At 37.2% G+C, this 67,803-nt stretch overlaps 2 protein-coding genes across 2 annotated transcripts; both read right to left on the reverse strand.

Annotated features, from left to right (window-relative positions):
* Positions 1–13,010: 13,010 nt before the first annotated feature.
* LOC149848668 (uncharacterized) lies at positions 13,011–25,683 on the reverse strand. The gene is made up of 8 exons (XM_090012128.1): positions 23,206–25,683; positions 20,952–21,072; positions 20,746–20,831; positions 18,634–18,875; positions 18,031–18,117; positions 17,440–17,539; positions 13,690–13,894; positions 13,011–13,576 (listed from the first exon to the last, which is right to left on the reverse strand). The coding sequence occupies exons 1-8, from the start codon at positions 25,330–25,332 to the stop codon at positions 13,053–13,055; spliced, it is 3,492 nt and encodes a 1,163-aa protein (XP_089868254.1). The 5' UTR covers positions 25,333–25,683; the 3' UTR covers positions 13,011–13,052.
* Positions 25,684–39,695: 14,012 nt separating this feature from the next.
* Positions 39,696–52,028, reverse strand: LOC149848669 (2-Cys peroxiredoxin BAS1, chloroplastic-like). Its single transcript, XM_089996839.1, has 7 exons — positions 51,766–52,028; positions 49,991–50,065; positions 40,947–41,028; positions 40,757–40,836; positions 40,292–40,417; positions 40,082–40,195; positions 39,696–39,988 (listed from the first exon to the last, which is right to left on the reverse strand). Exons 1-7 carry the CDS (start codon positions 51,967–51,969, stop codon positions 39,872–39,874), a joined length of 798 nt encoding a protein of 265 aa, XP_089852965.1. The 5' UTR covers positions 51,970–52,028; the 3' UTR covers positions 39,696–39,871.
* Positions 52,029–67,803: the final 15,775 nt, after the last annotated feature.

The raw sequence follows: 67,803 nt of genomic DNA on the forward strand, positions 1-67,803 counted from the left end.
AAACACAAGCTTAATTTATAAATTAGAGGATGTCGACGCTTCAAATCCAACGGGGCATGCAACAAAGAGCGAGATTTTCGATTTCAGTTTCAAAACAAGTTCTGAAGGCTTTTTTTCATGACAATTTAGTCACAAGCCATTGGGAAACTTCCCCATCTCAATGCATGAATAATTTCTTGCTCGTTTGCATTTTCACCATGCAAACCTGTTGTCAGCAGTGGATAATGCAACAATGAATGATTCATGACCTTACCTTCCCGCTCCTAATTAAAACCCTTTGGAGAAATGGGGTCTGTAACTGAACTTGGTTCCAAAACCTTGGTTTCTTGTATTCTCAAACTCTGCTCCAAAAACAAAAACCAAATATGAGAACCAAAGAATACAAGCAAAACAGAAGCACGAAAACCAGCAGACATCTAGAACTAAATCACATAGCAGACATGAAAAAAAGTAATAGACAAGTTTCTCATAAACAGCTAGGTTCGACAAATTAAAAGGTCATTCCATGAAGCAGGAATTTTGTTGTGTGACTTGTGAAATTCGTAATCACAAAAACACTTTATAAAGTTGGAAAATGAGTTTCCCATATTTGCCAGTTACCTGCCTACAGCTTAGATTGACCCGGAAAAACTAGCTGGAGAACTTGCAACCCTACCTTGGAATAAATATCCTGCATCAAGAGTGCTGACAGGATGAAATCTGCTTATACAATTGACTTGAAACCTGCCATCAACCACCAAGAGCATTTTGACTAGGATAACAGCCAGAATGTTCAAGCCCACAAAACACTTTCATGCATGATATAAAGGTAGTCTACCAAAGCCAGTTAATTACATGGTAATTGCATAAATTTTACTACTTTTTTCACACAGTTAAGTGGAAAATTAAACAAAAAATGGGGTTACAACAAAAGACGTTGGAGAAATGGTGCCATAATCACTAGTTCATTGCCAACTTAGAACCAGGAATCAATACAGAGTTATAAGAATTATAGTCAAAACTTTTTTATTTCATTTGGAGTGACATTCAAATGTGATAAGAACAAAAACAGATGTGATAAAGTTCTAGCGAACAAGGAAATACCAATCGCTGAATACTGATCTGGAAGCATCAAATTCACACACCAAGTGAGTTTGTCATAGCAGAATGCTTCTTTTGCTGCGTCCCTTCCAAAGAGACCTAAAAATATGTAGAAGCCTAGAAATTGGATGATGTTTGGTTGAAGTTACCAGAATAAATGCACTTTATCCTATTAGAGTTTTCTTTTTCTCATTACAAAGGGCTCCGTGGTATGTTTGCTTTCAATTTAAAGTCTCGTAGTATAATACGTATTTCATTTCTCATTGTGTTTGGTAGGAAATTCCATAATGCAATTTTTATATCTACCCATTTTCATATTTATATGCACAAAAAATAAAAATAAAAAACTCATATTGAATAACTTAAGAGTTGCTAGTGTGCCATCCTGATTCCTCCTTATCATGGCTCATCCACATCAACTGAAAACAGAGATAAATGCTCCAATACACAATTGCAAGATTCATCTATTTTATGAAATCACTTAATTGGCTTTGCAGCAGTGAAAAAATAGATAGTGGTAACAGCTGTAGCGGCAGGGACAGAGGGAGCAATTGCAATGAGCTGGCAAGGAAAAATGGATCATCAAAAACAGCTCAAAAGCTTCCCAATTTCTTGGAATAAATATGGCAAAATTGACAAAAAAAAAGAAAAGAATCTCATCAACATGAAGAGAGAGAGAGGGAGAGGTGTTTTAGAAAATGGATGTGAGCATTAATTTTAGAAAAGGATGTGGAAAGAGAAACAGTGACCACATTTTGGTTTTGACAGAGAACACGTGGGTGTCTTGTTGCCTACTCACATGCATGTGAGGTGAAAAAGCTTACCAAAGAGTAAAATCCCATAAATTGTGTAATTTTAGATATTTCCCTGCCAAAATGTGTGTTGAAGGTGAAAGTAAAGAGGCCCTTATCTTCTAAACAAACATAGAAACTCATAAAACTGCAAAAAAAAATCCAGATACATAAAAGCTTATGCAAATACTCAAACATAATGAGCAACTATTTAGTTCCAGAAGAACTTCACTGGTTAGCAAGATAAAGGGATGGAATAGGTAATCACTGTAGATCTAGTACCATTTGCTCTTCATTTTTTGTGCCATCAAATCTTAACAAAATCAGTTTACAAATAAAACTCACTAATAAAATATCCATCACAATCTAGAAAGGTAACAATATCACATTAAACAATGAAATGATGCATTCTAACATCTTCAAATTTTTGCTGCTGAGCATAATTTCTCCTGGAGTTCTGATGGCTTTCAAGATGATAGAAGTAACAGAAACGAAAAAACTTGGACCACGTGTTCAAAATTCAAATCATATATGCATTTCCCATTCAGAAAGAAAAACTACAATTTTCCAGATTTTAATAAGCATTCCTGGTCACACATTTACCTTACACCAAACTTTTCAAGCACAAGTAGCCTGAAATATCATCACAAAGCATAATGCACTAAATTCCATCACATAATTGTTCAACTCTAGCATTTTCTCAGTAAGTTCTTTAACAAAGATCTTAAGATTTTTGTAGACGAAGACAACTTTTAGCTAACAACAAACTGAGATTAGCAAAAACATGGCAGATCTGCAGAAAATGTGTAAAGAAGTAGACCAGTATCCTTGCTTAGGGTTGGGCAATGGGCCGGACTGGCCCAGCCCCTTCATGGGCCGGGCTTGGGCCTATAAATTAGGCCCAAGTTCGGCCCATATATATATATATATATAGGCCCGGCCCAGCCCAATTAGGCCCATGGGCCTAACGGGCGGGCTGGGAGCCGAGGTTTTCCCAATGGGCCTGCCCGTTGACCACCCCTATCCTTGCTATTCTTTCAAGCACCGTAATAAGAGAATTTTTTCTACATTTTGATCCCTCCCTGCACAAATTATCGCAATAGATCCAACAAGTAAGAAAGCATTGAGAAGCTAAGAGAAACATGATACAACTATTATTACAAGAGAAATATGCTCAGAAAAGGCAATAGAAAACAGATACAGAACAAAAATATTACAAATTTGCCTCAATGAATAGTTGGCAAACCCAGTGAATCGACTTTGGAATCCCCAAGACAACCCAGATCAGACCCTAACTGGGTCACTGATTCAGGACCACCGATTCACATGCTTATGTGTTTTTTGTCATGCATTTTGTGGTTTGAATGTGTAATGTTCATAAAAAAATACTTGTTATAAAGAATCATATGTTTTTAAATCATAAACATTAGCAATTATGTATAGTTGAATACTTATATAACTTAGTCATGAATTTAAAAAGCCATTAATTTATGAAATTCAGGTCTTCAACCAACTATGGCACTTTCAATTGTACCTGGGTTAGAACCACAAACTCTGTACTTTTGAGATCCCAATGTCATGCTATTACCAGCTTGTTCCAGTAGAGAAGCCGAATAAAAGACAATTTTATGAAATTCATTGGACAAGAAAATCAATGATACCAATTTTTTGCTTCATAGTTCATATTGTTCCATGATAAGTTGATAACAAATGCTCAACCCACTACAAACAAAAATCTGAAGTCCACCTAATGAAGGCAACTTAAATATACTTTTAAGATTTCTTTTTTCACAGCTTCAAGATGTAAGTAGGGCTGGTAAACAAGTCGAAGGAGCCAAGCTTGGGCTGTTCAGGCACGGCTCATTAAGGGTATACCCCAGCTCAAGCTCGGTTCGTGAGCTCATCATAAGCCGAGCTTTACAAGTCAAACATGAGCTGGCTCGTTTTTTTTTAATTATTTTTGAAATATTTTTTAAAGCTTGATAATGTATAAAATAGATATAATAAATGTAATATATATAATATAAGTATAATATATATATATATACATTATATAATATGTATATTATGTATATAATATGTAAAACAAGCCTATTCGAGCTGAGCTTGCCATATTTGTGCTCGGCTCGTTTACCTAAATGAGCTGGCTCATAGCTCGGCTCACCGAGCTCAATTTCTGAGCTGAGCCAAATGGTGAGCTGTTCATCTTGTTTCCCAGCCCTAGATGTAAGTCTAGGCACATGCATAATCTAAGAAGCATAATTTGCTATAACACAATGTTTGTCTAGCGAAGGACAAACATTGCAAAACTCCAAGTGTACTTCAATGTTTCTCCAGGCACAAAATAAGTTCACCTTCATTATCCAATAAATGCCTATTAGTGTAGCTGATGTTTACAATCAATTATTCCTCAATTTGTGAAGAACATTTCATGTATCTTACGATGTGATAAAACTAAACAACTTAGTTGACAATCTACTTTATTTCCAAGAGGAAACCTTAAAGGCCCAAGTTCTTTCATATGAAACCTCATATGTGCAAATTACTTTACTTCTTTAATTCTTTTTGAAAAGAAAGATTTTAATTAATTGAAAGCATCATTACACAACAGCAGCAAAAAGGATGACAAGGTATCATCACAAATCTAGCAACAAAAAGGATGACAAAGTATCATCACAAATCATCCCTAGCCTACAGAGCATTTAAAGCGGCCCAAAACAGACATCTCTGACTCTCTATCCAGCTATTTTTCCCTCGCCAACCAAAAAAGAGATCTCTTGTTTCTCTACTGGACAACCATTGGTGCACACTCCAACTCCTCAAAAATCCGCTTGTTCATCTCCTTCCAAGCACATCACCATGTTAAAGACACCTATCATTTCCATATAAAAGATTATTTTTTACCTTATTTCTTGGCCAAAGGACCAGCAAAACTGATCTGAAACATAAAGAGATCATTTTACACGCAACGCAAGCACACACACACACACATTTGATAGAGATAAAAAAGAGGGCATAAAACCAACTCAAGTAGAAAGGATGACTGATGATGATGGAAAATGGAACGTGTTCATTTCTGGATCTGTTTGCGTATGTGTGTGCTCATCATACTTGCCATTGATATTTCTAAAATGTCTTAATATTGTTGCAAGTTTTTTCCGATATTAACCCAAGAATTTGATATAATTTTTAGTTTTCCTACATCCTGGATTCAACAAAATTTACCCAAATTTCAAAAAAGAATATTTTTGGATCATCCCCTGGCATATTTCTTTTTCAAGAGACTTCTGAAAATGGTATATGTGTGCATGCATATGCATGTTCATGCTGATAAATTTAACAGTCTCACACAACCAAAAAAATCATACAAGCTTAATAGGTGAAAATTTGGTATATTATAGGCCGTTGATTTTTTAACTCCAGAAAATCTTACATCCAGGTCGAAAAAACATGATCCAAAGGCGAATCCCAACTAAACCAAATATATCAATCACATCTAAAGGGTTCGATCTGCTACAAATAAAAAAATAATAATGAAAATAATGTTTTTCACTTATGGGTCTCGAACCCATGAGGGTAGCCCAACTATATATGTGAATGTGTGTGTGTTTTGGTACATTATAAGCTGTGAGTTTTTAAGATCTTAAAAAACCTACATGTAGTCACAATATACTGATCCAAAGCATGTTCCCAACTAAAGAATGCATGGAGATCATGTCTATAAGGTCTGATCAACAAAATATCTCAAGAAATTTGAAAAAATGAAAGCTTTTATTAGGTGAGAGTAGGTGCTCCTGGAGCACCCTATCATCACTATAAATAAATATATACATATACACGTAAAAAGTTTCTAGATGCAAAACCTGGAATATCATTGCAATGCTTGATTCTTCCGAAGAGAGTGCAGAAAACTCAAACTGATTCTATAGCTTTTTTGAAACGCTATTAGCTGGACCTAGATTTTTTTTATCTTAAAATAAAAGTCAAGCTACAAAATCGGAATCACATCATTGCAGACCAGTAGTAGGAGTGAAGATGGAATTTATTTGGGTGACCATTGCAGAAGCTCCTGGGTTTGACTGACAGAGAAGTTCTGTACCCTAGCATCCCTTGGGTTAGGTGCCCGTTCTCAAGAAAACAAGCAATATGTTCCATTATCAAGGAAACAAACAATCCAATCCTACGGAATGTGTATTTTAGATAACATGATTTAGAAAACATATATTTAGAAAAAGAAACTGAAGTATCTGAAATAAAGTTAAATAAGACTTTTTTCCTTTTTATTTTGAGAGAGAGGGATCTTAAATTTCTGCTGTTTAACTCGAGGTTTCCAATCATATAATATAAGATCAAAATGCCCCGCACATTTCAATATATAAACATGAGCAGACTCGAAAGCAAGGTTGTTAAATGCGATGAGGCGAAGCGAGGCGTTGAGCCTGCGCTTCGCCTCTGAGGCGTACGCCTCTCACAACTGGTATGGAAGTGAAGCGGTGGGAGGGGAGGCAGGGAGCGGCGGAGGATCAGTTGGCCGGCACGTGACGGTGGATCCACCGTGTTAAAATGTAAAACTGTACATATATGTATATATAATAATATTATATTATTATATATATATAAATACATTTTTAATTTCTTTCTTTTCTGTATTTTTTTCCTTTATTTTTATTTTTTTGTCTTTATGTCATCTAGTTCAGTTTGAACTAGAATGACTGTTGTTAGTCAAGTCCTGTCCAGACTTGACTAGCAATAGAGCTGTTGGACTGACACATTCCAACAGCTCTAAATAGAGCTGTTGGACTGTACCCAACAGCTCTATTGAGTCCTCTTTCAGCTGTGTATATAAAGGGGTGCAGCCCCTCTTGTATTTTACCCCAATGCTTCTTAAGCAATTGGTTTTTCATATCAATAAAGAATACATTTTTTTTTTATTTTGTTTCCAGTTATACCCTTTTTAAGGGTTGTGCTTTACTGTCATTCTTGACACTTGCGCTTGTTAATCAAAGCACGTGTTTCGAAGATCCCCATTTCATTTCATGGTATCAGAGCCGCGGAAGTACTAAATCTTGAGGAAAAGCTGCCTCGGTTTCCGTGCCCGTTTGCAAAAGTGTTCGCCACTTGAAGAGAAGTGTTTTATCACTTCATTGGAGAAGATTTCACATCTTGTTGTATTGTTTTTTTTTCTTTCTTTCTCATTTTCCTTCTTGTTTCTCTTCTATCCCTATTCTTTCTCTCCTTGTAATCGATGGATGACAATGATAAAGTCACCATCATGCCTATGAAACTAAGCGATACGAACTATGTAACATGGGCTTCAATCATGAAGCACCATATATGGGGAAAAGGCTTATGGGGGATTGTGGATGGTTCCGATTCGGAACCTAAGCTATCTCTTACTAAAAAGGAGGGAGATAAAGAGGTCCCTCTATCGGAAGAAGAGAAAATCAAGGCTATTGCCTCATACGAGAAGAAATGGAAAGAATGGAGAATATCTCATGCGAAGATAATGTCATGGCTTATCAATAGCGTTGACATTAAAAAATGCTCAAGTCTTGCCAAATTTGATCATGCCGATAAGGCATGGGAATACCTTAAGAATATGTATTCCCTTAAAGATATTGCACACGTGTGCAACCTCCAAGAAAAAGTTCGAATGATGACACAAGGAGACAAAACTATTCGTGAATATTACAATGGGTTGTCCGAACTTTGGGAAGAACTTTCCCTTTTAGAACCAAAGTGGCATTGTGCCGAAGACATCGAGCTTCGTCAGAAACAACTCGATGCTGAACATTTTTACCAGTTTATCACTGGATTAAGGCCGGAATTTGAAACCACTAAATCGGCCCTACTTCACCGGGGAAAAATTCCTTCTATTGTTGAAACTATTGAAGAGTTAACAATGGAAGAAAATCGTCTCCGGAAAGGTTCTTTAAAAATTGAAGATGATTCCGTTTTAGCCGTGTCTAGACCAGGGAATCATGTTCGATCATATAGGCCTCCTCACTTTAACCGACAAAATGGTGACTATGATAAGAAGAAAGTTATTTGTCATCACTGTCATGAACCGGGACACTACAGGCCACAATGTCCCAAACTTAAGGAGCTGAGAGAAAAAAGAGCTGCAATTGCTGGATCGGAGCCTAAAGATCAGGATGCACCAGTTTCCCTGGCCCAACTAATGGAGATTCTTCAGCCTCTCATCAAAGGTGCCTCTTCTTCATCTGAAGCTTCAACCGGCGCAGCAGCCTCATCTTTTTCTGATTTAGGTAAAATTTCTTGGCTTCTTGACTCTGGTGCATCTTTTCATATGACCCCAAATAATCAAAGTCTATCCAAATGTGTTAAAAATAAAACAAGTGTGTCAAAGGTCTTTACTGCTGATGGGACTTCTCTTGAAATAGAAGGAATAGGAAATTTTGAAAAAATTTATAAAACAAAAAAATTTTTTATTCCAGAAATTAGACATGTTCCCAAATTAAATTTAAATCTTTTATCTGTATCTCAAATTTCTGATTATGGGTGTAATATTTCTTTTTCTTCTCATGGTTGTTGGGTACAGGATCGCCAGTCAGGCAAGCTGATTGGGGAAGGCCATAGAGAAGGAGGACTCTATTACATGGATTTTTTGGAAATGCCGAAGAAAGCTTTTTGTTATAATATTCAAAAAATAGAGTTGGAACTGTGGCATAAGAGACTTGGTCACCCACATATAGCCAAAATCCAACATTTTCCAAATCTAGGAAAATTTTGTAACTCTGAATCATTTGATTGTAAAGATTGTATTCTCGGCAAAATGAAAAGATTACCATTTCAGAACAGAACCTTTTTCTCTTCAAGACCACTTGAATTAATACACTCGGATGTTTGGGGTCCTGCACCAGTAATTTCTAAAGGAGGATTTGTTTACTATGTTATTTTTGTCGATGATTTCTCCCGACATACGTGGATGTACTTTCTCAAACATAAGTCTGAAGTATTTTCATACTTTCAAACTTTTCATAATATGGTTAAAAACAAATTTCAAAATGATATTACTATTTTTCGCACAGATTCAGGGGGAGAGTTTTTATCCACAGATTTTCAAAATTATCTTAAATTGCATGACATCACACATCAAAGATCTTGTCCTTATACACCTCAACAAAATGGACTGGCAGAACGAAAACATCGCCATATTATAGAAACCACTAGAACTTTATTAATAGCAAATCAAGTCCCTAAAGACTTTTGGGCAGAAGCTGCCTTAACTGCCACCTATCTCATTAATAGGATGCCATCTTCTTCGTTACAAAATATCACTCCCATTGAAAAACTAATGAACATTTCTCCAGACTACTCTAGATTAAGAATATTTGGGTGCAAATGTTTCATATTTACTGACAAAAATGATAAACTTTCCCCTCGTGCGATTCCCTGTGCCTTTTTAGGATATGCTGAAAACCAGAAAGGTTATAGATGTTTTGACTTCAAAAATAATAAACTATATGTGTCTAGAAATGTTTCCTTTCTTGAAAAGGAGAGCTTCTTTGATTTTAGAAAATTAAAAGACGTCACTGAGTACTCCTTTTTGCTAGATCTAACATCAACATCTGATGAATATGACCTTGATTGTAACTTTGATGATGATCAAAGAATTATTGATCTTAATGTTGAAAATGAAGAAGTTCATAGAGATACTAGTATTCAATATTCCAGGCGACAAGAGTCTAATACTCCATGTGCACTTGAGAAATATTCTAACATTCCAACTAGACAATCATCCCGAATCTCGAGGCCTCCAGAAAAGTTTGTATCATACGAGTCTTTCTCACCCACATATAGGGCAGTTATTGCATTAATTCACTCATATGAAGAACCATCCACATATTTTCAAGCAAAAAATGATATCAAATGGATAGAAGCCATGAAAGCTGAATTAGATGCACTTGAAAAGGCTTCTACATGGAATATTCAAGATCTTCCTCCAGGGAAGAAAACTATAGGATGTCGATGGGTTTATAAAATTAAAACCAAGAGTGATGGTACTCTTGAAAGATATAAAGCCCGTTTAGTAGCCAAAGGTTATGCCCAAGAATATGGGATTGATTATGAAGAAACCTTTGCTCCGGTGGCTCGTATGACTACTGTCCGAACCTTAATTGCCTTAGCTTCTATCAAAAAATGGTCTATTTTTCAAATGGATGTCAAAAATGATTTTTTAAATGGAAAGCTAGTTGAAGAAGTATATATGGAACCCCCTCCTGGTCTAAGTATTCCTAAGGGTAAAGTCCTTCGCTTAGAAAAAGCTCTTTATGGACTTAAACAAGCACCAAAAGCTTGGTATGATAGGTTTAGTCGTGTTATGATTGATATTGGTTTTCAATTCTGTTTAACTGACACTGCTTTGTTTATTAAGAATTCTGATGCAGGGATCATTGTGCTTCTTCTCTATGTGGATGATATGATCATCACCGGAAGCGATAAACAGGGAGTTAAAACAATCAAAACACTTCTTAAATCTCATTTTGAAATGACTGATTTGGGCTTGTTGAGATATTTTTTAGGCATTGAAGTTGCTTATTCTCCTAGAGGATATTTATTATCTCAGACTAAATTTGCTTTTGATATTGTTTTCAGGTCTGGTATTATTGATGATAAGAAAGTTGACACTCCAGAAGTTGTTAATGTTAAAATGAAGATTGATGATGGAGAACTTCTTGCAGACCCTACTCCTTACAGACAGCTTGTCGGGGCACTTTCCTATCTATCCATTACCAGACCAGATATAGCACATGCTGTTCATACAGCAAGTCAATTTCAACATGCTCCTACTTCTGTTCATATGGGAGCAGTCATGCGTATTATCAGATACATCAAGTCCTCTCTTTCACGAGGACTTTTCTTATCTTCCTCCTCTTCTCTTGATTTAATTGCATATATTGATGCTGATTGGGGAGGTGATCCCAATAACAGACACTCAACCACTGGCTTTTGTGTCTTTTTAGGGGAATCATTAATCTCGTGGAGGTGTAAAAAGCAGCAGAAGGTATCTCTCTCATCCACCGAAGCTGAATACAGAGCCATGGCAACCACGACCATGGAAGTAGTTTGGCTCCGACGACTGCTTGCTGACATGGGAGTTGAAGCAACAAAGGGTTCACAAATGTGTTGTGACAACAAAAGTGCGATCTACATTGCCAGTAACAGAACATTCCACGAACGCACCAAACACATCGAAATGGATTGTCACTACGTCAGAGAGGAATATCTACACGGGATAATTGATCTGCCATATGTCACTTCAGAATATCAGTTAGCAGACTTCTTTACAAAGCCTCTCGCTGCTCCCCGATTTCACTTTCTCTTAGACAAACTTTCGCTCATTGTACCGTAAGTTTGAGGGGGAGTGTTAAAATGTAAAACTGTACATATATGTATATATAATAATATTATATTATTATATATATATATATAAATACATTTTTAATTTCTTTCTTTTCTGTATTTTTTTTCCTTTATTTTTATTTTTTTGTCTTTATGTCATCTAGTTCAGTTTGAACTAGAATGACTGTTGCTAGTCAAGTCCTGTCCAGACTTGACTAGCAATAGAGTTGTTGGACTGACACAGTCCAACAGCTCTTAATAGAGCTGTTGGACTGACACATTCCAACAGCTCTAAATAGAGCTGTTGGACTGTACCCAACAGCTCTATTGAGTCCTCTTTCAGCTGTGTATATAAAGGGGTGCAGCCCCTCTTGTATTTTACCCCAATGCTTCTTAAGCAATTGGTTTTTCATATCAATAAAGAATACATTTTTATTTTTATTTTGTTTCCAGTTATACCCTTTTTAAGGGTTGTGCTTTACTGTCATTCTTGACACTTGCTCTTGTTAATCAAAGCACGTGTTTCGAAGATCCCCATTTCATTTCACACCGGCACTTGGGGTTAGCACAGCAGACGAATCGGGCGGAGGAGGAAGACTTGGGGATGAAGGAGGGGGGTTCTGGAGGTTGATGAGGGTCTATTTGCGCATCACAGCACGCCTCAGTACCTTGAGCGTGCGCCTCGCCTCTGAGGTGTACGCTTCAGGTACTGAGGCGTACGCCTCTCACAACACTGCTCGAAAGGTATAGATGGCCCAAAAAATTATATACATTACAGTCCATATAGAAAAACATGGGTAGACTCGAAAGGCATAGATGGCCCAAAAAAATATATACATTACAGTCCATATAGAAACATTGCTCTCTAAATTAAAGTATCACCGTCGTGCAAGTTGATATAATATGTATTAAGAGATCCTAAAATGAGGTAAACCCATTCAACATATTCATACTAAACAAACTTTATATGCCTAGGCCAAGGCCAAATTATCATAATTCCAAAATTATTATGGAAGAAGGAAGGGAAGAAAAAACAACCTCAAGACAATAACAGGACCAGACCATGCTAGAAGACCTGCATGAACCTCATCAAGTTAGTTCCGTGAAAGGTGAAATTTGGATAGGCAAAATTAACTAACTTGAACAATTTTCCTCAACTCTGGTCTATATGACCATAAGTTCTCAATAGAAATTGTCAATTATCACTCACTTGTACAAAACTGCCAGCCTCTTCGAATTCCATTTTCCTGCAGTATGGTAGTATACACATTTTGAGTTGTGAATCATTAGAACCAATTTTCACATGATATAATCTGGCATCTTTAGATTTTTATTCCATTCATGAACATATATCTGTTTTTCGTGCAATCTAATCATTTGTCACAGTAAGGATTGGCAATTTGGCATGAATAATGAGCATTTGCACAATTGATAAGATTACTTTATCTTGCTATAGTTATCTGGAGCTTACCTATATGAATATATATCCAGAAATCCAGCAAATTGCTTCCTATTTTTTCTCAGACAAAACCAGTACCACAATATAGGCTTAAGTACCAATGATCCTTCTTGAACTTATGAATCGAATTTCATACTCCCACAGCATAATCAAGCAACAAAGAAAGCAATCATGTCGTTTATGAGAAAGGAAAACTTAAAGAACCAGATATTTTTTAAAACACAAGTCAACACTGCAGAGTTAATTACCTTCCTTTCTTTTCAACTTGATTTCATTTTGATACAAAGCAATAAAGAATTCATTTTTGCTATTTATAAAGGACAAAACATTATATAGATTCACTAATTTACCCACATTCAGATTCCAATGCTAAGAAAAGAGTCAATTGGAAGGGTAGAACGCATGACATCAGCATAGACTTCCTTCGCCTCAGTACCATTCTGTAACCATCTAGGACCACAATTAATCAGCGCCGAAATGTTATCGGAACCTGTTGAAGCAACAGGTTGCTCCAACTCAAAATGTGAGAATGTTAGAGGCACCATTTCAAGATTATATGGTGCCAATTGTAAGTTCATCGATTGGGAAGATGATCCACCTTGGACTGGAAGAAGCTCAGGATAGGCATAAGGTGAAGCTTTTGGCTGGGCAAACATATGATTGGCACCCTTGTAATATGATACTTGTTTTGATGGCCCCACAGTAGCATTGTAGCAGTAAGCATCCTTAACCATGCTGCATTCAGGATCCCACCATCGACAAACTCCAGTATCCACAACATGATTTTCTGGGTACATGTCTCCTTCGAAAAAGTTAAACAACTCGTGTGTTTCAGGGATGTCCTTCACAATGTTGGCAAAGTGTTCAGCATGTGTATGATCTACATGAAATCACTAACCATCATCAGAATTTCAAATTTCTGAGAGCACTACTACCGTGCATCTAAGGAAATAGAATTTTTGCATGAGAAACGAAAAAAAATGAGACATATACCTTTTCTTATATGATATTTCATTAAAGGGTTGAATATGGGCTTTTGAAGCAAAACTGTATCAGCAAAAATCATCATATTCAAGTTCCTTATTTCATTTCTATGTGATGGCTCTAAAGGTTTAAAGGAAAAAGCAATTTTCCATGTCTCCAACAAGTCAGGGATTGCAGGTATTATCAGCTCCTCCACATGTAACAAGAAAAGCATCTGCAAAAATGAGCAATTTATATGAGGATCAATTGGTAAAAATTTTCCTTCAAAAATAATAATAACACAATTGTGCAGCTCCAGAACTGGTGTTTCCAAAACAAAAGTGTCATTTACTCTGTTCTGCTAGCAAGGCCTCCAAAAAGAATCTTATCCATGCATGTCCTAGGCTCCTAATTCTTTTGCTTAGAAATTTTCAATTGCAGTAATTAATTTTACGTAAATTACAAAAAATTGTCTAATGTAACCCATCTAGAGAAAAACTGCCTAACTCATTGGTCATTACATTGAACCACCTTGGATTTTGCCCCTTGCAACAAAGAAAAGCTTTGTCGTGTAATTATTCAGTTGGTCATTATTTATTCAAATAAAATGGCGAAAATGGCCTTAACATTTATTTAATTAGCAAAAGAAGGTTTGAGAACTATTTCAATTTTCAACGATCAACGGATAAAAAATAATTTCACACCCCAAGTTGGTATTTGAGGATCAGTCATGAAAAATGCAGGCAGTTAATGTTCAAAAAAAAGGGTGTGTGTGTGTGTGTGTGTGTGTGTGTGGGGGGGGGGGGGGGGGGGGGGGGGGTGGGGGTGGGGGGGAATAAGTTAAAAAAAAAGTACATTTAACAAGGGTACGGTTGGAAGGCCCAAGCATTCATGTCAACACAAGTGGATGTGTATATGGGTATGGGTCGCATCAGGCCTGATCCAGTTCTAATGCCCAGACCCATTTTTTAGATTTTTTCTTTTCAAATCAGTTTTTCTAATATATATGTGTGTGTGTGTGTGTGTCGATAGATAGATATACATGTATACATACATATAGAGAGAGAGAGAGATAACCCCATACCCACACTTATAGAAATTTCCATGTTGTACCCTCGGCAACCACACCTGTACCCATACCTTTGTGACAGGCCTAATGTACCCTTAAGTTTTATAGCATCACAAGAAATGTAGAAAAACATTTTTTCCCTTCCCTCAAGAAATATCAGCTTTTGATATTAAAGGTGACAGTACTAGGGTAAAGCACTGGACAGGAACTTCATAGAAGGACTGAATCTCCTGGCCTTAAAGGATTCACCCACCTGATGCATGAAACTGATTTAATATTTTCATGGGTAGGCAAGCCGGACAGAGATCTGGAGGATCGGATGTTATTGAAGGCCTTCTCCTTAGCTTCAATCTCAGCATAAATGATAGCAAATGCAGAATTATGCTTTTTAATGTTGATACCCAGGTTCAGCAATTGGATCTAAACATTTTTGTTATGGTTTGAGAAAGCAGCATATGGAACAAATAGGCTTGTCCCTCCTCATTGTCCTCAAAGGCAACTCGGGAGATTCCTTGTGGAATAGTGTAGAGGAGAAAGAACTAAAGAAACTGGAAATTGGAAGGCTAATTATCCATCAATGGCAGGGATGGTAATGTTGATGAGGTACGTATTGTCCTCCATTCCTTCTTTTGTAATGTCTATTTTTTATCTGATGAAGAAATCAAAGAGAATTACAAAGTTTGTAGAATTTTTGTAGAAACTAGAAGGCAGAAAGAATTCAAGAGGTTTACTTTGTTTTAGGGACAAAATCACCTTAGTTGAAAGCACGGAGGATTGGGTATAGCAGATCTAAGATGATTGAATATAATTCTTAAATTCTGGTAGAAATTATTTCACCAGAATGGATGGCCAAGTTATTGAAAAGGAAGTACGGTGTCATAGGGTGGCCATGGAACTAGAAAATAATGGTGTTGAAAAAGTGGCGCTGGTATATGGGAGGGGAAGGATGAAACACTTCTTTGGAGTGATTCATGGCTATTGGAACTGTCCTTCAGCAAAACTTCCTGTCCCTCTTTCCAATTCCTAGATATTGCACCCCTTAAGAAAATATGTGTTGGAATGAAGTCAACTTGTCCGGAGATCATATTAAAGAGAGCCAGATAATAGAGAATTGTTGGAACGAACATACCTTATGAATTTCCCAAAGAATACACAGCCAAATGATTCACAGGAGAGACCGCAACGGAGAAACTCTAGAGCAGGAAAGCTCTCGGTGGTGGTCAGCTACTTTGTTGTGGTTCCACCAGCTAACATCCCTAGAGCTAGATTGTTCGCTTGGTTTTGTAAAAGTTTTCCTATACATGTTCTTTTAAGAAAGAGGGATTTTGCTTTGTTGGTCAATGTATACTCTGCAAATACAGATTAGGAATTTTATCTACATGGGCCAGCACAAGGGAACCAAATGGTATTTCATTTGGTGTGGGTGGCCTTCTCAGGCATGGTGGACGATCTGGAAAGAATACTCTATGAGATTGTTTGAAGTCAATAGATGTGAATCCAAGATGCAACAACAACAACAACTACGCCTTCATCCCAAAACAATTGGGGTCAGCGATATGAACCAAAAAAGAAATTCATTTTGGGTCTTCCACATGAATCCTTTTCCTCCAATCATTTCTATCCAACGCCATGTCCTCGGTGAGGTTCAAAGCATTCATATCCTTTCCTATCATCTCCATCCAAGTCTTCCTAGGCCTACCCCGACCTCTTTTAACTAATATATTTTCCCATTTCTCCAACCTTCTAACTGGAGCATCATTAGGCCTTCGCCGAATATGTCCAAACCACCGTAAACGATTCTCTCGCATCTTATTTTCAATGGGTGCAACACCTACCTTCTTACGTATCTCTTCGTTCCGAATCTTATCTTTTATTGTATTTCCACACATCCATCTAAGCATCCGCATCTCAGCTACACTCATTTTTTGAATATGATGTCTCTTGGCAGCCCAACATTCCGTACCATAAAGTAAAGCGGGTCTAATAGTCGTCCTATAAAACTTTCCCTTCAACCGCAATGGCATTCTACGATCGCACAACACTCCAGTAGCACTTTTCCATTTCATCCACCCAACCTTTATCCTATGATTTACATCTCCATCAATTTCTCCATACTTTTGAATGATGGATCCCAAATATTTGAAATAATCATTCACCGGTATATCTTGCTCACCAAGCTTCACTACACTCCCATCACTACTTCGTTGCTTACTAAACCGACATTCCATATATTCAGTCTTACTCTTACTCAACTTAAAACCTCTAGCTTCCAATGTCTGTCTCCATAATTCTAACTTAGCATTAACCCCAGCTCTAGACTCATCAATCAAAACAATATCATCAGCAAACAACATACACCACGGTACATTTTCTTGAATCCAAGATGATTCATATAAATCTCCAACATTGCCTACAGATTTTCTCATTGGACAGTTGGGGTTCAAGGGGCATGATGTCATGGATTGGATCACAAAGTAAAGGAAGGCACAATTTGCAGTTATTTTCTACAAACTTGCTCGTGTGATTGCTTGTCACAGAGTTTTACTGTTTTTAATAGAATTTTCCTTCTCAAAAAAGAAAATGGCAGTACCAGATTGGTAGTTACTTGCAGCCACAACATTAGACATAAGTAGTTCAATACTTCCGACCACAACATTAAACATCAGTAATTCAGTCAACCAGTTCAAAACTTAAAAGTTAAAAAGATGTACTTCTTCAATGGCACTGAGTAGACGACGGCACATGCCCTGCCGTCGATATGCGGGCCTTGTCCCAATGAAAGGCATCTCTGCCAATCGCATCCCATGGAGCCTGTAGTCATTACACATGTTATAGAAGTTACAAGCAACTAAAGTTTGAAAATGTTCAATAAAAATATCAACAATAGAAAGAACTAGAAAAACAAAACAATTAGAAAGAACTACAACATTTTAACTACAATTTCATATTCGTAAATCAAAAGGATTAAAAGATCAATTTATGAATGTTTTTACAAGAAAAATAAACAAGAACAACCAAATCAATGATAGAAGCTAATAAACAAAATTGTATTTCTCTGAGAAACTCGTATTTATGAAATTAGAAAATAGATAACTGTGTCCACAATACAAGTAGGCTTATTGACAAGACTCACCAAACTCCAAAGATCTAACATACACAAAATTGCCAGAATTATTTGAGAGCACTTAACTAGTTGGCATATCTAAATATTCAAGTTTTATTGAAAAAAAATCTAACTATTCAAGCAACAACACTAGATAAGTGATACTAAAAGATGAAAGTATAGGATAACAAATGCGCACCTCAATGATGCCACTGAAATTATTTCACTGTCCTTCTCTAAAATCATTGTGTAAAACCCTTGATAGTTCAGGCGGTTGTAGTTGGACCTAGACAAAAATTTTGAATTTAAGAAAGGAAATGGAACCAATTTATCACAAATTTAGAAGTAGTCTCCGTAAAAATAAATTTATTACCACACTATCGGCCAGGAAAGATATAGAGCATATGTATCTATCATAGTCACTAATATGGTACTTTTCCATGCAATGCAGTCAAGTCTAAGGCATGCATAATATTTTAGTGCACAGTACACACATAATCAATATAATAATACAGCATGAAGATACAGGAGAAGAGATGGGAAGCTTAATGAAATGCCTTGTGAGGTCGGCAAAACAAAAACAAACCAAATCACTTACACCAACTCAATCTATCTGATACAGTAACATCAAATTATCGCGTTAAAATAGCCAGCCAAACAAGGATGGAAAAATATAATGTTGTCAAATCTATTTTGAAACTCAAAGTAACAGGAAAAATAACATAGGAATATCATATGATAAACAAATTTGCCCCCAAAAATGTAGTTGAACAGAATACTAAGGCTATACAATGAAACTTACCCACAATTATAGATAGTCTGAGAAATCATATCTATGCTTGTCCTTGGATCCACTAAAGGAACAAAACACTCGTCCATCACAGAAAGAGCTACAGCAAGCTTGGTGTTGCATTCTATGATAGAGGCTAGCCTTTGATCAGAGCCGCTCCAGTTGTCATCATCAAGACGTTTTAACAGAGTACAAGAAAAACCACCTTCAATAGGCTTTGATACTCCAAGCATGTTTGACAGTCCTTCAGCTACCTACAGTTTAAAATTCATGAAATCTTAGAAATGTTGATTCCTCTCTAAAAGCATCACACACAAATTGAAATGTTTTGAAGCCCTCCCTCCCTCTCATGTAAATGTGCACTGAACATATTTACAGAAACCAGTATGCATGAAGTGTCAAGATTGAATCGCTGACAAAAATGCTACAAGAATTATTACCAAAGCTTCCTTGACTTTACCTCTAGGCAATCATGAACCAACACTGCACCCAGAAACATGCACACAGATATACACAATCCTTACTTGGAGGAATACAATAAGAAAAAACTAACAAGTAGCAAGAATACATAACATTTTTTTGAATGAGCTCAAAAATTAGTACAGAATGGGCATTCTAGTCTTTCATCATAATGGTAAAACGTCAGTTTTTATTTGCATTTTCTATTATTTTGGACATTAAAACATTTGTGCATGCTTTTCTGGACAAGTTGGAGAAAATACTAATAAAATATTATTGGGTAAGTAGGGGCATTTAATACATGCCTAACAAGGACTAACTAAATATCCTTTTCATGTGTGGTACATTGCAGTCAGGAAAAGACCAAGACGCTGTTAGTCTCACCAAAAAATCTTAACAATCATTTCCTAATGACTAAATGCCATAGGGGGGCCAGGAGACAAGGAGAACCATCAAGTGGCCCACTACCCCCATCTTAAGAAGGAGAAAAGTACTCTTATCTATTGATTAAATACCATGAACTATACTTCCACTGTAATGGGACTGACTTGTAAGACAATTGAGCTAAAAATAAATGAAAAAAAATGACCAAAAAAGTGAGTAATTTAAAATTTTCAAAAGAAGTTAAGAGACATTACCTATAACACTATTTTATGCCTAGATTACATGCACACACACACACGCACGCATGCACATGCACACACACAAATATATATATATATATATATATAGAGAGAGAGAGAGAGAGAGGCAAGAAACTGAAAACATTATATGTTATTTTTTATACCAAAACAGAAACATACTAAAAAAAAAGTAAAAATGTATTTCAATATACGACAAAAAGTAAAAATGCACACACACACACACACACACACAAATATATATATAGAGAGAGAGAGAGGCAAGAAACTGAAAACATTATATGTTATTTTTTACACCAAAACAGAAACATACTAAAAAAAAAGTAAAAATGTATTTCAATATACACCAAAACAAAATGTATTTCAATCTTCCAGTCTTCTTCAATTTTTTCTCTTATTTTCAAGATTTAACATCATCCTGCAATTTTTATGTGTGAACTTTTATTTTTCTGGGAAATAAAAGCAGTTCTTTTAAATACCCTAAGAAAGACGAAAGGGGCCACATAATTTTTACTAGTTTTGCATGACACGGATTGATGCTGAGCTACTCGAACAGCTGCACAATGTGAGAAAAACAACCAAATAGGCCTCGATCTTTTATATATACAAGTAGTATCTGAATATCAAAATAATTAGAGATTAAATTCACATAACCCATCAGTAATATAGTGGGTAACGAAGAAAGCATAATTTGCTTCACAAAAACAACAGCAATAACAAAGTATGGCACTTTATAGAGCTAACATCAAATCCCATACTGATTTCAATTTGTCATACGTCCTAGATAGACATTAATCTGAAGAAATTAGGAACTACGTCACATGGACACCAGAAAAAGGTTATAGGATACACTATTATGGTGTTACTGTTCATCAAAAATAGTATATTAGGGGACATGATAAAGAAATAAATTAGAATAACTCCCAGACAGCTTAGGAACCTCAAATCGGAACACTTTACAAAATGGAAAAGACAATAGTCACTGAATGATAACAAAGGAAAACAATATCAAGCAAAATCACACCTTCCGACAATTTTGTCCACAAAATGGAATTGTATCGAAGTATGTCCCATCTTGGATGATGTGTTCATGAATGCATTCCTTGTGATCTACAGAAAGAAAATGAGTCAAGTATCTGTATTGCCAAACAACCTAGTATACAACATATGAAGAATATAATATAACTCAGAGATCAAATTTGTAAAATATGGAAACCTTATTTTGCTTACATTTGCGTCCACATTGACCACATAAGCACTGGGTGCAAAAAGATGGACCTTGAGGATGTTCAGGGGCCATACAGAATGCACATCTGCAATTAGGGCAATACCAAGTACCTTCCGGGAGCACCTGGAAAAAATTAGCGATCCAACTCAGCAAGTAAACCAGATTCTTAGAGCACACCATAAAATCTTGACAAGCACATGAACAGAACAGAAAAAGAAAAGGGGGAGTAGAGTAATTTGATCATCATCAAAAGCTCTTTCTCTTAGAAAAAACCCACTAAAGTAAAAATCACTCAAGTCAAGGCTGAAGGGCGTTGCATATAACTTCCTAAAACAAAGATTTTATGCAGCCCAAATATTTCCGCCATTCAAATGGACACTAGAGAAGAAAAAAATACAATACATAAAATGCATAGATAATGATATTTTCAATTGGGGGAACACAGTAAAGCAAATCCATATTGACAGTCCAAACCTTTATGTAAAAGTTGACTGGTCCAGAATCAACCAAAACCAGAAACCCCAAATTCTTTATAAAACTCTTTCATGCAAGGTTGTCAATTTCAGATCAAATTAGGATTGAAACTTAAATAATGCTGCTAGACACAGATTATATCTAGTTGACTCCAACTACATTCTACTTAAACTTGGGCAGGCATCCAATCAAATCTAGAGTATGGGATTGGATATGCCATAAAAATAGATGAATCTTGGTCGTCACACAGATTTTGCCAAGCCTACTCTCTATAACGGTTTTGCTGAAAAAAGCTCTTTAACAGAGTAAATAAGTAATTAATAATTCAGCTGAGCAAGGCCTGCTGCGACATGTTATTCATGAAGGTTCTAGTATATCTGCCTCTACTTCTATTTCACCTAGAAGTTTTGTGCAAGTGCCCCGTTTTTAGATGTTAATGTGTCATCACATGACATTTAATAGATCAGTACTTCTCATGTATCCTAGTACAAAAAGGCAGTTTTACCACCTCCCTTGTACATTTCCAGTTCTTAAAGTATTCATCATGTTTATCAAGTTTCAAAAGTATCAATTGATCTGCATTTTGTTTCATAATTAGCAAAAATAAATATGTTTGCTTTTCGCCTAATGGGTGTGAACACATTTCCATGAGTTGGAGTAGGTTGTAGACCAACAATCTGCACTTCATGGATGAACTACATCTTTGGTCTCAAGTGCCTCATATGACAGTTATTTTACATAGGGACACTTGTTTACTTTGTGGAACTACAGCTTGACCACAAATTACTACTAGGCTTAAGAATCTTATGTCAGCATGATCTGTTAATCTCATTTAGCACCTTGCTAGTCGATTTAATTAATGTGATGACAATTGAAATCCAATAAATTACCAACCAACTCCATGTTCTGTTACATGTATGGATCTGGTCAGGTTGGGATGGTTCAACGCGTGACCTCCGATGCATGTGTAATAGCTCCATTCACACTTCAAATTGAGGGTTTTAAATTGTATTATACTTCATCAGTAGTTTAATCATGTGTATACATTTTAAAGACATTCATATCTTTGGTGATTTTATTTACATGTGGAATAATGATACACTAAAGCACGTAAAGCATCAACCATACTTTGGTGCATATATGGATTTGGGCCTCTGGCATCATGTAACAAAGAAACAAACCGAAGTACAAACTAGTAAGATTTAGAAATTTTAAGCAAAGTTATTGTTTCTTTCTTGAAATGATCCAACAGTAAATACAGATACTTCACGCACTCCTCGAAGTAAGGTCAAATAAATTTTATAACAACAATTCATGCAAATCCAAGAAATAGAATCCACAGAAATTTTGCAATTCACAAGGTTCAGATAGAAGTGTAAACTTTGACGGGAAATTAATGAAAACGAGCTTGTTTTGGTCAATCCTATTGATGAGATAGATACATAAGCAAAGAAAGACCATGATCACAATTGATTGGAAGTTCATAGCCTCTATGGTATATAAGCTGATGAATCAGAACCCCTTCAATCATAAGAAAAGCTCATACATACATATAGACAGAGAAAGCCACACCAAAACACCAGTCAGCATTATAGAGATTAATGCTCAGAGTTGTCCTTTTCTTCTGTTTAGCTAAAACTTACAATATAATAACATATTGTCAAGTTTTGTAATGACCTTGACCCCTAAACTAAACATGTCATGCCATACGACATGATAGCTTGTAGAAGGAAAGAGAAAAGCAACGTACAATGAAAACCCAAGAATGTTACGGATAATAACCTTAATCATCAAGCAATCAAGATGAAACGTTGATGGGCAATTATCACAGCATATCAAGTCACCACCATCTGCACAGATTCCACAGGTATCATCACTTCCATCAGAATCATTGACACCAACAATTCGGAAGCCAACATTCCGCCGCTTCTTTTCTTTTTCCCATGCCTCTCTCTGGCACACAAATAAGGATTTAGCAGAATCAGTGCAAATGTTAATCCATGGTTGACGAAGATTGCTGCCAGCATGAGCCTCAAATTCCAACAAGGAGACAACCTTCTTGCAGCAATTACATTGAATTCCCTCTCTAGTAATCCAGCCCCTCAACATGCAAGTCATACCATTATTTAGTCTGTATACAACTTTTTCATTTTCACCTAAGGAACCAGAATCAATCAACCATGACAATATAGTGCACTTTTTTGGACATGACAGTTCAGATGGATTGTTACCCTTCAATAACCGTCTAACCAACAGCCCACAACCACGACTCCTCTTTTTCTTCTTCTCATTTGACTGCAGAGGAGCAGCTGACGTCTTTTTGCTCAACGAAGTTGGTGAGCTTTTATCATGGAAGGGAAATAACCTATCAGGTTTTGCAAACATATTATCATAACTTGATAAGATAGTCTGTCTCTCACATTTATGCTGCATTTCATGCTTCTCTACATCTCCTGGGTCTGACAATTGCAGCATTTCACCTTCAACAATGTGGAACTTGAGTGGCAAAGCTGTTTCTTTGGTTCCAGAATAATTTGCTATCCCCTTGATAATGCATTTTGGTGAAGAAAAACCAACACTAGGAGACTCTGGATCCTCATAAACTTCAACTCGTCTCCCATTGATGCGTTCAGACTTTCTGGAACAAAGCAGCTGGATTTCTCTAGGTTGCACCATATCTATATTACCCTTTTCAGTCATACCAACCCAAAGGCTGTTGATTTCAGAAATGTTCAGGGAATTTTCAACACAAGCATGGACTTGTTTTCCATTGCAACCAGATTTATCATAGCCAGAAGTATAGTTTGGACTTTTATTGAGTGTTTTGTGTTTCTTGTCATCCATAGATGGTAATGGCTTTCTACCTCGTTTTCGGATAGCTTTTCCACTTTTCGCCACTGTGGATCTCACATCATTCTCACTGTTGATTGGGTTCTTGGACTGTGAATCACCGTCAGCCAATGTACAGCTGGTTTCTTGAGTTACTGTGCTGGTCTTGCTATTGCAGGCAACAATATCACTTTGCGATTCAACCTTGCTTAAGCTTGAATTGCTAGGTTCTACATTGATTGCTTTCACGTAAGATACACTACTCTCTATTTCCCCCCTTCTTGAAATTTCCTTTATGTAAGCTTCCCAAGCTACGGGAAGAGACCTGAAAGCCGAACCCGATGGAGATATATACCCAGAGTCAGTAACCTTCCACCCTGAAGCCTGAAGACGGCCTTTCATATGGCAATGCTGTGGATTCTGGTCCTTGCGTTTGATGGGCGTGCAAGATGATCTTGCAGGCTCCGGCAGCAAGCTATCAGCAGCCGGTAACCACTGCCAAACCCGTTTTTCTGGCTCCAATTTCTTTCCTCCGCACTTCGCCTTTCCAGCAACACCTTTGCTTTCCCCGCCCTTATGATTCAAAGTATCTGCTTTGTCCTGCAAAACATCGCTATTCACCAGCTCATTACTGAATTCATGACTAAACCACAACCTCCTCCCGTAATCGAACCTGTCCCTTTTAGGCCCCGACCTACTCTTCCCCGTCATCGCTTTCTCAGGATTCGCATTGCCCATCTCATCATTGAGATTGAAACCCAATCCAGACGAGCTCTCGACGTGCTTCAATTGGCCATTGTGCTCCAATCGATCCGCTATGGGCCCAACCATTGCCGCATCCGATTGCAATGTGTCTCCAATAACCATCCCTAGAGAAGCCCCGCCATCAAACGTAGACACTTCCGGATTTCGCAGTTCACATCCACCATTGGGTTCCTGTCTCACCGCATTCGGATCCGTCCCCACATTCACCAATGCATGAGAAAAACCATCAACATTTCCCACCTTCACAGGGACCCCATTCTCCCCCGCTACCATCCCTCCCGTCCTCTCCGAAAACGCACGCCATGTCGGAAGCATAATTCCAGAAAGCAAGAACAATCACAACCCTCGTCAAAGTGGTGTTTCGGAAACGAAACAAACTGCCTCAACCCTTCCTTTCCCCACGCGAAGCAATCAACCATCAACCGGCGATCCCTCTCAGAGTCCGCCGACGAAAACAAGGCAAGAAAGAAACCAAGAGTCCCCAACAAACCCACCACCAATGGAACCCCAAAATCCAACCAACAGTCAAGCGAGAAATCCCACGGCAAAACACCAAATTTTCCACCACTTACCTTCAATAAACGAAGGGATATCCGTTTGAACGAGCGAAAGATAGGGCAATGGCGTTGGTGGGATCAGAGAAAGAGTGTCCTTCTTGCCCTAGGAGGAAACTAGGGTTTTTCTCTCTCGTTTCTTCCCCCTTTCGCGGTGGGCTCTCGCTCGGTTTTAGCGAGAGAGAGAGAGAGGTGTTGCCTTAGCGTTTGCTCATTGTTATACACAGGCTAGAGAGAGAGAAATAGGAAAGCCGGAGAGGCGTTATTTCGTAATATTTTAATTTTCAAAATGATACATCAATTTTTACGTATTAACAAGAACCTCTTATTCTTTTAGTTATTACATTTAACTGCCTTCTTTCGGTAAATGCATTTCAAATATACGTTTGTAGTATAAAATTGTTTTTTCGTCTATTCTTACAAATACAGGTAGGGCTTCTAAGCACGGTCAGTTCATAAAGAGCTTGTTTGAGCTCTTAAAATAAGCACAGCAAGCCGAATGTAAACAAGTGTTTGCTGGCTTTGCTCAACTCAAATTGTATAAACCCTCATTAAGTAATAATAAATATATTATACATTATTTAATTAATAATGTAATAAATGATGGAGCACTTGGATCTAAAGTAGGAGGTTTAGAGATAAAACCTTGAGGCTTTGTTGGGGAACTAGTGTCTGAGAGGAGATAACAAGGGTGACACGAGTGGAGAAGAAATTGGGAGATGAGGTTGGAGTTGTCTACTATGTTGTAGTTGAAAATGGTTTATCTCCACTAGGGGTGGTAAGCGGGTCCGGTTGGTTGGCGGGGCGATCGGGCGGGTTGACCCAACGGGTTGGCAGGTCAGCATACCTCAACCCGAACCCAACCCGTTTATTAAACGGGTAACCCGACACGACCCGCCAACCCGTTTAATAAACGGGTTGGGTCGGGTAAGCAGGTTGGCGGGCGGGTCAAGTCGGGTAAACGGGTTGGTGGTCGAGTTCAGGTAAAAAGGTTGACCCATCCGCCTAACCCGTTTATTAAACGGGTCAGCCGGGTTGGCGGGTTGGCGGGTTGGCATACTCCTAACACGAACCCGACCCGTTTAATAAACGGGTTAGGTGGGTTGACCCATTTATTAAACGGGTTAGTTTAAGCCAAACCTAAACCCGCCTAAATGGCCGGTTGGCAGGTGGTGTCAGGTTTTGCCACCCCTAATCTCCACCCTTTTTTTCACTCACAAACACTATTCTCATCTCTCAAAACAAAGGTGAATCAAGTGATACTTGAAAACACAGATTTCTGGTGTTTTCAAATGGCCATCATTTTTTGTAATAATGACATCAGCACTTTTGGTAGGCCCCCATTGGTTGCACAATTTACAGCAGTAATGAATGTCATGGATGAGGGTGATTTGGAATTACAAAAAGTTCGTGTTTTGACATATCACCTTATCTGACCTCAAAACAGGGTTCTCCAACACCTGTAGGGATAGGTGTTATACTGTCACGTTAAAATCAATTTTCCCTCTCACCTGAGGATGGGCACTAATTTTTAAAATGTATTACCAGCTCAACTCATGTGAAAGTTTTCATATGAGGGGGATATATGAATAGATTTATGTATAAAAAGTGGTTGGTTCTAAAAAAAAACTAGACATGGCGCTTTCTCACCATGATGATTTGATGTTTGTTTCATTCACTATGGAAAACGATTACATTGTTGCCAACTCAACATTCTTTCAAGTAAGTTGCATGAAACAAACGATACAGTTTATTGTTTCTAACTTAGAAACTTTTTTTTCTGGTTATCCTATTGCTTTCAGCATTAGAATAATGCATTTTTTTAAGTCGACTTGAGCTCGATTTATTGAGCACAGGCTCAATGAGAGAGCTTCAACTTGGCTTGATTCACCACAAAGATCGACTGAAGCTTAAACATTTCAAGCTCAGCTCATTTAGTTTGTTTGCCTACCTCCAATACAAAACTCACCTTTTACTCCTTTATTTAAGGCTATCAATGGTCGGATCTCAGACCTAGTACCTGCTGGCCCAGATCTGAGGACGGACTGATAGCTGTTTGAATCTCAATTGAGACTTAGATCTATGTATAAATGTACTTGCTCTAACTCAAATTTAACAATAGCCAAGTAGAGAAGAAAATGGGATGGATGTAGGATGGAGGCTTTGCGATTTTGGCAGCTTTGGATCTGACTCCCCATGTATTTGGTTATTCCGGATCCAACCCATTTGCATCCCTATAGCCAACCCAACTCCAATATGACCAGTTGAGTTAATATGACTATGGGAATTTGAAATAATAACCTCGTCAATGATGGTCTCATCTCTATAATATATGTACATTATATGGTCAGGCTAAAGAAACTCAAATGGGTTTGATATCCGGTTGAAATTTGGCTTAAAACTATCCTTAAGTTTTTGTTTTTGTTTTTGTTTTTGTTTTTGCTTAAGTTTGTGTAATGCTCCGAATTTTCAAAACAAAACTAAGTTGAAAATTTCATGAATTATTTTTTCTTTACAGCGAAACTTAGAAAAGGTTTTAGCAGCGAAAATGAACGATAATGAGTCATCGGTTTTAAAAAACTTCAAGTAAGTCAGAGGTATGTGGCTAAACACTCATTGACCATCAAGATGTTCCATTTATAAAAATCACTTATTTATTACAACTACCACTGCTTAGAAAAGCAATATTTAGTTTTATAAAGAAAACAGTATAACACTGTCTAGAGAAACTCTGGAACTCGATGCCGCCTTGCTCCGCATATCGCATCGCAGGTTCAACACCTGAAATCCCCATTAAACGGAGTCTGAACCATTGCTGGTCTGGTAAGCAAACATTCATCCACACATTCAATCAAGTATCAACTCATGAAAATGCATAGATCACTAAGGGTCACAGTTCATAACAACGATACTCAAGTCTCCACGACTTAGCGTATATCGCAAGAGCATCCTCAGGGCTACAAGTTGAATACTTCACTCAAGTTTTCACGACTTAGCATGAGTCTCTTTAGGGTTGTGATTTGAACATCTCGCTCAAGTCTCCATGACTTAGCGTAGACCTCTTCAGGATCTCATTTAGGATGTCAAGCTCAAGTCTCCATGACTTAGCACATCTGTATCCCACGGATCCAAGCGCTAGCTCCACAAGTTTAGCTTAGTCGTGCGAATACAACACGAGTCTTTGCCCTATCGGTCCAGTAGTATACCAATCATGACATATTTCTCAAGGTTATACAAGACTTGATAGAACAACATGCATTCACTCATATATTTATACATCGATGAACCTAGAGCTAATGCAATGTTTCGATATTAGCGGTTCACCCCCTGGTACACGGGAGAAGTTTTGTCCAGGCATCAACGTAACGTTTTGGGGGCTGATTATTCCATATATTATAGATACCCTAGAGGTTTGTTGACCCTATCCATGGTAGGGCGGTAGAACTCATACCAGGATAACCCTATCAGGTCGGTTCGGATGTATCATCTTCTATAGTAGTTGGGTTCAATCCTTAGAAATTTAAAGATAACCACGACTTTCAAACCTCTTGAGTGACGAGAGGCCCCTTGAACTCTATCGGGTTTAAAATCAAATACATGTCACTCGTGATTGTACCATCATTGTATGCCACGGTGAGCAATAGTCCTGAAGGGATCTGTCGGTCTAACCATTACTTGTCAGATATTCGCATACTATTCGAGCAAGTCAGTGCCTCTCGCATTGAGAATATATGTACCTGACCCCATTCAGTATTCTCCGACGCAACCAAAATCGTGTGGTCTGCGACCTTAAGTCTTATTCATATGCATGCTTGACTCTACTATAGGTATCTACGACCATCACGAGCACCTCACCTCTTTCGGGTGGACAACGTACTCCGACTCTCCGACCCTTACGAGTCTAGTTGTGTAACAGTATTTCAATGAGCATGCATATGACACGATCTCAACGGGTCGACTGCTTGATGTATATTACCGCAACAAACAACTAGCCTAGTAATGGTGCAATAACTACTCCTGCTCTTCGGCCCTTACGAGTAAAGTGCTCTTACAGGCAAATATGGAAATTAGTCATTCTGAGAGCGTCTCGACAACAGGGCATCCTCGTGTCATTCAACTGATTCAAGCAATTCTTTTGCCAACCATTTCAACAACACTTTCACTGCTTTAATGACAGAAGTGTGATGACCCTTTCTACATTATAGAAAGTACTTAACAAAATTTGGGCAACACCTCCTATGTATGACGGAGTAACATGCTATGCTAGCTCTTTTTGAGTTGGTTGAGCTTCTTCAGAAATTTTGGCAGTACTTCCTTTCTTTGACGGAGAAAGTGTGCGTTTCTTTTTAGAAATTTTAGGAGCATTTTCCTTCTTTAATAGAAAAATTGTTGCACTTTAACTTGGGGATGGATGTGCACCGTTGTGCATACTTTGCACCCATCGAGGTTCGTTAGAACCTTAAGCCATAGCTAGGTCATGCATAAATAACTTAGGTTTTTACGAAAAAACAACTTTGTGCAAAAGTAAAGCCTTTCTAATAGGGGCTTTATTCGTCAAACAGAATCTTGATCAAAGCGCGACAATAGAATCACATTGGCGATTTAAAGTTGGTCTCCATTTGAATGCACATTTATGCGCACTATATGTAATATAAGTAGGCGCTTGTGCTTTATAATGCGACAACGTAAATGAGTGCATATTTAATATTCGGCGGGGGAAACTGAACTAAATAACTTGCAAAAAGCAAATACATATATATTTACAAAAAACAAAAGCCTTGAAATCGTTCGATGCAACGACAATCTTAAATGCATAATTTAAATTACAGAAAGCAGGAGTTTTGGCATCGTTTGACGCGGTGGCAATCTTAAATGTATAATGTAAATTGTAGAAAGCAGGAGCATTGGCATTGTTCGACGTGATGGCAATCTTAAAAGCATAATGTAAATTACAGAAAAAAGTTTTGGCATCGTTATGCAAAAAGTAGGAGCCTTAACATCATTCAAAATGATGATAATCTCAAATACATATATATTGCCTTAAGCAGGAGTTTTTATCGTAAAATATCTAACAATAGTCACAAAGCATACGCGTGAACACCGAAATGTCCTAGAGAGAATAAACCAAGGACTATGGTCAGATACTACTTCAGAACGTATGCACTATATATCATAACACAATTTAGTAAATACTTGAGAGAGAGTGATCGGCGAATCAAACTTACCCTCCGATCGGTGCAGAACGGCTCCGGTATACGCTCTCATTTTTTTGAGCTAGGTTTGAACCTCCTTTCGAAAGGCTGAACTAGGTTAGATGAGTTTGACCTAGTTGAGAAAGAGGTAAAGCAGGTCAAGCTGCTAAACCCAAGTGGTATGAACCAAACTGGGTTCAGTCCAAGTCAACTGGATCAGGCTGGTTTAGACTTAGCCCAAGTAGGCTAGGTCTGGGTCAAGTAAATCAAACCTAGGTTTAGGACCAAAAGAGACTTTAACTTTAACTAGACTCAACTGGGTTCAAGTCAAGTCAACTAGGTTTGGACTAGGTCAGGTAGGTTCAGACCAGGTCAGGTACGCTCATACCAGGTGAGTCAGGCTGAGACCAGGTCAAGCAGGCTCAGACTAAGTAGGCTAGGTAGGAGAGGTTTTAGAGAGAGAAGGAAAAAGAGAGAGAGAGAGAGAGGGAGGGGTCAAAAATATAAAAAGAGAGAGAGAGAGAGAGGAGTGCTATTTATAGCCCAAGCCCACCTCCTCTCTAGCACTTTTCAAAAAGGGCTTTTTCGTTCTTGCCCTTGGTTTTAAAAAAAATCCAAGAGGTTCCTTTTTGTGTGGGCTCACATAGAATATTCTACAGAATATTTTGTGGGTCCCATAAGATATTTTTTGAGGAATATTTTTGTGGGTTCCACCAACATTTATGTGGGTCCCGCAAAATTTTTAAGTTTTTGGTGATTTTTTTTCGAAAAATTCTGAGTACGTCATTCTCTTCGTATTGACGTAACTAAGAAAGCTGGCTCGTACAAATCTTCTAATTTTTTTAAGAAGGAAGTTATGGCTTTCTGACTGTTTGAGCATATATTCGCAAAGATACGAATATCCTAAGTATAACTGGTTTGTAGAAATCGATTCGATTTGTATTTTGGGTTCATATGTTATTTTCATATGAAAATGCCTCGTAGATTTTTTCAGAAATTTGCTGAAAATTTATGGGTCTTACAGTTTGTGAGTAATGAGTTCTCTATAAAAGCTTAGTCTCACATTAAAGGTTTTTAGGAAACTTTTATTCATATATAGACGGGTGGTACCTTAAAGGGCAAGGTCCTCAAAGGCATTAGATCTTGGGTTTGGCCATTACTTATTCTTGGATCTTTTGATTTTGACGTAGACTTTGAGCCTTGAGTTTGAATTATCTTTTTAGTACTTGAACATATCTAATCTTCAAGCTTTAAATCGATCGTTGACCAACCCATTAACTGACTTTGATAAACCCGAATCTGTTTTGACTATTCCCTAATATTTTTGCATGGGCATTTATAGTCCAACACGGTCCAGTGGCCACCATTTATTTTTGACTTGTTAACCATTGACCTTTTGACTCGATCAAGATCATTTATGGACCTTGTAGGATCAATTTTGACTTTTTTTGGTGTCCATATTTATGTAATGGTTTGGGCTTTTATAGTTGGTTATTTTGGCTAGTCATGGCCGATAATTACTGTTTGTTTTGACTTCTTAAAAGCCCTTTATGGCTTTTATGCGTGACTTTGAGTTGGGCCGTATATAAACCTCAACCCTCTCTCATTCTTCTCATCACATTTTGCTCTCTCCTCCCCTCCACGAGCTCTGCTCGCACTTCCTTTCTGCCATTTTTTGGGCTTTTTGAGATTTAAATCAGATCCAGATTCAGTTATTGTTTAAGTCCTTATTCAAGATCCAAATCTTGTTATTATTTGAATCTATATTCAGATCCATTTCATATTCATATCCAGTATGGATTTAGATCCAGTCCAGATCCAATTATTCGAGTCAGGATCTAGTTCAGATCAAGTTTCAGATCCAATTGAGATCCAAAACTATTTCAGATCCACTAGTTGTTTAGTTCAGATCCAGATCCAGATCTAGTTGTTTAAATCCAGGTTCATTTGTACAGATTTAGATCCAGTTTGCATCCAAATCTAATTCAGATCCATATCCAAATTGAATCTAGATCCAGTTATTGTTCAGATCTAGTTTAGATTCAGATCCAGTTCTAGTTGGTGTTTGAATCCAGATCCAGTTGGTATTTGGATCTAAATCAAGTTTAGATCTAGATCTAATTATTGTTTGGATCCAGAATTAATTGCTATCCAGAACCAGATTCAGTTGTTATCCAAACCTAGTTGCTATTTTGATTCATTACTTTATAGTTTGAATCTATACCTATATTCAAACTCAAGATCCATACCTGATTTGAACCTAGATCTTTCTATTTTAATCAAGTGGTTGCTCAAGGTGGTTTGTGTCAAGGTTATCAATCTCACCTAGTGCAGAGAATGGACAGACTTTTTGTGAGTAAGCAAAAACTCGATTATATCCTAGAAACATAGTTGCATGAGTAGTCATTGCACTACGGACTTAATTCTAACCAGAGCAACTATCGCTTGAAAGACAACGAGTTTACTCGTGCGTCCGAACTCACTGGTTCAACCTCAGTTGCTTGACCCACTAAAGTTAAGGTAAAGTTTTCAACAATTTTCAAGCGATAGTTATTTATATAGTGACTGTGAAGGTTAAAAACTAGGAGTTGTCCAAGTTGTCTTAGTTCGATGGCAACACAAGGTGCTCATCTTTCTCACGATTACAATGGTGGTGTACGTGCTCACGGAAGACTGCCTTGAAGAATGGGAGGATGAAACCATTACTGAAAATTACAAGATATAAAAGTTGAATCGTGATGAATTCGTGTGTCATGGACACATAGTGAATGCGCTCTCTAACACCCTGTTTGACCTTTACTCGAAAGTCAACACTGCAAAGAAGTTGTGGGAAGCCCTTGAAAGCAAGTAAAAAACAGATGTAGAAAATTGTATATTTTTTTGTTAATAAGTGTATGAATTTCAAATTCTTAGATGATAAGTTATTGCTACTTCAAGTCCACGAGATGTAGATCTTGGCTAATCAGATCAAATATGAAAGTATAACATTGATGAATCATTCTAAGTGGCTGCAATCATTGATAGATTGCTCCCATCTTAGAAAGATTTTCAAAGTAAATTCAAACATACGAAGAGTTTACCTTAGTACAACTTCTTCAACATCTTAGAATCAAAGGGAAAACTCAATCTCAAGATAAGAAAGATGTAGTAAAAGAAGTCTGTGATAAGGTAAATATGGTAGAATAGAAACTAAAGTTCAAACTCGAACTTAAGAACAAGAACAAAAAATTCAAGTTTATTGCTAAGAATAAAAATAATGTTTCTTGCTATATTTATGAAAAACCAGGTCACTATGCTAGAGAATGCTGACACAGTAACAAATTTTAAGGCAATAAAGCTAATAAACTCGATGATGACCGAGTGGTTGTGGCTAGTGAGATATTTATAATTAATTCAGATAAATGGTAGTACGTAGATTCTGGATCAACAATTCACTCATGCAATGATAAAAGTATGTTTAAAACATACAAAATCGTAGGGGAAGACCATATAATCTATATGGGTGATAAACATGAATCTAATGTTCATAAAAAAAAAGTGTAAATTTTCACTTCATATTCGAGAAATGCTTAACCCTTCAAAATGTGTATCACATATCTACTATCATGAAAAATCTTGTATCTTCCTATTTGCTTATAACTTATAGTTTCAAAGTTGTGTTAGAATCCAATAATATTACATCGTCGAAGAACTACAAGTTTGTAGGCAAAGGCTACTCTACAAATGACTTGTTCAAATAAACTTTGAGTAGAAAGTTGATTCACCTTTAATTTATATGCTTAACTCATGTGACTTGTAGCATGCTACATTAGAACATATTAATTATAAATCTTTTGAGAAGCATGGGTAACCTAGAAATTATTCCTAAATAAAAATATGGACATGCTAGAAAATGTGATGTCTAAATTATTAGATTTAATACGCGGTGATGTATGTGATTTGAAAATTACTCAAACTTATGGGGGTGATAATTATTATTGATGATTTCATAAAATATGCTTATGAAAATAAAAAAGAAATCATTTGAAAAAATTTAAGATTTTTAAAGTTGAGGTAGAAAGCTTTTATAATTGCAAATTAAAGTCTTTTAGATCTGATATAAGTGGTGAAAATATTTTAAATGAGTTCATTAAATTTTTATGAAATTCATTGAATACATAAACAAACTATTGGTAAAAAAAAGAAAGTTTGCAAACTGTTAAGGTTATTGTATGATTCAAAATAAATTACCTAAACAATGACATGAGAAATTCACAAAGTTATCATTTCATATAGTTTTAGAATTCATGACTTTGATAAATGCATATATAGAAAAGTATAAAATAGCCATGTTATAATTATTTGTTCGATGTGGATGATATGTTAATCATAAATAATAATGTAGAATGCATAAATAATACTAAAAGAATTCTTTCATCTAAATTTGACATGAAAGATATGGGCTTAGCTGATGTTAAACTTGGTATTAAGTTGATTAAACACGATAATGGTTATGCATTAAATCAATCTCCTTATATTGAAAAAATAATTATTATGATTGTAAGCTTGTTGCTACTTCGATTGATCCTAGTGTTAAATTATTGATTAATATGGAAAAAAACATTTCATTTGGAGTATGCAAGTATTATTGACAATCTCCTGTATGCTATAAATGAAACTAGACCAAACATTACTTTCAATATGAGCAAGTTGAGCCGATATACAAGTAATCCAGGACAAGATCATTGAGATGCAATATATCGAGTCATGAAATACTTGGGAGAAATTCTAGAATATGGAATATTCTATGAAAAAAACCTATGGTACTTGAAGGGTATAATGGTGCAAGCTAAAATTCTAATTCCAATGAGTCATTATCCACAAGTGGTTGGATATTTACCTTTAGATCTGGAACAATTGCTTAAAGATCCAAGAAGCAAATAGTGATAGCACATTCTACAATGAAAGCAAAGATGATATCACTAGCATAAGCAAGTACAGAAGCTGAGTGATCAAAGAATCTCTTAATGAAGATACCATTAGAAGATAATTCAGTACCCCCAATAGCTATGCCTTGTGATAGTCAACCAACTATATACATAGCGGAAAGTAATATTTATGATAAAAAATCTAGACATATTAGTCTAAAGCACAATTATGTGAATAGTTTAATCAAGCAAGGAGTAATCTCAACTTAATAGATTCATTGATAAAGAAACTTTCTTGATATATCATATTTAAGACATTGAGGAGAACGGGGTTAAAGTATACAAAAACAATCATCGTTAATAGAAACCCAACCGCATGATAAGGGTCAAACCATGTTGAGTGGTTCAATGGAAAGAATAAGTTTTTCAGTGATTAAATTGAGTACTAAATAATTTTTTACTTATGATGTCAAGTGCTCGAAACTCGTGTAAGGGGGTTGAGTTTGAATTAAACTCTTAATAAGATCTATGAGCCTTATAGCTGGGGTATTTCAAATATGTTTATACCCTTTGTAGACTTACCTATGTGAGTGTGAATGTGAGGTCACCTTTTATGTGACTTGAACTTTGCCTCCATATCACTCATAAAACTTTGATATAACACATGGCCCTTAATGTATGGCTTCTATATGTTGATGGACACACTATGACCACCTGAAGTAAAAGAGTGTATTGTTGTATTTGTAAGGTCAATTATGATTCTCAATTTAAAGCTAATGTTATTTAGGTCCCAAACTAACTAAGACTAAGTAACACTAACATGGGGGTTCAAATCCCAAAAATACATTCACTTATGCACTGAATCTTCACAAATAGTCTTTGAGTAATCTTTTATAGTTTTGATTCACGTGGGGGGTTGTTGGAATTTGGCTCAAAATTATCCCTAAGTTTTTTTTTTTCTTATTTTTAGTTTTTCTAAGTTTAGGGGTAATGGGTTCTCTACAAAAGTTTAGACCCATATTGAAGATTTTTAGAAAAACTCTTGTGCATATATAGATGGGTGGTGCCTTAAAGGGCAAAGCTTTTAAAGACATTAGATCTTGGACTTGTGCATCAATTATTCTTGGTTCTTGATCTTAACCTTGACCTTTGACTTTTGATTTTGATCTTGAATTTTAGACCTTGGACCTTGGGTCTTGGGCTTTGGGCTTTGGGCTTTGATTTAAACTTTAAATTATCTTTCTATTACTTAGGACAGATCTAATCTCTAAGCCTAAAACCGACATTGACCAGCCCATTAACTGACTTTGACAGACCCAGATCTGTTTGGACTTTGCCCTAACATTTTTGCATAGGTATTTATGGTCCAAAACGGTCTAGTAGTCGCCCCTTATCCTTGACTTGTTAATCGTTGACCTTTTAACTCACTTGAAGTTGCTCACGGACCTTCAAAGGTTAATTTCGACCATTTTTTGTGTTCATCTTTACGTAACAATTTAGGCCTTTATGGCCAGCCATGGCCCATAATTGTTGGTTGTTTGCGCCTCTTAAAGGCCCTTTATGGCCTTTATGGGTGGCCTTGGGCTGGGGCCTGTGTATACCCCAACCCTCTTTCATTCTTCTCATCCCATTCTGCTCTCTATAAACTCTGCTGTCTCTTCTTCTCCCACGAGCTCTGCTCTCTTTCCTTTTTTTGTGATTTTTGATATTCTAGTTCAGATCTAGATCTACTTATAATTCGGATTCTTATCCAAGATCCAAATCTTGTTCTTGTTCAGATTCAGATTTAGTTATTCTGATTCAAATCTAGTTCGGATTCAGATCCAATTCAAATCATGATCTAGTTGTTGTGTGGATCCAGATCCAATTTAAATTCAGTTCAAATATAGGATCTAGATCTAGTTCAAATCTAGATCTATATTCAGTTTGAAATCTAGATCCAATTCATATTTAGATCTTGTTTAGATTCAGGATCTAGATCCATTTTAAATCCATATCCAATTCAGATCTGGATCTTGTTCAGATTCATGTCCAATTATTTTTTGGTTTCAAATCTAGTTTAGATTCGAATCCAGTTCAGATTCAGATTCAGGATCTCGATCTAGATCCAATTGTTATTCGAATCCAAATCAAGTTGATGTTTGAATCCAGATCCATATTCAATTGGTATTCAAATCTAGATCTAGTTGTTGTTTGGATCTAGATTTAGTTACTATCTAGATCTGGATTCAGCTATTGTCCAAACTCGGTTGCTATTTTGATCTATTACTTTGTAGTTTGGATCTATACCTATATCCAAACTCAAGATACATATCTAATTCGAACCTAGATTTTTCTATCCTAATCAAGTGGTTGTTGAAGGTAGTTCGTGTCAAGGTTATCGGTCTCACCCAGTGCAGGGTGTGGATTGACTTTTTGCGAGTAGGCGAAAGCTCAGTTGTATCCTGAAAGCGTAGTTGTACGAGTACCTATTGCACCAAGAACTTATTCTTATATGGGACAACTATTGCTTAAAAGACAACGCATTTATGTGTGCCTCAGAGCTCATTGGTTCAATCTATGTTGCCTAACCCACTAAAGTTAAAGGTAAAATCTAAACAAATCAAGTCATTTTACTTGACTAAATAAAGAAAATGATTTTAAGACCAAGCATGTACATGAACATAAGCGAAAATATCAGTGGCCTTTTATAAATTACCCTTAATTGGCTTTGAATTTTTTTAATTTTCTGGTAAAAAAATAAGAATGAAAAAAAGTAAACGAGTTGCATGCACGAGCATTGCGGCCACTCGCTCAAACACTAAACAAAACAAAAAATACCAAGAAAGTTTGAAAGTGTACTTATAAAGGTATTACATTATCATATGCCCGTCTCATGGGAAGAATGCCTATGGGTGGGGTCTATGCTACTATCATAACCGATTTGGATAATGATCCGATCTAAGATAGTTGGATTTGAATGTGATTGAATATAGACGAGTTGGATTTGGTTATCATATTGGGTAGAGAGGGTCATTCTTCAGTTAATGGCTATTCTATTGGATCCTAATATAATTAAGTTGATCAACCTTGTTTTTTCGTTTTTTTTTTTTATTGACTAGCTCATTGGTATAAAACCCCAAATACCTTTTGCCTACCAAAAAGTACACGCAGATTCAACTTCAGGACAAGGACAGCAACCGTGACAAACTGATGATATCCCTTCAAATTGGTGACATTCACAGGGTGGGCTTTACTAGTGGAGCCCTAATGGGCACCACTTATAGGGCAAACTTTGAATGGGTCCTTTTTCCAAGCTGTGGATCTCAATTGAGATTCAAATTGTTACCATAAAACTATGGGAGATACAAATGATGTCTTTTCGCCAAAGGGATCACATGCTTGTCATGCATGATAAGATGCAAATCCAATTAAATATGGAACAGACCTTTTTGAACCAAATATATTTATAATCTTATTGCCCTTACAAATGGTTTGCTTAAAAATAAAGTTAGATATTGCAAATTCTCCCACCCCATATTATAGAATCTAAGATTAGTTTTGTAAACAAATATATCTTAAATATCAATAAAACTAGATATGAATACTTTAAAACTTGCCATACCTGGTAAAAGTACATACTTCTTTTCAAATTACTAATTTTTAAAATAATAAGCATATTGAACACATGAACATGACTTAAAATTGAATATTGTGACTAAACAGGCTTCTTCAATCTTAAATTTGGGGATATAGAGAATTTTAATGGGTTGATATGTTTTGATGAGAGGAGGTGGTCTCGTTGTTTTGAGATTACTTGATTTAACTTTTGGCAAATAGAGTGGTGCATGGTTAAAATAATGAAAGGAAATGTTAAAGACAAAGGGTGGTTTCTCCTAATTATCTTAAAAAAAAAAAAAGATGTCACTTGTGGGCACCACCATTCACCACATGAAAATTTATTTTGGTTCGTGCTTCACCCATCTTTGATACACCATTGGGCTAAAAACACCAATAAAAATGTGCTGAAAAACCAGGGAAACCCATTAGAAAAATGAAGTAGATCTTAAGTAGATAGAAATGCAAACAGATATTTTAATCTTGTTCCAGTTAACAGCCTACGAGAGACTACTTATAATCCCTCTGCACTCACCACATTAAAAATGGACATGAAACAAAACTTCTGGAGCAACTTCAAAATGGAACAAGTTACTAATTATGCTCATATTGCTGCAAAGTATTCTTTACTGAGTTTAGGATCTGGCTTCATAGACTTATCCCCAGGCTTCCATCCAGCTGGGCAAACCTCATCAGGATTATCTTGGACATACTGCAATGCCTGTTGAAAGAAACAGTAGAGATGAGTTCCTTTCGATTGTATTAAAAAATACTAACGAGCACAAAACAGCTACTTCCTAGCCATGATCCTGACCTGAAGTGTCCTCAATGTCTCATCAACACTTCGACCAATTGCAAGATTGTTTATTGTGGAATGTTGGATAACTCCTTCCTTGTCAATGATAAAGAGCCCTCTCAAGGCAATACCCTGGCAGAAACAAAAAACAAGTTGTTCAGTGATCTGTGTAAACCATGCTAGAGAGTGAATGAGACAAAGGTTGGAGCAAATGAGCAAGATTTGTACCTGCTGTGGAATCAAAACACCATAGGACTCTGCAACTGATTTTGTCACATCAGAAATCAGAGGATACTTCAAATCACCAAGCCCGCCTGACTTTCTGTCAGTCTGAACCCATGCAAGGTGGGAAAACTACATCGAAATAAATTTAAACAGGATCAGGTTCCAGATCCTATCAGAACACTCTAAAGAGAATGTGCCTAACATTGAAGGTAAAAAGTGTTGCACACAATCAGAAAATTCAGGTCAGAAGGAGAAGAACAATGTGTGCATGCACACACACGTAATAATAAGCGAAGAGATCTAGAAAGGGGAAGGGGGAAGGGGGAAGAAGAGAAATCTTAGCATTTGATTTTGCATTTGTTCAAAACTTTACATATCTGTAGCTGTTTAGAAAATATAAAGAAAACTTCAGATCAACAGGGTAACAACATCATGGCACATGCTGAAGATGAAAGATTAAGAACTTACCACACTGTCAATTGAAACTCCCAGTATCTCTGTGTTCAACTTCTCAAATTCAGAGTATCTATCACTGAAGGCAGTTATCTCTGAAAATGGAAAGCCAGTGATTCAGTGTGGTTAAACTGAACTAACATTTTGCCAAAACAAAAATCATACCAAAAGCATGATAACTAGAAATTAGGCTGTTTTAATTCACCTGTGGGACAAACAAAAGTAAAATCCAATGGGTAGAAGAAAAGAATGACATATTTCTTCCCAATATAATCAGAAAGCTTGACCTGAAAATAGTAACAAGTAATTAATCAGGTTTCACCTAAGATAAAGAAACAATAGTGTTAAAAATATAAAAATATAATATAATAATTATTTATTTTTATTCTTTTTTCTTTTCTTTCTTTATTTTTATTTTTCATCTAGTTCAATTTGAACTAGAGACTTAATTTAGTCAAGATCACATTTGATCTTGACTAGTTTATAGTTAGTCCAACGACTCTTAAGAAGAGCTCTTCTTTCTACTTTCTTTTCTTGTATAAATAGGGGTGATCCCCTCCTTTGTAATTTAATGCTTCTTGAGCATTTCTCATGAAAAATAAAGTGTATTATTTTTATATTGCATTCTTCCATTTATACCCTTTTGTTTATGCTTAGTGTCTCTAATAAACATCCATTGTGAGCTTTTGTGTTTTTGTGGAAGATTATCATTTCATTACATGGTATCAAAGCTTGGAAGCTTCTAGATCTTAGAGAACCTTCACCTCAGTTTCCGTGCCTCCTTAGCAAAAGGCGATGTATCCTCTTGTTCGTGATTCAAGTGACTTTTGTGTCGCTTTCATTGAAGAAGGAAGGTGTTTGAAGGATAGATTGGCTACGCAAATTTGTGATTGTGCTCTCTCCCTCCCTCTCTTGTCTCTCTTTTCTTTTTCTCTCCAATCTATCTTTCTTTCTTTTTCTCACCCTTGTAAAAGATAGATGAGAATGAAGAAAAAGTACCTTTCACGGAAGGATAAAAGAATAAGGCCTTGGTGACCTATGAGAAAAAATGAAAAGAGTGAAGGATAGAGAACGCCAAAATTATATCGTGGCTAATTAATAGTGTTGACATCAATAAATGATCTAATCTAGACAAATTTGAGCATGCCGATAAAGCATGAGAATACCTTAGAAATATGTATTCTCTTAAAGATATTGCATATGTATTCAATTTGCAAGATAGAGTACAGACTATGACTCAAAAAGACAAAAGTATTAGGAAATATTACAATGAGTTATCCGAGTTTTGAGAAAACTTGGCTCTTCTTGAGCCAAAATTACATTATTCAGAAAACATCAAGCTTCACCAAAAGCAACTCGATATGAAACACTTTTATCAATTTGTAAATGGTTTAAGGTCAGGATTTGAAATAACCAAATCGGCTCTCTTACATCGAGGAAAGATTTCTTCTATCATTAATATTATAGAAGAACTAACTATGGAGGAACTAACTATGGAGAAAAATAGACTAAAAAAGAATACTCCAAAGCATGAAGAATTATGTACATACTTATCTAGCCTTATCTAAACCGAAAAATTATGTACATACTTATAAGTTGCCTCATTTTGTTAGACAAAATGGTGATTTTGACAAGAAAAAAATCATTTGCCACCATTGTCATAAACCGGGGCACTATAGGCCTCAATGCCTTAAGTTAAAGAGAAGAGAAGAAAAGAAAATTGCATCTATTGGTTCAAAACCAAAAGATCAAATTAATCAAGATGTACCTATATCTATGGCTCAATTAATAGAGATCCTTAAACTTCTTTTAAAGGAAGCATTCTCCTCAATTAAAGCCTCAACCGGAGCAGTTGTTTCATTCTTCTCCGATCCAAGTAACTTTTCTTGGCTTCTTAACTCTGGTGCTTCTTTTCATATGACCCCAAATATCAATAGTTTTTCTGAATGTTTTAACAATAACTCAAGTGTGTCAAAAGTTCTTACAGTCGATGAAACATCTCTTGAGATTAAAAGAATATTTTTTTTTGAAAATCTTCAAAAATTCAAAAAAAAAATTATTTCAAAAGTTAGATATATTCCTAAACTAAATCTTTCTCAAAAAACTGATTACGGATGTAATATCTCATTTTCTCATGGTTGTTGAGTATAAGATCGCCAGTTAGGGAAGCTGATTGGGTAAAACCATGGAGAATGAGGACTCTATTATATGAATTTTTTGAAATTGCCCAAGAATGCTTTCTGTTATAATATTCAAAAACTAGAATTGGATCTATGACACAAAAGACTTGTCATCCTCATATGTTTAAAATCCAACATTTTCCAAGTTTAGGAAAATTTTGTAATTATGAAAGTTTTACTAGTAAAGATTGTATTCTTGACAAAATGAAAAGGTTATCATTTCATAATAAAACATTTGTTTCTTCTAGACCACTTGAGTTAATACATTCGAATGTTTGGGGTCCTGCACCGGTCATATCTAAAGGTGGATATGCATATTATGTAATTTTTGCCGATGACTTTTCTAGGCATACTTGAATTTACTACTTAAGCATAAATTTGAAGTTTTTTTACACTTTCAAACATTTCACAAAATGGTTAAAAATAAATTTTAAAATAATATTTTCATTTTTCACACTGATTCAGGGAGAAAATTTATGTCCAAAGAATTTAAAGATTATCTTAATTTACATGGCATCACACATCAAAGATCTTGTCCACACACACTATAATGTCCCTAAAAAATCCAACCTTTTTAAAACTTTTCCAAAATAAAAAATTTGAAAAAAAATCAAAACTTTTTATTTATTATAAAAATTCACATGATTCACGAAAGTAATATGCCATCAAGTTCGTCTATTGCTACATTCCAACCATTCCAAATACTAGACGGCCCACATGAGCGCAAACGAGTGTATATTAGCCTTTTAGTATCAGATCCAGTACAGAATCATTCATAAACACAACTCGATTGAGGTTATTACTTTAAGGATTCTCACATATGGAAAAATGCAGAAGACGAAATTTATTTAAGGTTTAAGACAATTGAGGAGTTACGTAAAAATTTAAAGTTTCCAAGCCATGAGGATAACCATTGCAGAAATAAAAGAACATAATTCAAAAATCTTCTCATTCCAAAATATTACAATTCTTAAAAAGTATAGATTCAGACAAAAAGTTAAATCGTTATAAGTTTATAACCCTTAAAATTATCTGGGTCCTCTAGAAATCGTAATATGTAAGATAAGTGTCTTAAGCCACGCAACAACCCACGCTTTGCTTCAATCCTCCGCTAGGTTATCTGTAATATTATAGGGCATCAACCATTTGCCCGAAGAATACAAATCAAGTTGTAATGGTACATCACAGTGTGATTCCCATCCTTTTAAAATGAGAGTCAAAGGAATCCATAAAAACACATGTACTTAACATTCAACCACAATTATCATCATCCATTGCATAGCATTCATAATTGTGTAAATTGTAAGCATGAAACTCAAATTCAAATTTATTTTTCATTCATGTCATTCAACATTACAATCATTCATATCCATGACAAGTGTTCGCATAAATGAATGAGAATTCACAATTCATAATATGGTGCGAAGTGGAGTAAAATGCAACAGTTCATGAAAACGTAAACATTCACTTTCTTTATCCTCAAAAGAAGCATGCTCATGTCCAACTCATGACTAAGACATGGATTATCTAAATTATAAATTCAAATGTCATTCCTCCGAAAATTTATGCACTTTGCATTCAGATATATAAATAGAACAAGCTCGGATTCGACCTTTTCCATGTGTCTCACACACACAAGCACCTCACGTGCAATAACCAAGCCTGTGGCTTTTATCAACGGGTCAAATCACATGACCAACATAAACATATTTTTTTCATTCACATATAACAAATCATATACAATAATCATGCAAACCTTAGTAGTCTCTACATGTTCACATGTATATGTTTATGCATATGATAGCAGTGATTCTAAACACCTAATTAATTGTTTCTCTTGTTTATTCAAACTCATCTGGTACAAAAGAGGGTGAAGACATCAAAAAACAACCATAGAAGTATTTATTATTCTATGTATTTTATTTGCCATCCTATGACTTAACTGGTTATTTTTCGAGTGATTCAACCCTGCAATGCAACGGTTGGGAGAACAGACCTGTTGTCCCAAGTTTTGGCCTATGACAAACCAAAATCGTCGGTGAAAAAAATCGGGTATGCATCCCTAACTCTGCAGAGCTGTAGTACTACCACGTAGGACTCATTGGTAGACCTTTCCCCTAACCTCCGTGGGACGGAGACAAGAGATGCCTTAAACCCTCGAAAACTCAACATGCCCCACGAGACTTGTACTGCCCTTCCCTCTCCCGAGAGGACAAGAGATCAGTATGGACCCAGCCATCTCAGATGGCCCGGCTTCATCGCCGCCTCAATGGACTCATGTTCCAGGGTTATCTTTATTATTAAGTCATAGATCAAAGTCAAGTATCATTATCTCACAGGATAACCCTCTCATGCCCTCATGCATGATATCAACAATTCATACCCTCTTGCATGACTAACATAGTTCATGCCATATGCATGACAATCTCACCGGCCCTCGTGCATACACATGACATAATCATATTCACTTTCATGCATGATCCTATCATGTCATGATTTATTTTACACATGTTCTCATGCATGATATCATGCATGATTCATTTCTAACATGCTTTCATGTATGATTCAAAATCAATACACTTTATACATGATTCTCCCACATGTGTTGTCATGCATGGACATGCCATAGGTGATTCAATTTTTCATGCATAATACATGTCACATCATAATTAACACACAAATATGATATGCACTAACACGCATTCGTATTCACACGCATGATACAATCATTCTAAGATGTGCACTTATGATACATGCTTCATATATATGATATGCTTCACTTAGTAATTAATTCACACAAGCATTCAATATTCAAACACATCAATTTATGCAATCATACAATTCATACATTGCATGCTCAAACATATACATGCAATAAACACATTTCATATCCCACTATCTAAAATCATGACGATCATGATCTCCAAACTACAAAAATAAGATCACTTCTATTTCCATACATTAAAATCATGCTCAGCATGATCTCCGAACTACAATCACAACAGTCCTAGATATCTAGGACTAAGTGAGTGTGTGAGTAAGAAAGTAGTGCATACAATAAAATAAATATAATGTGATGTATTTGCACCACCTACTTACCACGGGTATTTACTCGATTTGCATTTATTGCGCATGGCATTTTTTTTATGCAAGTGATACTTAGCAATAAGTATTATACATCTTTTTTTTTAACCTGCAAATCAATTAACGCAGTGCAATATTTTTACCTCTAAACATTATCTACTATTACAGCTAAACTACTCATTTAACCTAAGTACATTCCAATTGCGAACATGAACTTAGCTACGCAATAATTCATACTCGACATAATACTGGAATAGATGAGATTGATATCAAACAACAAGAATTTATATTCTATGAATTTAGTTTAGGGATCCTACCTTTGCGATGCGATAAAAAGTAGCGAAACTCGAAAACCCGAAAGTCCCGCAAAAATTTCAACATCTTTGCTGCGTAGGCGAAACACCAAACACTTGGTGCGTGACACACAACAAGCGAAAAACACCGGAACGGGTCAGCTAGTCAGCCTCTCACAGTGAGAGAAGGCTACAGTGCTCAACCCACTATTAAGCGTGAAAAACGATCCTGATCTGCTGGGCATGGATCCCTATGCAAGGAATCACACAAATATTCATGAAAACCCTTAGTTAGGGTCATAAGGCTGAGGCAAAAACACCCAATTTACAAAGAACAAATATGCCTTCAACAGAAGAAAGAAAAGTAGAGAACGAAAACTCAGTAATACTAAAAAAAATATCGGCAAATGAACAATGAGAGACACACTTGGGCCAACCATATATTCCATCACGTTTGTCATTGAAGGAGACTCCAAACATGGTTCATTGAATAATTGTAAGGACATACATTCATATGTTTGCAAATTTTTCTTTCATGTCCCTGCAACTTGCCAATGAGTCCATATCATTTCTCGCCCACAAACAGATCTTGAATTCCCGCAGGACCAACAGCAGAGCAGAGCAGCAAGAGATAGCACTCAATTACCAAACCCCAAACGAACAATACAACAAATCCCAAAGACAATAGGAGATCAAGTGAAATCCACACAGAAAACACGAATCAAGACGCTAAAATTAAGCAAAACTTGGGGTTCAAATTCAAATTAGGGCAATTCCCCCAACCAACAACGCTAATTAAAACCGAACATTGAATACACCAAAAGATCTCAGATCAAAAATAGTGAAACACGCTAAAGTAAACAAACCCATCGAGTTCAGGGAGACAACCCAGAGTTAGTATGTACTCGGATAAATGAAGAGGGATGTAATGGAACCCCTAGTAGGGGGAGAAGAAAGGAGGAAGGAGGAATTTGGGGATGGACTCACCAACAAACCCTCACCATCGGCGAAAATTCCGACAGTGGTTGGCTCGTGACTCCCGACGGTTGGTGCTCGAACAGGAAGAAGAAGGGGTGAGTCCCGACGGCGGGTAACAGCGGTAGCGCAAGTGTTTCCGATCGGCGCCCGAACGAGGGAAGAGAAGAAGGAGAAGAGAGGGGAAGAAAAAGGTGAGGGGGTGTCGACTGGGGTTAGAGGAGAGAAAGAAACAAGAGGGGCTTAGGGTTACGAGTTCTTTTGTTGTGTGAATGGGGTTGAGTCCGAATCAAGCCCAGTTTGGGGTCCCAACCAAAAGACGAAATAGTAAAAAAAAAAAAACAAATAAACAAAAAAAAAATCTTAAACCTATTGAACGAATAACAAGTTATTTTTTTGATAAAAGTCTATTTTAAAACCACGCCATGATGCTCATTTTATTGTAAAAAATCCTTAAAATTTTATGTTCGGGTCGACCCAGTTGGGTCCAACCCGTATAGAATTCGGGTCCCTTATAAAATCCCCATTTTTTTTTTCAAATTTGTTTCTTATGTTTTATTCACAGTAATTACGCGTCTAATTTTAAATAGTTCAAGGGTTTTTAGTATTTTCTAAAAATAATAATTTATTCTATTAAAATATTTTTCGTGATTTATTTTATAACCAAAATACCTTTTATTAGAATTTCTTTAAAAATCACTAAAATGCATCTAGTTGCGTTCAAAAGACATTGAAAACACCTAAATTAGTTTATGACCCTTTAAAATAATTAATTTTTAGGATAATTTGAATATTTTAACAATATTTTATCTACATATATTCTTGAAATGACCATTTTATCCTTATTGATCAGAAAGATATAATTAAGCGTATAAAATACCCAAAATTGACATTTAAAAGATAGAAGCATATTTTTAACTAAAAAATAAGGCCAATTCTTTATTTATTTAAAATCGCAAAATTTTTCAGGTTTTACACACACCATAACAAAATGGCCTGCCGATCGAAAACATCGACACATTATAGAAACCACAAGGACTTTATTAATAGCAAATCAAGTTTCAAAAGGTTTTTGGGTAGAAGCAGCCCTAACTGCTACCTATCTCATTAATCGAATGCCATCTTCTTCTTTGAAAAATATAACTCCAATTGAGAAACTTGTTAACTTATCTCCTAATTACTCTAGATTAAGGGTCTTTGGATGCAAATGTTTTGTTTTCACTAACAAGAATGATAAACTCTCCCCCCGTGTCATTCCTTGTGCCTTCTTATGTTATGCGGATAAGCAAAAATGCTATAGGTGTTTTGATTTTCAAAATGAAAAATTGTATGTATCAAGAAATGTATCCTTCTTGAAAAAAGAAAGTTTCTTTGAATTTCACCATTTCATTACAAATAGCTCTACGTTATGATACCAAGTTGAAATACAATATGAAAACAAATGCAATGTAGTCATGGATCCATGCATTTTGTTTATAGAAGAAATGAATAAGAATTGCAAAGACAATGAAAACACACAAATGGATGGACTGATTGCCCTCCAACTAAATTCAGATATCAGAAAGTAAGAAGGCACCAAAACTCATGCTTTTAGACAGAATTGAATAATTTCTTGTCCCCCTTACCTATAGTGTTTTTTTACCCAATTTAAACACGCAGTGGAGATTAATTTTGGTTTTCTGAATAGTCAAGAAGCTGGTAAATTTGAGACAATTACTAACCAAAAGAATTAAACTGGGGGCTTTATGGAATTCCAATTCATTAATTTGATTAATCTTAGCTTTCATTTTGCGCATCATTCCAACAAAAGAACTCCCCAAATTTGGCCCAAAAAATTCTGAAGTTTTCTTGATCATTCTGGTTGGCTTTAAGATGACCTGATACCCATACAATATATCAAAATTTTGATCGGAGTTGGAATTTTTAAACAGTTGGAGAACTAATCAGTCATAATATTCTTTGAGGAGGTATAAACAGAAAAAAGTTATCATGGAAAACAGTGAAGTTATGCTGATAATAGTTCAGTACCCGACTGGAAAACATGTGACTATAGGAAAGTGAAAATCCTCAAAAAATCTAAAATTACAATAAAAACCAGCTCTTGGACATCCTTAATGACCTAGATACAGATCATTATTTCTGACAACTTCTCCCCAAAAGACACCTGATGACCATGGCAAAGTACGATCATTGTGTATTCAGTTATATCTCCGTAACTATGATCCAAAAGTTTGGCATGTGATGGAATGTGCTGATTAGCAATACAAAGATGAAGATATCTGAGTCATCTGACTATACAGGTCAAGGGACATAATGTTAGAAGGATAATATGGTTTAGCCATCATCACCATCTGACACAATATTAACACAATCATTGAGATGCACAATGCATTTTCATATGCAAAGCAGAATTTTGGATCCAACCTTATCTCAGGGAAGGCCAGCAGAAATTTTCTAAACAACAGTAATTTTGGCAAGAAAACTGGCAATAATTCCAGTTTGCTCAAACATGCTTGATGACATATGAAGCTCTTGGAACAACACATTTTAACTACTTGGAATGGAAGCATTGCACTGTGTGTGATGCCTCTGAATGGAGAAACATCTATATATGAAAATATTAACACATCAGCATAAAAGACAAATGGTGCATAGATTACTTTTCATTGAGAAGAAAATATTTCAGATTTCTTGGTTAATATAAGAAATTAGTGTACCTTGATAAATTCCTGATCAAAAACTGCCTCAGCCTCAAAATCTGGTGCTTTATTTCCAACCAGTGGAGCTTGGCTCTATCATAATTTCAAGGTTAGCAGATAAGTAAAGTTCAACAACTAACGATGAACATAAAGACATTAAAATACCAACACACATACACACAGACTAAAGTTTTCATTACCATGCTGGATGTGATGGTAGATCAGTTATGAAGAATCTTAAACAGGGAATCTTGAGATAAAACTGTAAATTTTCAAGTTTAAGAGGGAAAAAGAAAAGGAAAAAAAAAAGACAAAAATGAAACACCTTTTTGTCCCCTTCACAAGCAAAATATTTTATATCAATTCCAAATTTCCAAGGAATGTCTTTTCCTTTCCGTCCTAAATTTTCAATCACCTTCTATGTCTTTTGTTGAATTTTCCTCATAGTCCATTGTCCATTGTTTCACTTATTTTCTTACAGTCATTAATGTTTTCATGAGAATTCTGTTATAAATATCACCAAATCCAATTCCATTTCATAAATGAACATCACCATGAGGGAAAAAAAGGAACTGTACTTTTCAAAATGCTCATCAAGACGGCCTTAAACAGGTCTTATTTATGAAATCATTTTGCAATTTCAAGTAGTAATTAGCAACAAACATTATTCCTACTTCGTACTTACACTTCAAGGTTCTTTGTCTATGCTGATTTTGAACATTCATTATCACAAACACTAATCTATCTGGTTCATCATAAGCTCATGTTGTCAATCCCAAAGCTTCATTAATACATCTGGCCATTTTCACCTTGACAAGTGAGATAATGGTCATACACGGATAGGTATTCAACTTAAAAACCACAAGTTTGGTGACAGCTTCTATTTACTCTAACTTCGTTAACCTGTGATCACCAACACATGTTTATGTTCATTCACTTTAAAAAGTGGGGGAAAAAGGCCACCCATTTTTTCCACTGTAGGAATCCACTTTTGAAAATCACATCCTGGAACTACAGAAATCCACTTTTGAAAAGCACATCCTGCAACTACTATGCAGCTATAAAGAACACTCGAGACACAAGAAGTACGAACAATCAACGGCCACGAAATTGCTGAATCTTCCAAGAAATTAAGTAATGCAGCAGAAAAAAACAAATAAGTACCCATAGTTTCAATTGTTTGTGTGTTTTCTGAAAACAATTCACCCCATAAAAATTCCATCCACAAAAAGGAGATAGCGAAATGCACAAGATGATGCCACCCGGAAGCTTAAAAGGAGCAGGGCAGCTAGCTCTCTCGCACACACACAAACACATGCACAATGTTATTACCAGGAAATCTTCCTGTCCACCTACAAAGAAAAGTTCTTTCTTCATAGAATCATCACATTCCATAGAAAAAAAATCCTTTTTTTGGGCCTCATTTTTCGCTTCCAACCCAAAGAAAACCTTGACTAAAAAGAGAAATACAATTGCGAAGCTTCAAATTGAAAAACTTAACAGTAAAACAGTGTCATATGTTCACGCAAAACATCAAACTTTCAAGAACTTCTATTTCTGCGACTTCTCAGCTAAAACCCCCATATGACAAGAATCAACAGTTTCACACTCAAAATGCGAATTTCCAACTTCCGTACCTCGAATTCCACCATAATCAGCACTCAAAACATGAATCAAGCGCTCAATTGACTCTCCCTAACTTCGCAAAACGGAAAATTCACGAGATTTCCATTACCAGAGACAATGCACCCCAGAATCGACGGACCGAATACGCGAAAAAGACTGATACTTACAGCGCTCACGGAGAAACTTCTTCTCGAAGATCTCGGTGTCGATGCCAGGGAGCGGATCGAGCGGGAGCGGAGGCTGAAGGCCTTCCGGAGGCCGTGGAAGGCCTTGGGGTTGGGGACGGCGGAGGTTCTAGGGGAGAACTTGGCGGAGGGAAGATCGGAGAAGTAGCCGGAGCAGAGAAGGGAGGAGGACGCCATGGCCGCCATCGAAGAGCCTCCAAAAAAAGCTAACTCCGATGGGAAGGGGACGCGCTCTGTGGTTGAGTGAGACTGAAGAAGCGAAAGGGTGAGAAGATAAAGCAGCGAGAGCACGGGTGCCACCGAATCGGACATCGGTTCAGATTACGGAAACGCCCCTGATCTTTTGAGAAAATGACGTCATAGCCACTAGTGTGACGTGCTAGCTTGGCGGGTTGATGATTACCATCCATCGTGAGATGGACGGTTGTTTTCAATGCTGTTCAATACGTCACGCTGTATCAAAAAATCTGAAACCGCATTTTGGACTCCCGCAATCGTGGAGGATGGATCGCAAATGGGCCGGGTCAGGTTTGGATGGACAAACTATCCGTAAAAGGGACTTGGATGCGATACGGGTATCAAAATGGATTTCGGATCCTGATTAGAAACGAGTATCTGTAACACTACTATATATATATATATATATATATATATATATAGAGAGAGAGAGAGAGAGAGAGAGAGTAACTAGAATATGAGAACTATAATATAAGGACTAAAAATATGGGCATTTTCAATGCTTTTTCTACAAATTCAACCATGTGGGTGCGCTTGGCTTGGTGAATTTGCTAGGAATCAACCATTGGATCACTTATTTTGGGTAAAAAAATATGATTTTTGAATGCTTGAATATTTATGAGATTATGAGTCATTGGTTTTAAAACATTAAAAAAATTAAGTTTATCCATCAAAAGTTCTTATAAATCCAAGCAAATAGATCACATTAGTAAGGTTAGATTCAATAAAAACAAACAAAAAATTCAAGAAAATAATGGTTCCCACGTTAGTTCTCATATTTTAGTGCATATATATATATATATATATATATATATATATATATATATATAGAGAGAGAGAGAGAGAGAGAGAGAGAGAGATGGATAAACCCCCAACCCCCTCTCCAATCAGCAGCTGCACGTTAGCTAGTCTCTGGTTGGTAAAACCCTTGAGGTCCTTACTGCCCCACCTGAGACTGCGCCTAGTTTCAACTTTGTGACAAGAAATACCACTGGTTTCGAACCTGTGATGTCCAGTCAACTTAGGTAACATTCACAAGTCTCCCCTACTCATTGACAGAAGGTTGATTTTTTTTTTTTTTTTTACAAATCACAACAAATACTGGTTAAATGAACACGTAAGGGTCTGCCTAACCTCAAATTGACTATTAAAAAAAACAAAAGAGTTGAGCCCTTGTGGGGCACAATGAATATAAATTGTCATTGAAAATATCACGGTTTCCTGGCCATATTTTATGTTTAGCCCTCCCCTGATTGTGGCCAAATATATATGAAATACAACTGAAATATGAATCTCATATTTGGCCAAATTCTTGTTGTTGTGGCCAAATTTGCTCCGAAGGGGAGTCATAGTCCTGGGATGGGGCCTTGACGACTAGATCAGGCGATCAAGGTTTGATTCCCATGCATGGGAAAAAGGGTCTTCTCTTTGTGCAAGCTAACACCCAACATAGGCTCTGGGGTGGAGGTCTTAGCTTCAGTTTTTTACGCTGCCAACACAGCCACCGTTGGTATGGCAGGCTGAGCCAGTGCGATCGGGTCTTGGTGCCAGATGTGGGGTTTTTAGGTTATAATATATATATATATATATATAAAAGATGCATTCAAACAAATATAATTAATAACAAACTCTTTGTCTTTGATCTAACAAACGTTCCAAATGGGTAAGTTAGGCAAAGTTTGTTTGCTGGTGACTTGGTGGTAGGCTGTTTGGTAGGAATTGTTAATACGTCACTTTGTGTCGGGAAGTTGCAAGTTCAAAACCCAATGTCATGAATGTGTATGTATGTGGGGTCTGTCTAACCCAGCTTGCTTATCAAATATCTAAAGTAATGCAATGGTTTTGCTCAGTTTCTAGTTCTGCCCCCCATTATGTTTCCTCAAAATTGTAGTTTTTGGTGTTTTTCTCACATCTAATACCATATATGTGATCTATGGGTTTTATTTAGTGGGAACAGGCTTTTGGATCACAAGAATCTGACCTGTATACAGGTATTTTTGACAATCCAAAATCAATGGCTATGAAAGCATCAAATTTTGTAGGCTCAAAAGATATGATCTAAGAGTCTATTCCCACTAAATCGAGCACGTTAAACACATCTAACAGTTCAGATTTATCATAAAGTAATATGTTCATTTCTCATACATATAGTTACTGATGAGACCCACATAATAAATGCAAAAAAGTGTCTTTCCTGTCAAAATGAGATCATACATCCCTCCAAACGCCCCCTAAAAGCCCGTTTGTTTCACAGGAAAAGCAGCATTTCTCGTGAGAAATTAGCTGGCGAGTACCATCACTTTTAGTGGGGGCAGATGGGAAGATAACGATTACCACACAAAGGGGAAAACAGGCCCTAAGGATGAATTGCATCGTCTGGATCCGTTGTGTTGGTAGTGTTTGAAAGATAATGGTGTTAGCTTGATCACTATTTATGAACACCATTAGAGAGTTCTAAGTTTCGTTGATTGGTTCCACTCGTATCATAAGGTTTTAAATTAAAGGCGTCTTTTTTTTTTCTATATAGGCAAGCTGGGGTTAGGCAGGACCCCTACCTGTTTATTGAAAGATTAATAAAAAGCTTTACAAAAAAATGTATTCCTCAACAAGCTGGCCCCAGTTTGGCTGGTGGTGTTCCAATGATTTGTCCATGTATATATATATATATTGAAAGGCAAGTTAGGACTAGGCGGACCCTTTCCCGAACAACGGCAGCCCCATGATGTAGAGGGATTCGATCCTAGGCCTTCAGCTTGACACAGGACCCCGCTTACCACATGGGATATCACCTCTGTGGCTTCTGGCAACAATATTATAGTGATTAACCACTCTATATATGTCAAACCTATAAAACCTGTACAACATTTTCAGTTGGTGAGGATACCCTCTTCTTTTTCTTTTTTCTTTTAAAGGTAAGCTGGGGTTAGGCGGACTCCTACCAAAATAACAGCCGCCCCATGTGGCAGAGGGATTCGATCCTGGGCCTTCAGCTTGACACATGACCCCGCTAATCAATGGGATACCACCTGGGTGGTTTCTGGCAACAACATTAGAGCGATTAACCACTTTACATATGTCAAACCTATAAAAACAGTACAACATTTTCAGTTGAGGATACCCTCTCTTTTTTTTTGAAAGGTAAGCTGGGGTTAGGGGGACCCTACAAGAACAAACCGTCCCATGTGGCAAAGGGATTCAATCCCCAGCCTTCAGCTTGACACAGGACCCCCCCTTACCACATGGGATACCACCTTGGTGGTTTCTGGCAACAATATTAGAGTGATTAACCACTTTACATATGTCAAACGTATAAAAACAGTACAACATTTTCAGTTGGTGAGGATACCCTCCTCCTATTTTTTTTTTTGAAGGCAAGTTGGGGTTAGGCAGACCCCTACCAGAACAACAGCCACCCCATGTGACAGAGGGATTTGATCCCGGGACTTCACCTTGACACAGGACCCCGCTTAACATATGGGATACCACCTGGGTAGTAGGATACCCTCCTCTCTTATCCCGGCCTTTCAAAATTTCCTGCACCCAGCATACCAGACCTATACAGTTGTTTTCCACTATAACAAGAGACTTAGGTTCCACTTTCTGCAGTAAGTCAGTTTGGTGGAGTACTCTTTCTGGCATATCCCACACAAATTGGTCCTCCCTACATGAGTCCCTTGATCATATCCCAAATTTGTTTGGTGGAGTATTCTTTCTTTCCTTCCCACACAAATTGGGCCTCCCTAGATGAGTCCCATCTGCACCTTTGAATCTGTTGGAGCGACTCTTCTGCCATTCTTAAGAGCATGTTTTGTACTCAGCATTCCAACCAGCTTTATAGATGAAGCCTTATACAACCAAGACTGTCATAAGGTGTTGGATTAGTGGGCTGGTTGGATGTAACGCTCCAAAATTTTAAACCTATAAATCTTTTTTAAAAAGTTCAAGACTTGAAAATTATTTTCTCATCAGAGTTTTGTTTAACAAATTAGCATAAACGATGTTTATTTTTGAAAGATAAAAGGCAAGTTGACAACCTGCGCGTTAGCGTAAAAATCTATATTTTCAAACATATATAACTTGCAACCATTTTAATAAGCCATTTGTATTAGAAGTAACTTTAAGTTGTACAAAAATAAGATTTTTTTTAAGGAAACCCTTGCCAAAAACAAAAAATGTTCAGGACGCGAGCTGCTAGCAGAAACAGTGGGATCTCGAACCGTCTCGTAATCGCATCATCGCCTGTCTCGTAACCTATTCATCACCTGTACTCATAAAATGAGTCAGTTTCACGAAAAACTGGTAGGTGCACAAATAAGACAATATAGAACAAAATTAAGTACATACATTTAATTTTATCATGCTTAGCAGTTTATACAAGTGAAAAACTATATAAGCAATTCATCAACATAGGTAAAATGCTACAATTAGCATAAACAACAATTAACAAATACTACACAACAAACAATAAGTGAACAAGATAACTTTTATTTTGATACTTAGCTGGCCTGCGGGTACGCGCAAGGCACGAATCGTAGAAACAACTGAAACTAGTTCAGGGGTCCATTATGCCATGTATTTTTAAATACCCCGAATAACTAGTTGAGTCCACTCCTAAGGGGACGGTCGTTGACCGAAAAAAGATTTTTCAAAGGCATACGTAGGCAACAGATGCATCCTACTTCTACAGAAGTCTATGAGATCTACCACTTAGAATAATCTCTAGTAGTCCCATCCCCTAACTCCGATGACTGGGGATACCGAGTCATTTTTCGAGAGGTGGTTGTTAACAACCTGTCCATCAGAGTTTTTGTATCATCTCATCCTCTCTCTTGACAGGAAACAATAGGTCGAATGAATACTTCAGGTTTTATTTAACTGAAGACTCATTCTGCATGCTCTAGTCTTTTCGACCCAACTTGAACATCTTGTCTGTGAAGGTAGGTTATCACTATTTATGTGATTACAACATTGTGCCATTAGCACAATTCGAGGTCACATAACTGTCTCATCAGATCATCGTAGTACTAACATGACTGACATGTTTACGAGTACGGTACAACAAAAGGGGTATATGTTTCACAAAAGGAAACCCCAACACTAAGTTTCACAAAGATATAATGTAATGCAAAAACTTCTTTGAAATGCTTTATCTTTCGAAACTGAAGTACAACATTTATGCTATTTGCACACTATGAGATTGCCACTGATCTCTCATCCGTTTATCATAGTATCTGTATGCAGCACATGACTCGACACTAGTTTCGATAAACAGGATACGAGTTTCTCAAAAGAATCCCACCCAAACACATGTTCGTACCCATAAACCGAGGCTATCCGAGTCGTATCAGATACACAAATAGAGGTAGTAAAAACCTCTTTCCCAAATACTTCGATTCGGGAGACTGGGTTGCAAACACCCAACCACAAAGACTTTCAAGCCAATTCATCAAGACTATGCATTTGGAACACAGATTCGCTATAGGAATCCCTTTTTAAAAGCCGAAATACATAAGTGCAACTTGTGTCATTTTAAAACAAATGAGCGAAATAGATTACGCTCCAATATAAACTTACACATATAAGTTAGCAAGAAAATGTGAGCCCGTGCACAAAGCAGTGCGACAACAAGGTGCCAGCAATCCTTAAAGTGCGAAGACGTGCATTGGGTGCAAGAATGTATAAGCGGTGCACGAGGTACGAAATCATACCTCAGCCAAATAAATGTGCCAGTAGTAGAAGCGTGAGCAAAGTAAATACACAAAGCAATGCATGAGGTACAAAATTGTACTTCGACTAAACAAATCCGTAAGCAGGTAAATACAAAAAAGCTAATAGCCTGTGTACTAAAGCGCAACGACAAAAATAAATGACAGAAAGCGATGCTTGATATGCGAAACCGCGTATCAAGCTAAATGAATGCGTAAAGAAAATCAACCTGTGCACTAAAGCGCGGTGGCGAAAAGTAAATGATAGAAAGCGATGCTTGATACGTGAAACCGCGTATCAAGCTAAATAAATGCATAAAGGAAATCAACCCCTATGCACTAAAGCGCGGTGGCAAAAAGTAAATGATAGAAAGTAATAAGGACAAAGATTACAAAACTGCGTCCTTGAGTTTAAAAACGTACTACTATATATATATAATTATTTTACTTTGCATTTTAAGTATTTTAACTTAGTTCAGTTCGTCCAAAGTCCATTGCACAACTTTCCCCTACCTTGAGGAGTCTCGGGGTTGTGTTTGCCTTCGTGTGTATGTAACAAAGGACTCGAGCAGCGGGGCGCTAGCAGGATCCATCGTGCGAGCTGCAAAAGAGAAAAGCATGAATATACGAACAAATCTCGAAGAAAAATACATGGGCGAGGGTGGACTCAGTTGTCAAGCCGAGTCCAGTCCTACCTGCAATGGCCCAAAGGCGAGGGGTGGGCTCGGCTAATAGGCCAAACCCGACCTGGGCCCCAACAAGAGCAGGGAGGGGCTCGACCCCTTTCTTTGCGTAAAAGGAAAAACAAGAAGGGGCAGGGGCTCACCCTTGCTTGCCGATAAATAGTCAGGTGTCGTTAGTGTAGAGGCGGCAGGGGCTTTTCCTTTGCTAGTCGAAAAAACCCAGGTGGCAGGGGCAAAGCCCCTGTCGACCGAAAGTAACATGTGGCAGCAGTAAAACCCCTGCCGACCTGCCAAAAAAATAGAAGACAACAAAGAAGATGAAGTAGAAGAAGATGAAGACAACAGAGGAAAGAAAAAGGAATCAAGGGTTACCTGAAAAAGGGGGTTGACGGATGGGGGTTGTCAGATGAGGGTTCGTTAGCGTCGACCGTCCTTCCGGTGAACCGAGGAGGATGGAAGAAGCAAGAGTGAGAGACGAGGGTGAGGTGAGAGGGAGCTGCGGGAAAGAGGGGGTCAGCCGAATGAGAGCTCGCCGGAGGTCTGTCGGCCGGAAGGAAAGCGAGTGTAGGAGATAGGGTCAACGAGATAAGAGGGGAGCAAAGAGAGAACGAGGGAGCTGCGGGAGGGAAAAGAGTTTTCTCTTTTGAGAAAACCCTGCCCCTCTAGTGTCTTATATAGGCATGGGGGCGATACCCCCCCCCCTTTGGACCCAGGTCGGATCCAGATCCGACCCAAGTCCAAAATAATAATAATAAATTTTTTATGGGTTTTACATCCTAACCTTCTTAAAATAATTTCGTCCATGAAATTTTATTGAATTCATCGCTTAAGGTACAAGTCTGAGTATTTTTTCTTGATATCAGCCTTTGGCTCCAAGTACATTATTCGATTCCGTGATGACGCCAACAAATTTTGACAAGCGATATCATCTTCGACCTAAGCACTTGGTCTCGTCGATCAACGATTGCCACCAGTCTTTCTTTGAACATTCTACATCATCGTATTGAATGATGTGTGATGGGTCATGAACGTATTTCCTTAACATAGATACGTAGAAGACATTATGGATCTGAGCGTACTGAGGAGGTAGCGTCACACAGTAAGCTGCCTCACCAATGCGATCCAAGATCTTGAAAGGTCCGACAAATCTGGGACTTAGCTTATCCTTTTTTCTGAACCTGAAAACACTCTTTGTTAAAGATACTTTAACAAAAACCATATCTCCAATCGAGAAAATAAGCTCTCAATGTCGCTAATCAGCATAACACTTCTGCTGACTCTAAGCAGAACGGAGATGTTCCTTAATCATCTGGACTTGATGAGTATAATGTTGTAGCACTATCGACGAATCTAGATTTCGTTCACCAACCTCGTCCCAATAGACTCGTGATCGACAAGGCCGCATGTACAAAGCCTCGTAAGGGGCCATTCCGATGCTAGCATGATAACTATTATTATACGCGAATTCTGTAAGATTGGTATGAGAATCTCATTCTCCCTTCCAGTCCATCATGCAAGCTCGTAACATATCCTCCAAAATTTGAATCATGCATTCAGACTGCCCGTCGGTCTGAGGGTGAAATATAGTGATGAACTTTAACTTCATGCCTAATGTCAATTGAAGTTGTCCTCAAAATCTTGAAGTGAATCTCAGGTCACGGTAAAAAATAATTGAGACCGAAACACCATGCTGCCTCACGATCTCCTTGACATAAAGGTCTACCAATCTGTTTAGTGACTGACTGAGGTGAATGGGAAGGAAATGAGCCGACTTGGTGAATCTATCGATGATCACCCAAATCACACCATGTTTCCTTTGCATTCTTGGTAAACCAACTATGAAGTCCATAGTGATGCCCTCCCACTTCCATTCTGGGATCTCTATCCGTTGTATCACTCCGTCTGGCCTTTGGTGCTCAATTTTGATCTGTTGGCAAATCAAACATTTTGAGACATACTCAGATACGTCCCGCTTCATTCCACTGTACCTATATTTCCACTGAAAATCCTTAAACATCTTCGTGCCTCTTAGGTTAATCGTGTATCTCGACTTGTGAGCCTCTACGAGTATCTCCTATCTCAAAACCGAATCAATTGGAACCCAAATGCGATCCTTTAGCCATATGCTTCCTTCCTCTTTCAGACAGAAGGGGGTATCATCCAGTTGCGCTTGAGCCTTTAACTTTTCATAATGTGCATCTGTCTTCTGGCTGACAATGATCCTATATAGTAGCTCAGGTTGAGCTACCAGGTTGGATAGACTAATTGAATCTTGCATGATTGCAAATGGTTCTCATGAAACCAGATCTTCAATCAGCTTCCATTCGGCGTATAACAAATTGATCAAAACACCAGAAGTCTTGCGACTGAGAGCGTCAGCCACAACGTTCGCCTTTTCAGGGTGGTAGGAAAGGGTGAAGTCGTAATCTTTGAGGAATTCCAGCCAACGTCACTGCCTCATATTCAGCTCTTTTTGCGATAATAAGTACTTGAGGCTCTTGTATTCTGTAAAAGCCTCGAACTGCTCTCTGCATAAGTAGTGTTGTCATATCTTTAATGCAAAGACCACTGTTTCTAACTCCAAATCATGAGTCAGATAATTCTTCTCATGGATTTTAAGTTGACGCAAGGCATAGGCGACCTTACCGTTTTGCATTAGGATACAACTTAAGCCTGTCCCAGAAGCGTCAGTGTAGGTTATGAAACTACCTTGACCCATAAATAAGACCAAAATAGGAGCAGTGGTGAGTCACTCCATTGGCATCTGAAAACTTTTCTCGCACTTATCATCCCACATAAACTTTGTCTCTTTCTTCAACAACTTTGTCGTAGGTAGAGAGATCATAGAAAAGTCTTGGATAAACCTTCGATAATATCTAGTTATCCGAGAAAACTCATGATGTAACGAACATTCCTCGATCGCTTCCAGTTCAGTACAACTTCAACCTTTGTGGGGTCCATAGACACTCCTTCTTTGGAGATTACGTGTCCAATGAACATAACCCCCTCGTGCCAAAACTTTCACTTAGAGAACTTAGCAAACAGGCGTTCCTTTCGCAAGGTTTCCAAAATGATGCCCAAATGCTCACGATATTGCTCCCGACTTTTAGAATAAACTAGAATGTCATCGATAAATATGATCACGAAGGTATCCAAAAATAGCTTGAACACTTGATTCATGAGATCCATGAAAGTTGTAGGTGCATTAGCGAGTCTGAAGGGAATGACGGTAAACTCGTAGTACCCGTATCTGGTCCGGAAGACCGTCTTGGAGATATCACCTCCTTTAATTTTGAGTTGATAGTACCCAGATCTAAGGTCGATCCTAGAAAAGATCTTAGCCTTTTGCAGCAGGTCAAAAAAATCCTTGATACGTGACAATGTGTACTTATTCCTAATTGTGGCTTGATTGAGCATCTGGTAATCGATGCACAATCGCAATGATTCGTCCTTCTTCACGAGCAAGACAAGTGCTCCTCAGGGCGAAATGCTGGGGCAAATGAATCCCTGATCCATTAACTCCTGCAACTGCTTCTTGAGCTCCTCGAGCTCGGCTGGCGCTATCTAGTAGGGTGCTTTGGGAATAGGCGCGATACCTGGTAGTAATTCAATGTTGAATTCTACCTTATAGGGTGGGGGGAGTCTGGGTAGCTTCTCCGGAAAAACATCTAAAAACTCACAAACCACGTACAGATCTCTCATAGGGACTTGCACCGGTTTAGACTGGACTACACTAACCAAAACGGCAGTGCATCCCTTCCTTAAATAATTTTGCGCCTTCAACGATGAAATCATTTAGCTCGCACAGAGAGGTTTTGTGAGCTTGAAAACCACCCTAGGCAATCCTAGTGGAGACAAAACAATTTTCCCATCACGGTTAAAGACCTTTGCGTGATATTTGTGCAACTAGTTCATGCCTAAAATGATGTCAAATTCGGTCATATTAAGCAGGATTGCACAGGCAGACAAATGTTAGTCTGCTAAAACTACGTCCAACTCTGGCATGTATGTAGCACAAACCGTGTTTTTCCCAATCAGATTGTACACGTCCAGGGCATTATCAAGGGGTTTTACAGGTACATGCAATTGATCAATAAAATTTACAAAAATGAAGGAATGTGTTGCACCACAATAAAAAAGTACAAAGGTCACTTGGTCAGGGACCACAATGGTACCTTGTATGAGTTTGCCCTTGGTTAATTGCTCGATCATGGTGGCATAAACGCATCCCAATGCCTTCTTCTGACCGCTCGACTATGATTGCTGCGACTGATGATGATGCTGCAGTGGCTGAGGGAGCAGATGTGCTCTGTTGTTCCGTCTGAGGTCAACAACCGCCTTCTTGCGGCATTCTCGTATGTAGTGGCACATCTTGTCACAGTAAAGGCATCTGCCTGTCTCGCACAGGCAAGCCTGCTCAAAGTGCGATCGCCTTCACTTAAGGCAGACATCGCCAACCTGCTGCCTGGTTGGAGGGTTGCTCTGAGGTCGCTGATGCTTCGAGGGAGGGACATGTTTCTTTCCTCTTTCGATCTTTATGTGAAAGGGCGACTGCTTGACTTGAGAGCCGGATGGGGTCTTCGAATCACCACTCGTAGTAGGTGGCTTTCTGCTCTGGGTGCTCTTAGAGCACTCCGAGTCTTTGCTCAAGAGGGTGGCGTCTAGAACTGCCGTAGAGAAGGTTGAGGGAATACTAATTAGGACCCAATGCCTGAGTCCTTCCTTCAACCCTCGAATTAAATTTTCCGCCCATTCGCGATCATCTTCGAATAGGTTGGGGCAGTAGCGCTCCAGCTTCTAGAATTTGGAGATATAATCTGCGAAACTCGAATTGCTCTGGTTGAGCTCCAAGAATTCTACCTTCTTTTTTCTCTCATGTAGAGGAAAGTAGTTCCCCAAGAAAGCTTTTCTGAAGGCTTCCCAAGGAATCGCTAAAATTCCCAGAAACTGCACGTTATGGGCCATGTCTCACTAGTTGTGGGCATTGTCCTTCAGTCTGAAGGTCTCAAATAAAGTCTTTTTGTCATCGAGGACCGACAAAACTTGGAACACACGTTCCACTTCCTTAACCCAGTTCTCGGCCATGTCTGGGTCGGGCTTGCCGGCAAAGGTCAGAGGATCGAGCTTCAATTTTTTTTCATACGACACTGTTGTATGCTGGCTTATCTTAGAGAAGGGTGCTTGATCTCTTTGTGAATGAACCTGACTTCATATTGCCTCAGTCAGAGTATTTAGGGAATCCATCACGAAACCTCATTGTTTTGACCATTCGTCAGCAGAATCTTTATTCGAGTTTCTTACCATCCTTGAAGTAAATAAAGAGTACAAAAGTTAGAAATTTAGAGAGCTTGAGATAGAAGCCAAAAACATTCATAATATTTATGCGTAACATGAGTAGTTTATAAAAACCCAACAATGTTGGTACATAAGCAAAAAAGAAAACATTATCCGCAAAAACATGGAGTTCGCATACTCCAACTCAAAACAACAGGTACTATCTACCCTTAGGGACGACTAGTGAACTGTCTCCGATATTCCTTCCTATCGCCCATGCACCTAAACCTACGCAGGAGAAGAGTAGGGTGCAAATCCTTGTTAGGAACACCTGGCTCATGGAGGGGTGTTGTGGACGAGTAATGGAGGAAGAGTCTGGTGTGTAGGGTGGTGAAGCTGGGGTGTAGATTGGAGAGTTAGGTGAAGGTGTGTAAGTAGGCGAAATATTGCCTGGAAGACTTGCTGATGGAGGTAGTGGCTCATCAGTCCTAGGTAGTCCTAAAGCACCTTTGATTGAGGAAGTTGTGTCCTCCAGATCTTGTGCCGCGGACGCCTTCCTGTCGTATGATTCCTTGAGTTGATTGTTACTCATTGTGTACCCTTCTTCACCACAAAAAATACACTTCATCTGGGCTTGACAGGGAGACTCTCCCTCAGAGAATTTTAGCATGGCATGTTGGTTAATCAGTATATGTGATGGTACGTGATCATCCTCTCGAAAATGCACTATTGCCCAAGTTGTGGCTAGCGGTGCCTGGTAAGCATCTGAAAGCGTAAAGCCCCAAGAATCATTTTGGGATTCCTCCTTTGTTCATCTATAGCCTTCTTGGCGCACTCCCTCATATAGTGGCCCATTTTGCCACAATAAAGGCAACCACCTGTATCACGAGGACATTATCTTTCTGGGTGGTTTAAACGACACTTTTGGTAGTTGGAGTTAGACTGCTGGCCATTTTGAGTCGTATTTTTCCTTGGTTGGGGCCTCACGACTTGCTGAGCGGAGTTCTTCTTCTGGAACTCTCTCTTGCGAAAGGGTAGTCGTGATCCCTGCCCACCTGGGAACATCCTCTTGAGGTTCTCACTCTCTGCTACGAGCCGCTTTGCTACGATCACTTTGGATCGCTCCCAGTCAATGTGAATTTTCGAAGCTACAGCTAAAGCAACTTAAAACGTCTGGGACATGCTGGTTATGACACAAAACTGCAGCCCTTCCCGTAGTGCATTGATATACTTGTCGGCCCTCTCCTGGTCTATCTCAAACAACAAGGAGCAATACCGCTCAAAATTTTGAAATTTAGTGGTATAGTCGATAAGACTCATACCACCTTGCTCAAGTTCCAGAAACTCCATCTTTTTTTGTTTCTAGAGTGCAACGGGAAGTAGTTATCCATGAAAGTTCTTCGAAAATTATTCCAAGGGATGACTTCGAGTTGTGAGAACCGGATGATCTTAGTGTTATCCTACCACTTTCTTGCATTGTCCTTCAGCCTATACGTGCCGAAGTTGATCTTTTTGTCCTCTAGTACTCCAAATACCAGAAATGCATGTTTTGTTTCCTCGATCCAGCTTTCTGCAAGCCCTAGATCAGCTCTTCTGACGAAGACCGGTAGGTCAAGTTTGAGGAACTTTTTATAAGTTATTCCTTCAAGGTTCTCATTGCGAGGCGGGATTGGTTCTTGCCTTGTTTCATGAATGACAATTATCAGGTTGTTGAGTGTCTCTAGCAAGAACCCCTGCTTATGAGACTCCTTGCTCGGCATGGTTCTCCTTATCGTAGGAGTCATTTATCTATTCACACACAAGCAACGTGGTTCACTTTCTCGATGTATATAAGGAAGTAAAATTTTATTTACTTTATATACATTCGATTACACATATATCATCATTATATACAAGCATCACATCACACTGATAGACATTGGTGGCGAGAAACCATACATATGAATTTGTCGACTCCAAACATAACCAGTTCCTAAGAACTGGGTTTCTTTTTCGACATCTAGTAACCATCCTAACAATATTTTTCTTTGAGTTAAACATTTTGGACAGATTACAGTACAATTAATCATCATAATTAAATTAAAATATGAATAACATTAAGATTTAATTCGGCTTCAATGATTTAAAATACATACCAGAGTATTTTGATAACAATAATTATTGTTCTAAAACTATTCCTGGGAAATAAAAAGATTGACTCTCAACGCCGCTCAAGCATTTCGCATCCGCTCCGCAGTTGCACATCATAATTTACCTGAAACCCCGTATAATGGGTTAAACTCGTGCAAGCCTGGTAAAAAATAAAGTACTTGGAATAAATGTACGATATCAGAATACATTCAAACACAACATCATACATAAATTATATAACACATATCTTAGAAGACAATAAACATAAAATCATGTTAATTTACAAAATAACAATTCAATTTAATGCATGTTCATTCATGTTAAGAATTGCATCAATACAATAAATTATGTGCATGCATGAACATTTACAAAATGTATGAATATATACAATATACATAAACTTACCATTTTATGATGTGAGTCCTTCATGCATGAGTAAGATTTTATCTTCAATTATCATTTTCTTACTTAAATGATACATGCTATGTTCTATCTATATGCAATTCACATTCTTTTTTCACTTGCCAATATTTGTCTATGAGTACAACACAAACTCTCCTAGTATGAAAGTACAACTCAGGTTTGTATTTTTAAGCAATTGTGTCTTATTAACTTGCGTGACACCTCAACCATGACTACTCCAAAAAGAAAAATATAATTTTAGAGAGAGTTCTCAACCTTCTACAACCCGATATATCTGATTTTTCTCATGAGTCTTACCACATTACAGACAATTCATGCTACTTCTCCCAGTTACGAGTCCTGTGGATGGGAGATAAAAGCAACCTTTCATGCTAAAACAATGTCCCACAAAACCCTTAGTACCAGGCTTACTTTCTTAATAATACATAAGGAAATTAATTTTATTTTGATTTCTTAATTAACTCTCTTGTTAATGATGCCAATGCAAACATGCAACCACATTCAGGGTAGGTTAATCATTCATATTTATGCATGCCCAATTCAATCAATAATGAAATGCATATAACTAACATGAATATCAGTCCAATATCCCATTTAAGCATCAATAAATATGATGCACAAAGTAAAATACAACTAGGCACCAACACATGTCATATTGTGCAGTTCAGATCCCTATTAACCCAATTTTGAAAAATCCATCAAAATAACAAGAACCAAATTTTACACTCAATATTTTACAGAGACTACCCCAACATCTCAAGAACACAATCCAAGAAATAGAACCATAAAAAATCAGTTGTAATAAAATAAAAAAAAATTTGTGACAACCCTGTTCAAGAAAAATATAAGACAAATCCTGTCAACTGAAAAAATTCATTCCGAATTGAAGAATTTTCTAAGACTCACGGAAAAATCTTTTGACAAAAACAATTTTACAGGATCTTCTTATGCATGTTACCTTTAACCCAGATTTTTACCAATTTATTTTAATCAGTTTTGATTAGGGTTTTAGAGCTTTCAAAATCCTTGGTCGGAATAGTTATGCTCACAAGGCAGAAAACATGTGCTCTGTTGTAATGGACATTTAGGGTTTAAAACTGAACCAAACGAAACAAAACATGATTCTAAATTCAAGCTCTAAATATGATGAATACTTCAGTATTTTTTTTTAATTTATTAACTTCATTTTTTTAGAAATATTGTTTTTTTTAACTAATCAAAATAAAATATGATGACAGAATAACCAAAATTTAAACTCATGAAAGATCTATTAAGCAATAATAAGAATCATTGTAGAATTCATACAATTACGATTTTTTATGATCTAAACATATTTACAACACCACACAACAAATCTTTAATCATATTTATGCTAATCTTACTAAAATATTAACATCCATCATTCAAGAATCACAACACCTTTATAAATGCAAGAATCACAAAAAAACTTAAACAACATGAAATCGTGATTTATTTATCCAATAAGATGTTGTATAATCATGTTACATATGTATTAATCTACCATATATGTTCAGATTAACTTTCTTTAATATAAAATATCAAAACCC

The sequence above is a fragment of the Nuphar pumila genome, chromosome 1, assembly GCF_984573655.1.
Source record: "Nuphar pumila chromosome 1, dmNupPumi1.hap1.1, whole genome shotgun sequence".
Classification (NCBI taxonomy): Eukaryota; Viridiplantae; Streptophyta; class Magnoliopsida; order Nymphaeales; family Nymphaeaceae; genus Nuphar; species Nuphar pumila.

Excerpts from the sequence above, each read along its gene's own strand:
- LOC149848668 (XM_090012128.1), bottom strand. The coding sequence starts at position 25,332 with ATGCTTCCGACATGGCGTGCGTTTTCGGAGAGGACGGGAGGGATGGTA. Across the intron at positions 20,832-20,951 it reads TGGTCAATGTGGACGCAAAT|ATCACAAGGAATGCATTCAT; the intron begins GTAAGCAAAATA and ends TTCTTTCTGTAG. Across the intron at positions 18,876-20,745 it reads GTGGACAAAATTGTCGGAAG|GTAGCTGAAGGACTGTCAAA; the intron begins GTGTGATTTTGC and ends TTTAAACTGTAG.
- LOC149848669 (XM_089996839.1), bottom strand. The coding sequence starts at position 51,969 with ATGGCGGCCATGGCGTCCTCCTCCCTTCTCTGCTCCGGCTACTTCTCC. Across the intron at positions 40,837-40,946 it reads TACTTTTGTTTGTCCCACAG|AGATAACTGCCTTCAGTGAT; the intron begins GTGAATTAAAAC and ends TTCCATTTTCAG. Across the intron at positions 40,196-40,291 it reads GTGTTTTGATTCCACAGCAG|GGTATTGCCTTGAGAGGGCT; the intron begins GTACAAATCTTG and ends TGTTTCTGCCAG.